Here is a 71,256-nt window from a genome sequence, read left to right as displayed (position 1 = left end):
ACCAAACGAGTAAGTTCTGTTCGGTACAGAAAGCCAGGACCTCCGACCCTGTACAGTCACGTACTCAGCCACGCGAGCGCGTGTGTGTTTGACTCAGGCTCCTGTGTGGTCCCATGCTCCTTATCGTGTAGCACACACGGGAGTTGACTTGTGCACAGCCGCACCCGCAAACACGCCCGTGTCTGTTTGTACAGTCACTGCACCCGGGCTTCAGAAGAAGGGGAACAGAAGTTAAACAAAAATATTCTACGTGGCCCAGCGGGTTGCTGAAGGGATGCTTGGCGATGAGAGCAGCGGGCCCCGTCTGCATCTGCCTTCCTCCATGAGCTGCAGCGGAGCAGCCGGGGTTCCCTCCTTGCGCTGGGATTAGCGCAGCGCACACATTGTCGTGTGTCTCGGCTGTCACTCTTAGCGTGGGCCTTGTCCCTCGCGATGTCCCTAAAAGCCCACCCACAGCCCATTGCCACTCCTGCCCCACTCAAAGGCAGCTATGGCCACGTCACGGGTGTCCCTGAACCACTTGCTGGGGCAGGACCCTCCGCCTGCCTCCCTCCTGCGGGGCTGGCTGCCCTGGCGCCTCGTCCTCCTGTTCTGCAAAAAGCCGAGTATCTGAGACTTCCCCAAAGACCCGACTCCCTCCTTGCCCCCGTTCCTGCACCTGCCCTTCGGTGCAGTGAGGACCAGAGACGGTCCAGTGCAGTGGCTGCCTCCTCCTGCCCTTCATCTGCTGTTGCTGCTGCTCAGCTCCTTCAGGGTGTTGCTCTGTTTCTGCTGTGCCTTTCTGCTACCACAGACATGGATTTTAGTCTCATCAGCCCTCTCCTCTAACCTTCTCCTCCCCAAGCGATCTGTCCAAACCGTGAGACTCCCAAAAACAAGCAGCTGCATCAGGAGAGCGTCGTGGCTGAGGGAGGGATGCACCGCTGGGCTCCAAGGCAGAAGGGCAGCACCCGGGAGGTGGGAGCTGGGACGGGCTGCACAGGAGGGATTGGGAACCGTTGCCCAGGACCTAGGTAGGGTGGTGGAAAGGGTGGGCAGGAACCTTCTGAAACTCAGCCAGAGGTGAGCTTTGCCTGGCAGGAACAGCCCCATTGGGTGACACGGGCTGGGGCTGACCGGCTGCAGAGCAGCTCTGTAAAATGTGGCCGGGGTCTCGGCAGCCAGGGAAGTGAACGGCTGCCGGCAGCGTGCCCTGGCAGCAAGGAGGGCCACCAGCACCCTGGGCTGCGTCCACAGGAGTGCTCCTACGTGGTGGTGCGTGGCGGGAGGGCAAGAGACAGCGGGTGTGTAAGGGAAGAGGTTTTGCCCATTTGGAGAGCGAAACGTTCCCAGAGAGGCTGTGCAGACTCTGTCCTTGAAGGTTTTCCAAGACCTGGCTGGGTCAAGCCCTGAGCAACCTGGTCTGACCCCAGAGCTGACCCTGCTGGGAGCAAGGGCTTCGACGAGAGACCCCGGAGGTCTCCTCCGACCTCACCCATTCTGACGTTCTCCTCTTATTCGCCAGCAATTAGTCCCAGAAGCCCTCTCCAGTGCTCTTGCAACCCAAGGCCCTAAGCTACCTCAGCCTAAACATTGAATAGCTCTTCCCTGCTCTGCTCATCTTCCGTAGGCCGTTTCCCTGGGCAGAAGAGACTGCAGGCACGTATGGGACCTGCACAAACTTCATCCGTCTCCACGTACTCTGTCTGACTGGTTCCCTGCTGCAGCATTTCTCCACGCCTGCGTGCAAGCACCTCAGAAAGTCCTGCTGAGGGTCACCACACTCCCCACTAGCAGAAAAGTGCAGTGGGTTCTTTGCACAGTGTCCAGATGTTTTTTAAAGGCAATTACAAGATAACAAAAGCCCACCTTCTACGAGCAGTCAGGCTGAAACTTCAGAGACTTTGTTTTAGAGCAACAGCCTCCATCTTCTGACATGGGGGGGAAAAAAAGGAAAGAAAGATCTGCGAGCTGAAGCACTTAGTCTAGATCCCAGGCAGAGGCTGGCAACTGGGATGTGTGTTGTCAGGGACTTTGGTCACATTTCTTTCAAGTACACAGGAATAAAATCACCATGTGTGTGTGTACTGCAACTGGGAATCCCAGAAACGAGTTCACACTTTGCTGTTGTGTAACGGCACCCAGCACGGCTCCATCAAGTCTCCAGGACTTACCATTCAGCTACTGCAGGACACCGAGCCGCCGCAGCATTTCGGGGAGCTTCCACTCGATGTTCTCCAGGTCGGATAATCCTCCGAGGCAGTGTCTCCCCATGAACACGTGAGGGACCTGGGCACAGAACACCACCACGGATTGATCAGTAGAGCTGGGCTGCCGAGGGGGAAGAGCGCGGAGAGGATTTGTCTGGGAAGCAGACTTCAGGGTGTGATGGCCCGGTGGCCACCACTACTATCAGTCACTTGGCACAGCACACTGACATTTCTGGCACAACCCCTTCTCCAAGTACCCTTGTTCTGGCCTTTTGTCCTCCCCCTGCTCCACAGCCCTGACCTTCTGCTACTCTCCTGCCTGTGCCGGTCCCTTCTTAGCACGTCCTGCCCTTTCTTTCACTTCCCCCGTTTGGCGTTGGCTGAATTCTTCTCTGCAACAGCAGGTTCAGACCCTGCAGAAGCTCAGCCAGTGTGGCCAGGAGAGAGAGTGCAGAGCCAGATTTCAAAAACGCAGGAAAAAATCCCCCCAGAAGACGAGGAGCAATTACTGCAGCCCAGCTGTGGGACTTCCTGAAGGCACGCGTGTGCACCTCCTGCAGAGGGAAGTGAAAATCACTGTCGGGCTGGGAAAAGCGCCCCGGCTAAAGCCAGGGAAGACAAAACGCAATGCCAGCACGGGCAGAAGTGAAATTGTTGGGGGGGCAACGGCTCGAGGGGCCAGGAGCAGAGACACGGGCAAAAGCAGCACAAAATGCTGAGGGTGAAGCGCAGAGCCGGCAGCTGGGACGGCCCCGTGCCCTGCTCCTGCGCAGCCACGGGCAGGTCGAGCTTTGGGAGGAGGGACCCCCCGTGACCCCCGCCGCCCTCCCTGGGCACCCGTGCGGGCGCACGGCGCTGCCCCGCGCTATCTCCCGTCGCTCGCGCGATGCGCTCCCCGCCCCGGGACCGGCCGGCGACGGCAGCCCGGGGCCACGCTGGCCCACCCACAGCCTTTCGGTTTATCCTCCGCCTTTCCCTGCCGCTCTTCCCCCGGGTCTGTTCACCTCAGCCGGCTCTGCTCCGGCCCCTCCCGGCCCCTTGTCGGCGACTGTCCCCTGAGCCGCCCCTGCTCCCTCCTCCCCCAGCCCCCCTCCCACCCGCACGCTCCCCTTTGCCCGCCCTGCAGCGGGGCGATGGCCGGGCTCGGTCCCCTCCCAGCCGCCTGCCCCGTGCCCCCCCGAGGGCGCAGAGCAGCCGTGCTCCGTGTCCGCGCCCGCAGGGCCCCGCCGCGGCGCGTCCCGGTGCCCCGGGGACCCGCTGCCAGCGCGGGCTGCGGCAGGGAGCCCGCCCGCACCGCGGTGCCTCGGGCGGGCGCGTCCCCGCGGAGGCGTGCGGGGGGAGCCAGCCCAGGCAAAGGCCGGGGCGTTCCCCCGGCTGGGTGGGCGAGGGGGGTCACGCAGCGCTGGTGGGAGCGGGCAAGGAGAGAGCCTGGAAGGGAGCGCGGGGGAGTTTGTTCTTCCTCCTGCGTGGCCAGCCTGGCGAGCAAAGCTTTTCGTTACGGCAAATCCCCCCCACAGCAGCAGCAGCCAAGACAAGCCTTCTTCTGCCACCCTCTCCTCGGCAGCACCCGTTTGTCCCCCCTAATGCCAGCCGTCCCGCTCCCCCGTCCCTCGACTGCTGGGAAATTACCTGCTGCTTTCAGTAACTGACTCTCCCCGACAGCCCTCACGCTGTTCTTCAGCCTGGAAGTGTGCTTCCACTTTCGGTGGCTTTTCTGGCTGCTGATCCTATCAATCCCCCTTCTGCTGGGAAATCAGTCTCTGCTTTCCTTAGATTGCTCCATTAACACAGCTGGCCATCCTCTCCCTCTCTCCCTTCTTCCCTCCCAAATTCCCCCGCTGCTGGGAACACACTTCTGCTTTTGGCATAGGTTGCAGTTCCCAGCACTGCTCAACTCTGCCGCTGTGATTCCGGGGATGCTCGGCTGTAGGGCTGCCAGGCGTCCTGGGGTCGCCAGGGACGGCCACCGGCACACGGCAGCGTGTCGCAGAGCTCAGAAACGGCACGGCGGGTAGGGACTAGGAGAGACATAACTGGATCAACAAGGCTTTCCCGAAAGGTCCAGTGCTACAGAGGGCTGGGGCTGAGGGAAGAAACATAGAAGGTATTTATTGGCAATCGGTGTGGAAAAAGGGTACCTGGGTGCTCTCGGAGCCCAAGGGCTGATCTTCAGGGTGCTTGGGTGTTGCGTGCTCTCCCCAGGAAGCTGAGCGAGGTGCCTCGCGTGGGCCTGTGTGACTTACGAGGAGCAGCCAGGCTGTTAATGGGATCATCCGGGTCAGGTTGGACGGGGCTCTGAACAACCTGACCTAGTTGAAGATGTCCCTGCTCATTGCAGGGGCTTGGACTAGCTGACCTTTAAAGGTCCCTTCCAACCCAAACTATTTGATGATTCCGTGATCACGGTGCCAGGCTGGGGCCAGGCGAGGCATCATGCAGGAGATGCAGATTAACGGTCCGACAGCCCCCAGGGAGCAAAGGCCTTAATGGTCTTGCCCGCATCCCCCGCACAAACCACCCACCACAACCGGGGGTGAGGCTGGGCTCCAGCACCTAGCTGGTGACCTGCTCCGTGATGGACCAGCAAAGGCTCAAGGCTGCCTCCCCTGCAGCCATGCAAGACCTCCCTCCTGGGCTGTCTGCCTTGGAGGGGTGGGTGAATCCAGACGTGCCCGTGTGCTGCTGCCCCGTTCCCAAACTCAGGATGGGGACAGGCAGTCAGGCAAGAAATAAGGTCCCCTCTGCCACCACTAAAAGGCTAAAATCGAGCAGGCAGGGTCAGACACAAGGCAGGAACTAGGCTTGACTGCGAGAGCAAAGGCGTTACAGGCGGTACGGGCAGAGGTAGTGCCAGCGCTTTGCCATCACCCCCGCGGGACAGACACAGGGACGCTCTCTCCTCGGGGCCAGCTGGCCATCCCGCTGTCCCGAAAGCAGAAGTCTGGATTGTCCCTGATCTGAGTCCAGCCACATGTCCGGACGCGCACCCGGCACAGGAACCCCCGAAGCCCCGGCAGAGGGGAGAGCGGGTCCTCAGTGTTTCCCTTCTGCTTCACTTCAGGGAAGCTGCTGGGCTTTGTATCACTAAGGTAGATCGGGGAGGGAAAAAAAGGCGCGTTCATTGCGCAGAGCTGTAACTAACAGTGAAGGACGAACTGCCTGCCCTGTGTGACAGCGCTCCTGAGGAAGTCACCTCCTGGAACTCGAGCACAGAATGCTGCTCCCTAAGACAGGTCTCATTATTTAATTAAGCTTCAAAAGGAAACGCTGCTAAGTTTTGTAAGCGTGGCATCTACTTTAGGGCCAGCTGCAAGGATGCAAATCAAAACGCTTCTTCCCTTGGAGTCAGAGGGGAAAGCAGGTGCCAAACCCAGACAAGCTCGCAGCTCCGTGTTCCTGCTCCCTGCAAATGCGTGCTGCCTCGGGCAGCGTCGTGGGAAGATCTATGACGGAGCCTCGGCTCACAGCGCTAGAAACACGAAGGTGCCCCTCTCCGCCAGCCCTTCTTCAGCCAGCGGAGTCACGAACCTGGCCAGCCTTAACGTCAGGCTTTTCCCGGGCTTCTGCATGTCACAGCAGCAAAGGGGTTTAGAGGAGGGGAAACACATCCCAGGAGGTGCCGCGGCTGCGCGGGGCTCTGCGCCCACCCGCTCCCCGCGACCGGGAGCCGGCTGCACGCCCCGGCACGGCAGCGCGGGTCCCTGCGGTGGCGGCAGCCTCAGGAGGAGCAGAGCGATGGAAACAAGGAGCATGTCTGAAAAGGGAAAGGGGTGCAGCATCTCCCCGTGATCCGGCACAGGAAGCATTGGGAACGAGAGCGCGCTTCAGCCTCTGCAACAGCTGGGACAAAGGATCAGCAAATTCCGAACTAAGAGCGCGAGAACTTACGGTTCTTTGCCCTGTTGTTTGCTGCAAGTAATCCTGGGCGTCCTCCAACCCAGTAATATCAAACACCTGCAGGCATCCCGGCACGAAGCTGTATCTCTTGAGCATCTCCACGGCGTTCCTGCAGTAAGGGCAGCCCCTCTTTACGAACAGGGTTACTTTGCCCTCCCTGATTTTGCTCTGCACAAACACATCAGCCATGCTGCATTGCAAGACGAGCAGGAACGCTGCCCTTCACCGGCGCGTTCACAGGCAGATGGGCCAGCAGCAGCCTCAGCCCGAGATATTTATGAGCTGCCCGGTGCCTTCCTCCCTGAAAACTCCTCCCCGCGACGGTGTAATCCTGTCCCCAGACCGTACGCTTTAAAGCAGCAGCACTCTTACTTCCCTTCTGTTCTCACAGAAAACCCACACTGCCGAACCAGGGAGCAGTACAAAAGCAGGAGGACACCGAGCTCTCGGCTGTTATCGCAGCGCAGCACCGCGGTACGAGGTTTGCAGGAGCTGCTCAGGAGCCGACGCGCTGGCTGAGGCTGAGCTCTGCTCTGGCCTCTCTCCCCTCTCGCAGGTTGGCTTGTGCCTGTCCTGCCCCTCACCTCACCTGCTGCAGGATGCTAAAACCGCCGTGGGGGGACAGTACCGGCACCAGGAAACCTGCAGGTGCATTCATTGACATCCATCCCTTCCCCACACAGGCTTCCCATCCCTGAAGTGAAAAAAAAAATACCGTTTTTGTGAACATATTCCTGCCTGCACACCTTCCATAAGGGGAGGGAGTCCCTGCCTACAGTTTCCAAAAGTGCCTAAACGGCTTGTCCGCCGTGCTTCAGTTCCCAGGGGTCTGTGTTTTACCCCAGACATGAACTAAGAGCCAAAAGTGTTCAAAGAACCAGCTCCAGAATTCAAAACAAGTCCAAAAATGTTACTTTAGCGGACCTATGCTGGAAATGTATTTAGGGAGCACATTAATGGCATCAACAGACGTACTCTATGACACAATTAGATAGTATTTTGTAAACTTGGTGGAGGGTAAAACCTTAAGACTGGAATCCTTCATAGATTTAAAGTGGTAGAAGATACAGTTGGGTGGCCAGTCCTGTAGGGCAAAACTGTGCCCAGACTTCGGACGTTGAGCTGTGGCAGTGACATTGCACCCGCAAGTGAGAAGCTCCGTGGGACCATGCCCTTCTCCAGTGTTGCAGCATCACTCCTCTGAGCAGAGCCCTTCTCATGCCATCCACTCACCAACATAAAGCTGCTTTATTACAGGGCTGGTAAATGACCATACGCAAAGTATCACACCATTGCTTGGGCAAACTCAGTCTAATATTTAGTTCAGCTTTTGTTAAACCACTCAGGCGCGATCCACTTTCTTTTGAACTAAGCCGGTTTATTGCCTGGGTGTCCCCAGCGTTTTCCACATGCTTAATTTATGCAGGATGACAGAGATCTCTGGACATCATCCAGCCCAAGCCCCTGCTTAGGGCAGGGTCACCTTCAGCCGGTTGATCAGATCCTTGTCCCATCAGGGCTCGAATATCTCTAAGGATGGAGCCTCCACAACCAAAACAAACAAAAAGTTTTCCTTATGTTTAGCTGGACCCTCCTGTGTTTCAGTTTGTGCCTCTTGCCTCTGGTCCTGGCACTGGACACCACTGGGAAGAGCCTGGTTCCATCACCTTAATTTCTCCATCAAGTATTTATGCACATGGGCGAGACCACCCTGAGCAACCTCTTCTCCAGGAGAAGCAGCCCCAGCTCTCTCAGCCTTCCCTCATATAACAGATGCTGCAATCCCCTTCATCATCTGCATGGCCCTTTGCTGCCCTCACTCCAGCATATCCACATCTCTCTCGTACTGGGGAGACCAGGACTGGTCTACACAGGTGAGAAATCCCCACAAGTATCTAGGTCCACTCGCCAAATATAAGCAACCCACTCGCTTTTTAGCTATTTAAAATAACAAGGCTTAATACAGAAGGAGAATAAAGCATTTCAACTTATTTTCATGAGTCTGGAAGGGGAACACCAGCACCAGGTCCCACGCTATCTTTTTTTCAGTTAATCAATGTTGCGTGTGACAGGCAAGTACAAGAGCTCTGCCCCTACCCCAAACAGGGCTTCCCAAATTCAGTTTTCTGCAGCATCAGCATTGTAGAAGGAAACTTGCTCCATTGTGCACAGAAAAATATGCATTTTGAGCTCAACCCACTCCTTTGCAGTCCACAGAAAGTAAAATGTAGGCAGCTGGGTTTAGGCAGCACCACCATGCCACAGCTGCTTGCCGGGCACCGGCCGGGTGCTTGCCACACCACAGAAAGTCCTGGCAGCGTAACTTCTCCTCACTTTCAACTTTCAGTATTACTTTTCATTCCCTCATTTACAGGAAAACAGAAGATTCCTGAGATCAAATGCTCTTCGCAGATTATTTTCTCTGCTAGCCAGTTTTAGCTGATGTGCATCAGCCTTCAGAATAAGTGTCGTCTGGTTTAAGTACGTGATTTCCATCTTGAAACTACAGCAAGGTTAAGCACTACTTAAGTGTGCCTTTGAAGTCTGCGTACGTCAAATTAACAGGTTTAAAAGGTGACAGGTTTTGGGAAAGCACAATGAGTGAAGTTAACTAAGTAATCCTATCTGCAGTGGTAAGAACCCTGAGGCAGTATTTCCTTCAGTTTGTCCAATTTTGGTTATGAACATTTCTCTTCCTGAAGAAGAAAAGTCAGCTTTTTATCACAAGAAAATAAGAATTGTAATCCAGCGGTGAAAAGTTAATTCTTCCTGGCATGTGGTGCCCGCATGCACTCAAAATGCAGGTTGTATTTCCAGATGACAGGCTGGCAGCTCGTGCTCTGTAGAGAGCCTTGTGAAGGCTTTACTCATAGCTGGTCATACAAGACCGGACAGTCATCATCAGGGTTAAAAAACACCCCTGAACAAATGGACTGCAGACCTCTCCCTGCTGTGATGACTACTGCGTAGCATCAGCTAGGGGCGGAGGTGGAGAAACATGACCGGGCTATTAGTCGACAAGGACAAGAGACGTGAAATGTCCAAGGGAGAGAGGTTTGGGATGCTGTTCACTGGATATTTACACTTAGAGCCTGCAGATGCAGCAGAGATCAGGGCGCAGGAGAGTTCTCCCTGCATGAGGTTGTGGATGTGATGATAAATGTGTGGTGGAAACCTGCGAGGGTGCACATTGCTGCATGCACCATGGGGTGGCTGGTACAGTAACTGAGAAAAAATTGTGGCTTTTGGTCTAAAAAGCTCCAGTCCATCCTGTGGGGATAAGCAATCCTCCTGAGCTTGCAGGGCTATTTGATTATTTAGTGACTGGTGTCCCGGAGCTACTTGTTCTGTGATAAGCATAGACATGATCTGATGTACGTCCCGGGTTTATAATCAACGGGGTTGTACAAGGCTCATCCCTCACCTCTCCAGTGATACCGCAATTCTACATTAGTTACTTTTTCTGCGTGTTATTGCCATGAAGGAACCAACCTTTCATGAAATCCTACCAGAGCTAGTGACATTACTTTTGAATACTCAGTGGGTACACTACACCTCTTGCAAAAATGGGAAGGTATACTTCCTTCAGGAGAAACCACTGCTGTGAGAATGGGTTAAAATGCATCATTTTAAGGGAGGAAAAAGGGAGGGAGAAGTGTCAAGCTAACTCTGTGCAAAAATGTGTGTAAAAACAGTAGTAGTATTTAGCATATATATTAGCTATACAAGCTTGAAAATTGTGCATAACATTATTGGCTTTCTTAGTGAAGAATCATCTCTGCAGCCAAAACACTGCCTGTAACACAATGATTAAGTACTCTCATAAAAGACAGAAGAATGCATATTTAAGAAATGAGACTGAATCTGCATCCCCCTGTCCTGGTAACAGTCATCTCTGCAGAATTGCTTCAAAAAGCATCCTGGGTGACCCCAACATCTCACTGAGTGAAACAGTAACTCTGCAAGATTTTTTCAAGTACTTTATTTTCAGTTACTGATTGCAGCTCTAGAAATGTCATCAAAACACTGATTTGATTTTTTTCCCTAAAAGGACAGTAAAGTCTCAATTCCTGTACTATTTTCCAGTTTTGAGGATTACATTTCAGGGAGGTTGTGGGTCAGTTGAAGTGCAGAGACTGGCAGTAGGAATGAACACAATTGCCAGAAACAGAGTGAAGTAGTTAAAGAATTAGCTTAATTGGTCAAAAAACCCCAACCAAAAACCCAGTGACAACTGAGGGAAAATGAGACAAGCTTCCAAGAGCACTGAAATGGGTGCAAAGCACCTCAAAATGGGTGCAAACCACCACATTAAAGACAGGGAGAAGTCTGGCAATTTACACTTCAGCGGGGGTCAGGGTTAGGTACCCGTGCCCTGCTGTAAGCAGCCCTGGCAGCAAGAGGCAGATGGTCTTTTAGAGTCCTCTTACCTGGGACTTTATAATACACACACTTTTAAACTGCTTTGGGGGTTGCACTGCCTTAAGCATCCCAGGCTGGCTAAAATCCCGAGAGCCAGGAATGTATGTACAAACTCAAATGACTTGGAAGAACAAACCCACAGACTTTGAACGTGAAAGAACTTTTCCTCCTGAATCAGGTAAGCCTTTTTATTAATCATTTATAAATGAAGTATGCACAAGTTTTCTGCAGATTTGGAACATCTGAATTGCATATTTGCATGCTAAATTTAGACATATGAAACTACCTCTGGAAACCTAATAGCTAAGTATTTCTAGCAGGTTGTGTAAAAACCTCCCCACACATCTGTGTGTACACACATGCTTAATCTTTAACTTCTTTTGATAACGGTTTCAATGAAATGGATGGTATTTTGGATCTTTTGAAGCCAAATGGGAGGGGTAGCAGCCAGGGTCTTACCCCATGCAGAGAAAACTGGACAGGGTGCTGGGCCATCTTGTCTGGACTGTGCTTTTGCCAAGAAAGGTTGGACCAGATGATCCTTGAAGTCCCTTCCAACCTGGTATTCTATGATTCTATGATTAAAAATAAACACAGGCTGTTAATGTAGGGAACATAAAAATGAGGTCCAGTAATCAGAATCTGAATTGTACACATTATTTTCCTTAATTAAGAAAAAAAAACGGAGATTTCTTGAAAACCAGTTGAGTAATTCAAGCGTGTATTTCAAACACATTCACACCATTGGTATGGTATGAAAGAACTTGAATCCTTCATATATGCTGACAAACCCCTTTCAAAACAACAGAAGAAAAGAGGTTTGAGGTGCAGGCTGACATGGAGCGATTCTGGTGCAGACGGGAGGTTATGGAGTGGTTTTGTTCGCTGCTGATGACCTGCAGTCTGCCCCGCTTTTGATGGGATGGTTCAATGGCAGGTTGCAAGATCCATGCGGTGTCTTGTGAATTTAGGTCCTGCAGTGCTGATCTGGTGTGTCTCCAGTCCAGATCTCAGGTCACTCCCGCAAATGGGCCCAAGTGGCTCCACCTTGCACTGCTGAGCAAAGCAAGGCCTTGAAAAATCTGAACTCAGAGTTTACCTTCCTAAGCCCTTTCTGCCTGATGGAAAGCACAGAATTGATAAATAAAGAATTGTTTTATTTTCTTCCCAGCAAAAGGAGACTCATAGTCCAGAGTGGGGCAAAAATGGTGGCGAAATACCCCAGACAAAATTTTTTTTTTAAATTCCACCAAACTCCTAAAATTCCAATGATACAGCCACAGGCACAGCTGAAATGAACACCTTGTCAAAAAAACAGTAATACTGCCACAGTTTTGCAATTCTTTCCCTTAATGTTGGCTTTGCACCATAGGGGAGAGAATGCTTGGGATGCCAGCTGAAAACAGGGCTCACGGGGCAGACAGGCTGAGTATCTGTAGGAATTATTTAAGCATGATGCACAGTGATCAGAACCGGTTTATAAGTTTAGGAGAAGATGCAATTCCTCTTGTCATGCTGAATCATTTCATTTTCAGAATAAAATCTTATGCTTCCCAGAATTTTGCGTGTGATGTGGCTTGTTGTGATGATTGGCAGTAGATGGCTATCAAGCACCTGAGAAATCCTGTCTAGTTAAGTCAAGCATTTACAAAGCCAGTCAGGGCCTGTGCCTTGCACCTTCCTTCTTCCCCCCCAGTTTCTTTAATTAGCAGTTGGCAGGAAAATTAACTATATCCCAGTGATATGCAGGAGTAAATAGTGTGGATCAATGAGAACATTCCTTTCAGCTGGGAATGCAGTATTGCTGCCAGTGTACACATGGACACCATGGACACAGCCGTGTTCTCAGGCTCTCTCTCTTCCTGTAATTACAATCAGACTTTTAAAACATTATTTTCCCAGAAATATAGTGTGACAACTGTCTGGACTTGGGAAATAACCAGTAAATTCTGTTTCTACCAGGATTAGGCAGGGCTTCTGCCACCCCCTCGTGTGGTCAGGGGTACTGTCAGGCCACTCTGGCAGGGGTGACCAAGGGAAAATCGTGTTGGGACCTTGGGGATGCTGTGGGCCTCTTACAGCATTCGTTAACCATCTTGCCTCTTGTGTCACTCTTTATATCTGTTCACAGTGAATATTAGCAGTTACCTGGTCAGGATGGCCGTTTTAACGCCTGTTGGTAGAGATGAACGTGGCTGTAGGGTGGTGCAAGCAATGGAGACTCAGATCCTGTGGGACAAGATTGCAGCAGAGGATGGGCGCCAGGAAACTATTGCCTGGATGGAAGCTGCTGTCCCTGGGAGCCTGTGGCTGCCTCTTCCCCGGGACAGTGTCCTGGTCAGGCACTTTGAGTCTCAGCAGCTTTTTGCATGAGGAAACGGCTCAGTCGGAATATTCCAGCTCCCTCTCCTGCCCCAGCTTCCACCAAAATCTCAAATCAAGAGCAAAGCGTGAACCCTTTGTTGTTTTTTTTTTTTAATATGTACCTATCTTGTTATCTTAGTTCTCTGTAACTGCTCTTCACACAATGAAAAAGGAGCTGCAGCAACCCTGACCTTGGTACCACAGCCCTCGTTCTCCACCTGTGCCCCCTGAACCCAGGACAAAACATCAGCCCCATCCCATACATCGCCCCACACATCACGGCATTGCCCCGCACATGGCTTTGCATCACTCCGTGCATTGCATCGCCCCATGCAGTGCATCGCCCTGCACATCACTCCACATCACCCCACTCATCGTGTTGCCCCGCACATCGCATCGCCCCGCACATCACATCTCATCGCGTCACATTGCCCTGCGCATCACATTGCTCTGCACATCACCTGCGCGTTGATTGATGCATCACCCATGCATCTCCCCGTGCATCGCCCCACGCTGCTGCCACAGGATGAATGGCTTCAGTGCCCAGTACCATATATGGTCCCCATTTTTGTATTTTAAAGGAACGATTCATCCGGGATGGGTGCAGGGGGCAAAGTCTGGTGTTTTCCAAAATACCCGTTGCTGGTGTTGGAGGCACGACCCAGCATCGACGCAGGACGTCGCTGCCAGAACCTGGGATTTGTCCCCATGCACAGAGTGGCTTTATGAGGGCATTTTTGTGTGTCCTGTGTCCTTCAATATGCAGAAAATGTGTTTGCTCATTTTTTTTAAATTAAGATTTTAGAGAAGAGGGATGGTGAAGCTACTGAGGTTGTTGGTGTTTTGTGGGAGGCCAGAGCAGCTTGGTCCAGACTGCAGGGAAGTGTTAGGGTAAAGAAGTCTGCTAAAAGCCAGGTGCAAAAACTGGAGTCTGTGTGGAGGCAGACTTGGGGGAAAAGAGGCTGGTTCATGGCAGCAGGCAGAGACAGGGGTTGAGGCTTACCCACGTCTTAGGGTTTGCGGTGAACTCACCTGGCCAAGCTGGCTGCAAGTTGGCCTTTTCCTAATCAATATGTCTGCAGCCATAATTCATTGTGTGTGGCCTTGAAAGGAACTTCCTCTCTGTATGGTTCTTTCCTAAAGAACAAATGAAAAAAAAATTCCTTGGAAGCTCCTTTCTGCTTTAGTTTTCCCTGTCTGGCACACCTTGAGTCAGGTGATTTCATGGGATGACCTGCACAGGTTTCACACAGGCACAGGACACACCACCTGAAAAATAGGGTTTTCTTGGCTGGTCATTGCAGACGCCACACGAGCAAAATCTCGTTTGTTGGAGGACATCATTTACGCTCTGGCACTGTTTTGGACACTTTTTTATTGACATTGAGGTAACTTAAAACATTTCATTTCTTCTCTGGGTCTCCTGCAGGATATGTCAAATAAGAAGCAGGAGTTGAAGGACTAGGTGAAGACAAACAAGACTGAAAAAGCAAAAAGTGCACAAGCTCAACCTGTTCTTGTTCTCCCGTGCGGCAGCTATTAAGTGCTGAGTAACATAGCCGGTATGTGAGGCAAAAGATGTAGTGGCTTTGTCCTGTCTCTTTGAAGAATTGCTGTCGGAAGGAATTCAACAAACCCTGGTACAGGGTGGCTAAAACTTTGATTTGTCTTTTTAAAGAAATACAGTCTTTCTAGTAATAATGGTATACGTATTCACTAATATATATTAGTGAATCTGTCAGTTATGATCATGAAATGCTGGGGCATTGGTCTTATTTAGGTGTTACATTTATGTAGATTTATTTTATAGCACTTGCAGCGGTTTGGTTACTTCTGTCTTAGAAAACCCCAAACTGAGATGCAGCAAGGTTAAGCGAATTGACTACAGATGACACAGGAGATCCAGAGGCTCAACCCTCTCAGCACTGCATTAACATCAGATCTCAAGCCTTGCTTATTCTGAACTTAAACCTTTGCCTTTTTTTTGTGCAGACGAGTTTCAAAGTTTGTGGTGAAGCCTGCTCCATGTTTGTTCAACAGAATAAACAACCCTCATGTTTTTTTTCCATATGTAAAAAAAAAACAGCCCAAGTTTCTTGTTCATGTTTGCTTATTGGGCAAACGCCAGTGTACTTGTTTGGCTGAAGGCGGTAGCCCAAACTCATCTTTTGTGTCCCTACATGGATTTCGGTGCAGGGGCACTGGGAATCATTTTGGTCAGGCATCTCCCCCTTGGCCTTTGGTTAGTGATTTCCCATCCTCTTGTCTCGTGGAGTAGATTTCCTGTTATGTTTCTCTCAGTATAATAATGTTCCCTGGGTGATGGAGTATTTGTTTAATTGAGTAATATTGCAGCTGAGGGGTGCTTGGAGTCATTTATCGCGCTGGACTGCTGGAGGGCTGGAATTCAGTATATTTCCTCTTGGTTTTGTAATTCTATAGAAATGTCAAAGCAATTTCCTAGGGACAATGCTGCTGCTCAGCAGTGTGTTGGGAGTGTGTGATCTACAGTGTGATGTTAGTGCAAGGAACTCCAGCATCGTCTCAAACGCATCCTGCTCCCCGAGCTCCCTCCCGGGTGTCTTTGCCCCAGTACACAGTGGATGTGCAATCCTCCAAAACACCTGCAGAGGGTTGCAGTGCCTACAAAGAAGAAGCTGCATCCGCCTGAGGTCAAACCTCAGAAATGTTCTCTGCTGAGGTCAGACATGACTCTGCTTTTTGACGTTTATGCAGAACGGAGGCTCTTGGTGAGGGTTTGCTCTTTGCTTTCAGGCACAATAATCCTTCGGAGAGCTGAGACACAGGGTGTCCTCGGAGGCTATTGTAAAATGACAAAGCATCGTCAAAAGGGAAGAAGAAGACGTGCTGTATCTGTAGAGAGAGATGATGTTCACACTGAGGATTTCTTTCAGCTTTTTTTTAGTGTTGTAATTTTTTTTTTGTATTACAGAGATTTTAGTGTTACAGAGAAAATGACTTATTTTTAAGTATTTCTGAATGAAAGGGAAGTTCTGCCTTACGGGGGTGATAAGCATTTTGTATGTACAGAAATCAGAAGCAATTCAGATTGTGCTGTTGCTTAAAGGCTGAAATTGCTGTAGAGAGAGATGCTGTGTCACTCAGCATCACAGTGATAAACGTCTTTAACGTGGAGATAATTAGGGAATACAATCAGTGGCTGAGCCTACCTTTCACTTTTAGCTGCAATCAGCAGGAAAAATATGTTTGGCATAAAGATTGGAGGGGTTTCATCACATTCCTGTTTACTCCTCTATCATGACCTGTCTCCACGATCTGTCACGATAGAGGATACCCCTCCAGCAGCTCACGCAGAGGACATCAGTCTCACCCCAACTTTGTTTTAACAGCAGATGTTTATGTAAATAGTCACTGAGAGCTAGGAGTCAAACTTGATCTGTAATTATCCTCGAACAACAGGGTACCCGCCGCTGCACAAGAGACACCGTACGCAACAACCCGGCGGTTAATTACCAATGGGCTTTCCAAACCTCCGGGCTCTCTCCCGGGAAGTTTCCCAGCTTTCAGGTGTCTCGGGGCTGGGCACTGCTGGTGATTGCCACAGCTTGTGCTGACATTTACTTCCCCGCTTCCCGCTGGGATTCCTCAAATGTGCAGAAACGAAGCTGCAGCACGGGAGGCAGTAAAGCGACTTCGGTCATTTCAGATTTCCTTTTGGCTGGGAAGCTGAGCCACTGCTCCTGCGGAGCTGCGACGCAGACATCCCGCCGGCATCCTTGCTTTTCCCACTCCTCTGCAATTCCCCATCGCACTGCCACATGCGATCTGCCAGACACAGGCTTGGCGCAGTGGCAGCGGGATGGCATCGCTGCCCGGAGCCTTCGGTGCTGGCAGCCACGCGGTGAGCATTGGTGCCTCCGGCTGCGGCACGAGCAGTGACTCAGCCAGCAACACTGTTCCCTCTGAGCCACTCGCCAAGCTGTGATTTCCTTCTGGGGTATTAGGAAGCTGGAAAAACGAGGCATAGCTCAGAGATCCTGCTTTGCTCTTTGTGGGAGGTAAAAGCTGTATATTCCAGTCTTGGTTTATTTCCCATTTTCAGAATAAAACTTTGCCTAAAATTGCCATCAAAATTCTGCAGGAATCTTTAAAGTTACTTTTCCTGCAAATTTATACTCTGCTGTGGCAGGGGGGTTGGAACTAGATGGTCTTTAACATCCCTTACAACCCAAACCATTCTATGATTCTATGCTACATACACCCAATAAAAATAGGATTTCTGCTGGATACCCAAGATGGGGACTGAGGTGTGAGGCAGGCAGAAGCTGAGGGATGTGTGCTACTTATTTTGTAACCTTATATTGGAGTGAAGGTGGAGAAGACCAAACTGCAGCATTAATTTAAGGTACAGTATGGTAGGTGGCGCAGAAAGAAGAACCTCTGAAGTTCTGCTCTTACACTACATTACGCTGTGGCTCTGTCGAGGTTTGTACCCTGGGTGCCCTGGGAGGAGATGTACTCTTCATCAAAGTTTGCTTCCTATTTCAAGCCAAGCCAGGTTGCTGAGAAACCAAATTTTTTGTTTTTAATGGCGCTGTGGTTCTGTGAGTCTCGTTATCTGCAAAGGAACAAGACACAGCTCTTGCCCTGAGAGTATGCAGCATTCTTGGCTCGTTTGATACATTTTCTCAAGCAGCGAGCAAACTGTAAGTATACAAGGAGGAAAATACTAGGGCGAGGGTGGTTGTGTGAATCCTGTTATCGCTGTGTCATTCGAGCCGAAGCACTCCCTGTGAGGCTGGCGTGTGATGCTGCAGCGATCTGAAGTGTTCATGTTACCCACGGCAGAGCTGTCTGACGTGTCTGTGCATAAACAGGAAGAGTTTTTGTGATCAGAAGAACCAAGCGCAACTAATAAATTAGGTGATTCAACTCTTCCCTTTTGTCCGTGGCAGAGCTGCATCACATTGTGAAGTGCCATAGGTCACGACGCAGCGCAGACAGGGCAAGGTGTGCAAGTGTTTCGCAGTGTGAGCTTTGTGTTTAGGAACTGTTGACAAGAATAAACCATTTTTAATAATCGTGGAAAAGCACCCTTGCCAAATGGCCCAGGAACGGTCCTTTTGCTGCCCAATCCTCTCCAGCCACCTCCACATGGTGGGTTGGTCTGTTTCCATGTTCTGCACCATGATTTGTGTCTCATTTGGAATTTTTTCTCCCAAGATTTTCTAAGGCCCAAGATTTGCATGCAAGAAAGTTGCGCTTGCTGTTCCTGAGGAGACAGCAATTTAATTCTCTGTACACCCTATTGCACTGCCTGTTCCAGCACTTCCTTGCAGCGGGACCTTCGATGTGAAGTGCTTTTATGTAGCCTAGCCACCGTTAGGCTGGATGTCAATGGGCAACAGGACACCTGTGTGTTATGGGTGCAAGCAGCCATTCAGCTTTGAAACCTGAGCACAGAGAGTTCGGGGAGATACAGTGAGATGCAGCTTGACCTCTACTCAATGAACCATGATGTCCTTCTCTGGGAGAGTCTGATCTATTTTCTTTTTATTGCATTATGCCTTTTTGAAAGACTCTGGCAATCCTTTTTTTGCGAGCGCTGGGTCACTGACTCACAACATTGTCGGTCTTAGAGGAAGCTTTCCACGGATAAGATGTTAGACAGCTCTCAGGGAAATCTGAGATCCCAGCGCTCTGGATGCAAGGCCCTGTTTTGAACTGGAGAAGTTTTACCCTACCTGTGGGAAAAAGGCAGACCCAGCCTCACCAAATAGCTGTAGACTCCATCTTTCTCTGCCCAAAGCAATCTGAGCCAGTGGAAAAGTACTTGCTCCCTCAGGAGGAACAGAGTATTGACCCGAAAAAAGGGGTAGGCTGCCGAGCATGACTCCCAGCACACGTGCATGCTATTACTCTACCAGACACAGCAGGAGGAAGGGTGTGGGCACAGACTTGGCTATCCAGCATGGTGAGCTGGTTTTCAAGGCTTGGAAAACATGGCAAATTTTGGGTTGCTGATGTTCTCGCACACCTTGGTGCTTTAGGGATGAGACGGAGATCAAAGCTGGTTTTGTAACACTCCTGGCTCAGGCTGAACGTCCTGCAAGGTCTTTCCACAAGGCTGATCTTGCCAGCAGGTCTTTGGGTAGGAACAGGCTGAACTTTGGGATACCTGTGGAGAGTTGAACCTTTTGATAGTCAGTGCCCAACTCATTCCTGATGAGGAATGATGATAAATACTGTTACTGCTCTGCCACCCTATCCTGGAAAAACATGCAAGACTGCACATGGCTGCCCTGACAAACACACACAAAGGCTGGATTCTAGCAGGGAGCATGCCAATTCTTGGCAGCATGGTTCAGGAAGGCAAGCTAGCCTAGTGCCACTTGTGGGAGCGGAGGGATTATGGCTTTGCATCTTTCTTGAACTCTTCTTGTGGCTATCTTGATTTCATTGCTCTTATTTCCTTTTTCCTCTGGTATTTTTGTCTCTTGCTATGTACTTCTCAAAGTGCTTCATCCAGCACGGAGATGATTTGGACATCTGGTTGAATGCTTCATGTTACTACCATGAGCCGGGGCAGGGGGAGTCGTGTCACAGGAGAGAAGGGACCCTTGCACTAGCACAACGCCTTAATAGGCGTTGTCTCCTCTGCACCCTTCTGCATGCTATACATGAATGCCTGGATACTCACTGGTGTGCCATCAGAAGGACCTCCTCATAACGTTTTTTGTTATTGTTATTATTTGTCTTCCACAGATGAGGCAAGAGGGGAAGGAAGGAAAAGTGTTATTAGCCTCTTCTGACATACAAGGTAATCCAAGCTGAAAAAAGTCAGGTTTGTGGGTGCTAGAATTCATGAAATCTGACTTCCTACACATCTGTCTCTTGTGGCTGGTTGTCACCAGAGCATCTAAGGAGGATGAAAGCTCTGATTAAGATTTTCCCTGTGGCTAAAGGAATTTATATAGGTTTTTCCCTCCAGGTTTTCCCTTTGAAAGGTAGTGGGGCATGAATGTGTCCTGCTGAAGTCAGCACACAGATGACTGTGGTTCTGTGAATGTCCCTGGTGATCTGTAGGAAGAAAATAATTTCTGAAATAGTTGCCTTCAACAGCAGAGGTTTTCCCCATATAATCAATTGCTCTTGTAGAGAAAACAACAGCTTGAAAACAAGCAGAAGAGATCTGGAAGAGGCATCATGCACAAAAGTGCCTGGAGTGTCTGTGGATTACGGCCCCTTCTCCCTCCCTCAAAAAATTGCAGAACAAAGGGAAGATACCACTATAAATGTTGTTAAAATATGTTAAAATTTTAAGAAAATTGTCCTCATTTAGCCTGCACTCCGGGCTAAACAATAAACAGTTTTTCTATCACCCAATGTCCCTTCCCCAAACGAGGAAGGGAATTGGGAAGAAGAGGGAGACCTGAAGGTTGAAGTTAAACAGATATCATGAAATAAAGAAATCAATATAAATGACAATACAAAAGAGACAAAACTATACTTATCTACAGAGCACTGGCAAGTTGCTCCAAGAATCACAGTCACTGGAAATGAGGACAAGGGAGGAGAGTCAAAAAGAGCAGGAAAAGCCCCACCTCTTCCCAGCAAGACCTCTCATTTATAGTGAGCTTGATGTCAACGATATAGAATACACCTGTGGGCCAGCCTGGGTCAGGTGCCCCAGATTTAACTGCTAAGGGCCTTGATCACCATGGCTGGCCACAAACTGAAACAACATCCCAATGAAACCAGGTCAAAAATAAAGGCGTTAAAAACACTCAAGTGCTTCAAAAGGCACAGTTACAGTTATGGTGAAGGAGCAGTCTGTGGGAGGGGAGGCTGCAAGCATGTGTTCAGGGAGGTGGACACCAATTTGTTTGAAAGAGGTGCCCTTTGGGTACAGGTGTAGAGGAGTCAGGTGGAGCCATTCCAGGACAGGGTGCAGGGACGGCAAGGCTGGCTTTTGGAAAGGGGTTTTGCTGCACGTCAGCTCGCACGTCACTGTGTGTGGCAGTAACGACAGCACACGATCCAATGTGAATCAAGCATAAGCCATTTATTACAAAAAAAGGCCCCTTTTTATAACATATTTGCTTCCATACGTGCAGCCAGGCACTGTCCATGCAAAACCCGACTGGTCACCCCACTTCTGCCACACGCTGTCCACGCGCCCCTCTGCAACCTCCCGTTGGTCAGTCCTTTCACCATCCCCCTGTGCTGTAACATGGTCCTGCAGGTGCCAAGTCCAGCACTGTTCACAGTGATGTTTACTGTCAAGTATGCAGAGGCTCTGTGGGAAGCACACAGGAGATAGGCCTGTGGCCTTGCTTGGAGAGCTTGTTGACTTCAGCTCTTGATTCTTTCCGTTAACTGCAAAAATATCCCCCAACAACTGGGCAGGGGCAAAGATGCCAGGGAGAGGTGAGATTATTACGCTGCCTCACAGAATCACAGAATCAACCAGGTTGGAAGAGACCTCTAGGATCATCGAGTCCAACCGTTGAAATGCCTCCAGTCGAGGCACTGGCTGCTGCTGTGCTTGGAGTTTGCTTTGCACCAATTGACCTCCATGGTGGTCAATATTTGCTCATCAAAGGCTTCCACTTTCTGTCCTTTCAGGGCGATCCCTTCCTTCCCTTGGTTACGCACTCACACAAGATCCCTGCTCTAATACCGCTAAAAGTTAGTTGTTAACTCTGCTCTTAGCACTATGGTGGGGATTGACTGAATGGATCAAGAAGTCCCGTAAGAAAAAATCCCTGAAAGAGATGGAGAGGTTCTTTTTAGGAAGAAAATCCACTTCTTTTTTGCTGAAATGCTAATGAAGGAAAAACAATTTCAGATTTTCCATAATTAGTTGGGGCTGGAGGGGAATTAAATTTAAATAAAATTACTTGCATACTCAAGTCTGACACTTACAGCACATGTTATCCCATTTGCTTTCCATGGTATATATACACCTGTGACTCTTGCAGTTCACGCTTGTTCATGAGGTTATTTCTCACTGCAGTGCCCTGTACAAGGCTTGGGGGGGGAATCACAGGGACAGCCGCTACTGGAAATTGTGTGAACATGGCCTGCTCAGGTCCTTTCCTGAACTGCCAAGTTCATGAGGAGGACAGAAACAACTTAGGGCTCCATTTGCTTAGAAAAACATCCTTATCACTGTATAGGGTTTGTGTGGCAAGGTTTTGTTAGCAGAGGGGCTACAGGGGTGGCATCTGTGGGAAGCTGCTAGAAGCTCCCCCATGTCCGACAGAGCCAATGCCAGCCGGCTCCAAGACGGACCCGCTGCTGGCCAAGGCCAAGCCTATCAGCCACGGTGGTAGCGCCTCTGGGATAACACCGTTAAGAAATGGTAAAAAAACTGTGCAATGGCAGCTGAGAGAAACAGAAGTGAGAATGTGTGAGAGCAACAGCCCTGCAGACACCCAGGCTGATGAATGAGGGGCAGGAGGTGCTCCAGGCGCCAGAGCAGAGATTCCCCTGCAGCCCATGGGGAAGACCATGGTGAAGCAGGCTGTGCCCCTGCAGCTTATGGAGGCCCACGATGGAGCAGATATCCACCTCCAGACCGTGGAGGACCCCATGCTGGAGCAGGGGGATGCCCAAAGGAGGCTGTGACCCTGTGGGAAGCCCCCACTGGAGCAGGCTCCTGGCAGGACCTGTGGCCCTGTGGAGAGAGGAGCCCATGCTGCAGCAGGTTTGCTGGCAGGACTTGTGGCCCCATGGGGGACCCACGCTGGAGCAGTCTGTCCCTGAAGGGCTGCACCCCATGGAAGGGACCCACGCTGGAGCAGTTGGTGAAGAACTGCAGCCTGTGGGAAGGACTCACGTTGGAGAAGTTTGTGGAGGACTGTGTCCCATGGGAGGGGCCCCAGGCTGGAGCAGGGGACGAGTGTGAGGAGTCCTCCTCCTGAGGAGGAAGGAGCGGCAGAGACAATGTGTGATGAACTGACTGCAACCCCCATTCCCTGTCCCCCTGCACCGCTGGAGGGGAGGAGGTGGAGAATTTGGGAGTGAAGTTGAGCCTGGAAAGAAGGGAGGGGTGGGGGGAAGGTGTTTTAAGATTTGGGTTTTATTTCTCATTATCCTGCTCTGATTTGATTGGTCATAAATTAAACTGATTTCCCCAAGTCGAGTCTGTTTTGCCCATGACAGTAATTGGTGAATGATCTCCCTGTCCTTATCTCAACTCATGAGCCTTTTGTTATGTTTTTTCTCCCCTGTCCAGCTGAGGAGGGGAGTGAGAGAGCAGCTAGGTGGGCACCTGGTATCCAGCCAGGGTCAACCCACCACAATCACCAAGAAAGATGCTGGGTGTCAGGTGCAACCTGAAGCCCCTCCGAGTTTATAGTAGTAGTAATAATAATTATAATAATAACAACAACAACTTTAGCCTAAAAGCACAAAGATCAGTGTCTGGAGAACAGGACCACCACGGTGCAAAGTCACCACTTCTAGCTGGTATTTGCAGCAGAGCCAAGTGGGGTCAGCTCTCAGCATCCTCCGCAACAGGCTTTTTAGCTTTTATTGGCTAATTTAGTTAACATGCATTTTTATGTCAAGACATCATTGTTCTGTCTGTACCTTAATTCTAACCATATGCATTTCCACAGGGGAAAGAGCCTTGAGAAGTTTCAGAGCTCTGACCAAAAAGGGCTGGAAGTTTCGGTCTGTTTTTCCTTCTTGAGTGCTTTATCTCAAAATGCCATAATAGCAGAAATACTCAGAAATCGAGGTGTGTTGTCTTGTCAGTCAAAGAAAACACACCAGGTAAGAACATGGCTCCATGCGCTTCATCATAAGAGTAGCTTTTAACTCAAGCCCTCAGCTAATTCTCTTAATTAGTATGGTCACAAAGAGATCAACGAGCAGGCACAATTCTAGCCAGCAGCAGCAAAGGATGATCCACATAAACCCTTTTTGATTCATATAAAACTTTAGTATTGGTTATGGGAATCATTGTCCTCCTATTTAGTGTTTCTCTTAGCAACACCTGGAATAAAATACTTGCAAAAGGCAAGGACGTGATGGTTCCTTTTTTCTTTTAATGTTACTAGCATAATTTGTTGATTTACAGTGGGAGTAGGATGCAAGGAAAAAGGAGGGAGACATACCCCTAACCAGCAAAAAAATCCCAAACCAAAAATACCTACCTTGAGTGTGCTTTTGGTGAGAGGTCGCTGATGTAAGGAGTGGTGGAGCAGAGCATCAGGAGAACAGAAGTGCAGTGCAGATTACGTTATTCATAGGAAAAGTTGATTATTTAAAATGTGAACTGATACAGTGAGCAGTGAGTGAAAACACCTTTTTATGAGCAGTGATTTGCAGAAACTGAAGATAAAATGCCGTATCTCTGGAAGGCACGTCTGATATCCTGCTCGTAGGTAACTGTAGTGCATGGAAGGATTATGCATCTTTTCTGATAACCAGTCTGAAACACCTGTTTGTGCAAGATGCTGACTGATAGTCTTTGAAGATAGAAATCTGTTTAGTAACCAGTGCCTCCCCACAGTGCTTACCAACAGAACACCTGCTGTTTTGGGAAGACAAAAGATGAAAAGTCATCTGTTCTCCATGTGTGTTTGGTCTCTGGCCCCTTCACCGATATCTGCTGTGTGAAGAGCTTGGCTGAGGCAGCGCTGGGTCCCTCTGAGCCATCTCCTTCCCTGCTGACATCCCAGCTGCCTAATGCACAGGTAGCTGCTCCGCTTTGCCTTTGCACGAGTATTTTTCACCCTTGTGCCCTGTCATGGTCAGTGTGTTGGATGCCCTGTGTACAATTTACAAGAAAGGGAGGATGAGATGATTTCATTCTCCTTGCCCTGGAGGGCAGGTGTTTTAGGAGGACAGGCAGTGCCCAAGAGATGGCAATATCAGTGCCATCCCGTAACCGCCTTCGCAGACGTCCAAGCCCGAGTGTCTCTTTTTTGTGCTTGCTTCTACGCATGATGATTTTGGCTGGAGCCACCACATGGTCTGTCCTGTGGACAACTTCCTGGTGCAATGAGATAGTGATGCTTCTGAAATGCTTTGTGGAGTGTTGCCTTACACAAGAACCTCAGTGCTTTGGAGATCAACTTCTACAATTTGCTGATTCTCTATCAACAGCTGATGTGTTTCCCTTATTTTTATACTATTAAGATTCTGTGGTCCTCAGCTCTGGTCTCTGGTATGGATGCTGGAAGTCCTGTTGGGTGACCTGTGACAGCATGGGACTTGGTCTCATCCTTCTGTTTTTGCAAACTTTAAAGAATTTCATAACTCCAACAGGAGCGTGGCTATGGCCACAGCCAAGTTACTGATACAAGCAAGTGAACAGGTCGTGTATAAAGAGAGCAGGTGCCTGCAGTAACCTGCTCCTTAGCTGGATGCAGTGACGTGGCATTTTCAAGTGTGAGACGTGAGCAGCGGGCCTCCCTGGCCATACCACGATGCTGATCTGGGATGCCAGCAAAACTTCTGACTCAGGAAAGACACTTCCAGATGCAGAGGTGGTCCTTTTCTGCCAGATAGCTAGGAAGACGCTTTCACTGGAAAAGCACACAGTAAGTGCACTCTGAAGCACGACCATTGTTCCCAAACGACACCATTGTTTTGGCTGTCAATGCGCCTTGAAAGGCCCTAGAAAGGACAACTTTGTGTGTATTGCTGCACAATTGTCTGCATTATCCGCATTTGCTACTACAGCACTGCAAGACATCCTAGGGGCCACCTTCCTCTTGCTTCTCTTGAAGCACTTGCTTTGCCCTTTCTCTCCTGATCTCCAAAATCGTCACTGGTTTCCCATTCCCTCTTCTGCCCTTCTCATCCTGTGCTGGTTCTCCTAGCACTGCCCTGAGCCGGGGGGGAGGTTTATGAACGTTATCCTCTCTACATTTTTCATCGTCTGTTGGGCTTTGTCTGCAGTTTCAGACGCAAGAGGCATTTCAGCCAAGGATATTGCTGTGACTGTTTTATCTTCACTGCTACTACTGTAAATCTGTGAGAACTTGCTTCTCTTCTTTTTCCTAAAAGCTTGCCTAGTGAAATTTTGATGACGCTGTGACAAAAATGTGCAACTACAAGTGATTTACTATGGGAAGAGATGACTGGCTGGCTGGTTAGAAATCGTGTAGTGGAATGGCATTAAGTTTGTTGCAGATCACAGTGATAGCAGCTGGTATCCTGTTTCTGGGGTTGTGACATGGTATTCAGCCATCAAGGGTTACCTGGGGATGGTTTGTGCCCATTTCGCAGCAGTGGTAGCAGGGGAACCTTTGCTAGTGGAGAGCAACACAGTAGTTACTGTCCTTGACAGTCTCACATAGGAGAAGACCAGAGTCTTTCTTAGAAAATGCTGCAGAAAGTGTTGTCAGTGTGATGGCAGGCGTATCAGCCAGTCCTGGTCTACCACAGAGGCCTCGGATTGCAAGACAGAGATGACAAAGCCCTAAGGCAGTGACACCACCCAAGTACAGCAGGAAGACTGAGTTCTGCTCAAAGCTTTATTTTTACTGGCTTGCAGTTGTTTTTCCTCCCCATGTCAGTATTTTTGGCTTTCCAGTGAAGAGGTGTCATCACAGAGGATTTACTTTGTGTGGGTTTAGCGTTCAATTTTAAAAGTGTATATTGCATTAAGTCTTGAAGACATTCTTAGCCTCTGCACGTGGCTGTCATATTCAGAGAAAAAGGAAAAGGTTCAGGCTTAGCGATGGGGGAAAACAAATAACCCTCCAGTGCTGAGACCCTTCCCTTTTCCCAGTTCTGCTCAGCTCGCAGCTGCTCGTTGAAGCCCAGCTGCCCAAGGAGAGCAGGGAGGGTCAGTTTGTCTTGTCCCATCCCCACTGAGCATCTGGAAGGCTGCCTGAGCAGAGTGCACCCAGTGCATCAGCAAGGGCTTGGACCGAGCATGGCGTGTGGCTTTCTACGGAGGGGAATCTGAGGAGGCTCCGCTTCATACGAGCAGCGTGCCAGACAGCTTGCAGGGTTGCACATCTCCATCTCTGCACAGGCTGAGGAAGCGTGTAACGTGTAAGTGAGCTTTGATCCTTTTCTTCTCCACACAAAGTCAGAGCTCTGCTCTCACAAGGATGCTCTGAGAGGGACAGAGCCTTCAACAGGGAGGAGGAGTGTCCATCTTCATCTTGCGCAGGCTGCTGGTCGAGTCCTTTCTGGGTCAGGGGGGTAGAGTCGGCTGGAGGAAAGGCAGCCCTGATTCTGACTTCTGTGGCTGGCGGGGAGAAGGCTGGGTGTTTCCTTAACCTAGAAGATCTGGAAATTTACCTATGGGTTTCAAGGTGAAGATGAATTCATGAAGTGCACACTGTTCTTTGCTCAGGATAAAGACTCGGGGGCTGGCTATGAGCAGTAAGGGCACACTCAACAACTACATTAGTTCTTTTAAAGCCCAGCCATACTCTGCTAACATGAAAAAATAGCTGGATGAGCCTGGACCACAACAACCCATCATCCTCTGCGAAGGGTAGAGAACCTCAGGTTCATACATGAGAATTTCTAAAGACTGTGGTGTCTTTTTATTTATGTACATGCCATCATCTGCTTTTTCCTATACCGAAAGTCTTATCGGTGTCTTACCCTCCCTTTCTGTGACGCGGTAATCATTTTTCGAGCGGTGAGCTGAGGCAGCTGGAGCAGAACCAGAGCTGGCAGAGGCTGCGCTTACCAACCTGCCAGAAAATCCACTGCTTTACTGCCGGCTGTGTGTGCTACACACATGACCTGACAGCTCTCCCAGGGTAAAGCCCGGGAGGGTCCTGCAACCTGCCTGTGGCTCCAAAACCAGCTTGGAAAGTGTGTTATTTGAGGAAGAAACTCCAGAGCACTTCTCCTGCTGGCCTTTTGCAACAGCCGTAAGCAGCCCCACCTCTCTGGCAAGGCAAACTGACTTACTAAAGAGTCGGTCGGCTGCTAGAGAGGGGGGGCTGCCAACCCCCATCACCTCCTTTTCCCCAGGGACACTGCCCCAGTCCCAAGGGTCTCGAACAGTCTCCTGGCCTTCAGGGACGTTCCTGCTTTGTTCCTCAGCTACTACCACGCATCAGCAGAGTTTAAAAGTTTGAAAAGTTCAATCATTAAAACAACTGCTAAGCTCTTGATCACAGTCGTGTCTTGCAGTGTGATTCCCAGAGAATAATTTCACATTTTCTTAATGTTGCATTTTCAACCAGGCTTTAGAGGAAGCTCCAAGGAGACGCCTTTGGCACCTTAGGAGAAGGTGCAAGCCCACCCATACATCTCAGCAGAGCTGCCCAGCCTGCCATCACGTCAGTGAGAACCAGGGGCCAGGACCGGAGCTCCAGGCTGTGTGACCAGCGCTGAGCCGGACAGCCGGGCACGGCCGAGTTACAACCTCGTGCTGCTCCCAGCCCTCCGCTTTCTGCTGCGCCGCCAACCCTTCTGCATCAGGCTTTGTCTAAATGAAAAATGCGGCTATTCCTATACCTCTTCAATGTCAAACTTTAAGCTTTTGCATACAGCTCTCAGGAAGATGTAAACTTGCTTCAGGACTAGCGCTGAAATAGAAAACTGTAGAAATAAACATGCTGGAGGAGCACTGGTTGTTCAGGAGCTAGAAGAGTTAGATCCAAGCTGTGCAGAGCCTGCTGATGGCTAGGCTACAGCTCTCATAGCACTGACCTGTTGTGCAAATGCAGGCTAACCCTCATGCGCAGAATGTATTTTGTAACAAAAGCCAAGAGCTTAGTACTTCAAAACGGATTTTTAACAGGGATGTACAGCAGTTTCCACCTTTAAGGCACCTATAACTTACTGGATTGGTAACTTTTTAGGGTTTTACAAAGAGTGGTGGGGTTTTTCTCTGTTTGGGGAGGTGGTGTTTTGGTTTTGGTTTGGTGTTTAGGGATCTGGATTGAAATGACAGCCAGAAATGCAGGGGCCCGTCAAGCACGTGGAAATCACACATCCTGAAACAGTTTATGGGCACAGTGACATGTGAACCAGAATAAGGTTATCTCCTTGTAAAACCTTTATCCATCCATCAGTTTCATGTTTATAACCAACAACTAACTGTTGAGAGTGATGCAACCGTCTTGTACCAACAACTGGTGAGCGACAGACACACAATTTCTGCTGAAGGGAAAGCCCTGGCCATTCAGCCAGCAGCCAGACCCAAGACAGTGCTGCCACTTCCCTCCCTGTGTGGTGGTGTGTGTATCAGCAGGGGAAGACCTCGGGGCCTGTGAGGGCTTGCCAGACGCTTAAATTTGCTGGATATCCAAGTGTTTTGCCAGGACTATGCCCTGTGCTTTGTAATTAAGAAGCAGAGACAGGAGTCCAAAACTTGGAAGAGAAAAACAAGAAATGCAATTTAGTGTGTGAACATTTTGCTCTTTTAGGTTAGAAATTGGCCCCAGCAGCAGATGACAAGGAACACACGTCACCTGCCAGCAGGGGAAAGGGAAGTGAAAGAGGCAGGATATTAAACTTGAGGTAAAAAGAGGGAGAGTAGTTTGAAAGAGAGGACAACCTGCAGGGAAAACACCGCCCCACGTTTGCTTTCAGCTCCAACTGAAGCAGCGCGCTCGCTCAAACAGGCCGGAACAAATCGCCTCCTGTTCGCTGGCAATCCTTTAACGCGCATCTGTCTCATTTCTCTATCCACACCTGACAGCAGCACTCTTGCACGCTCCGTGAATTAGCAGCAGGACGTTACGGAGAGGTGCTGTACCACTGCTGTGTCCCGCACTCCCGCAGTGAAGCGGCAGCCGTCCCCACGGCAGCGGTCGTTGCACCGCTTCATTGCATAGATGTAGGAAGACCCCCGTGCCCCCAGACAAGGAAAGACCAAAGCCTCAGGATTGCAAAGTTAACATTTTGTGGAACTTAAATTGAGGTAGAACAGAGAGACAACAATGGCTCAAGTATTCATTAACGAAACGCCCCAGGATGTTTCACGTACAGGGTCTTAATACAGTTTGTATGGAAACAATTGAGAAAGTTGTAAAATACTCTCAAAGTCAGAAAGGGGGATTCACAGCCCTGTTCACAGCCTCCATGTTCCCAAAAATTGTTCTCCCTTGATCAATTTCATATCCTTCCCTAGAAGAAGGTTATGGAATTGCTGGCCACATCCCTCCTCCATCAAGTACAGAAACAAGTGATGATAAACTGACAAAAAGAACTGTACTCCGAAGTAGCCATAGGTCTCTTTGCATGAATCAACACTAACGTACCTAGAAAGATGGGCTGTAACATTACTCTATTAAAAAGGCTTACAAAGGAGCAGTTACAATATCACCACTTTAACCCAATTTCTGTTTACAACCTGTTGAAGTAACGTGCCTCCAACGCTTGTCTATGTGTTGCACAAAACACTTCCAAGAGATTTGAATATTACTTTTTTTTTTTTTGAAAACTGACAAGGTGAACTGAAGACTTAAAAGCAGTCAAGTGAGCTACTTCAAGCGACAGTTTAGAGCATATTGACAAGTTAAAAATAAATTACTTTGGGCACAGTTTTTCTCTCTCAAAGCCCAGCAAGACTGGAAACCAATTCTCCTAACGCATGTTTTTTTCAGCCAACTGGAAAGGGCTATTGCCTCCCTTCCGACCACGTCTTATTTATACCCTGCAGTGAGATTCAGTTTCCATGAAGGAGACGTGCACAGTTGTCCCTTCTCTACATCAGTCACTTGCTTCAGATTTGCAGTGGTGTAACCCCAGCCAAGATGCCACCATGGGCAATGTTTGTTTCTCTGAGTGAGCAGGCCAGTTCTACAAGAATGGCAATAATACAGTCAGAGGCTCGACTTCAACATTTGCTGAACAGAAATGTCAGCTCCAGGGAAACAACAGAGCTGCAGATTTACAGCACTGTTGGCTGTCGTGTATACTCGCAAGGCTTCAGAAATGCTCAATGAAAATGGGCAAAACCTTCAATTAAGGCCTGTACAGTCATTTGTCAGGTCTGATGAGGATAGGCAGTGCTGGACCTCGGAAGTAGCACTAACCTCCAGCTGCAACACATACACAGCCTGTAAACCAGAAGATGCAGGTGAATACAGGTCAATGGTAAAAGGTGGGGGGAAAACAAGAAAGAAAAAAGAATCAATGAACTGCCCTGGGTCTCAGTTATACAGTGATAGCACTACGAATGATCGCAACACACCGAGACAGTCGTAGCAGAATTGTGTCCCCCGTAACGGCAGTTACCGTCAGATCCAGGCACGCAGTTTAGATAAAGAGCACGGGACTGCCGAAATGGGTCTCAAGATCAGCACCTTCACATTATTTTAATCTGAACAGTCACTTTGTTTCTAGGTTGAAAGCTAACCACCCAGTGCAGCACCGCAGTGAATTTAACAGCCCCTGCATTTACACCTGGGCATTACCACGTGCGTACACTCAGTACCGCTTCAGCCGTTAAACCCAGATGAATGCAGCTCTTCATGGGAAGCAAGAAGTCTGCTCTTCACTTTTCCATTTGGCATCTGGAGTTGAAAACAACTGTACAGATCCAAGGGGCCCAGAGTCAACTTGGTCTCAAGTCCGTGACACAAATATTGCTGTCAGGCAGCAGAAAGGGGTGCAGCTTGCTTGCTATGCCACCTTCAGGAATGTAACATCTTTAAAGTCACAAATTTAAGGCAAAAACTCAGTTGCTCCCATTTACCAGAACGCATGTTTTCTGTCAGTCAGACATTTTCTGGTTTACAGTGATACACAACAGCTTTTTTGATGCTGGAGATACAGTCTATTAGTGATACTACCAAAATTTTGGCAAAAACTCCAAAACCAGACTTGTAAACATAATGCTTCCCTTTTCAATTGGCAGCATTTTGAAAAGACAAACACAGTAAGACACACAAAGATTTTGCTCATTTCTGACGAAACAACCTGTGTTTTCACATGATAAAGTAAGCAATGGTTCACATCAAAATCAACCAAAAAAGTGCATGAAGTGAAAGCTTGTGCTCTTTGGCGATCACAGTATTTTATAGTTAAATACATCTGTTGTTATATTCCTGGCATCCAGGAAAAAAATCTTTAAATATATATTTCCTGTAGGCAATAGCTTCTTTGCATCTCTCTCTTCAAAAACTACTTTGTAGCAGTATATAAATAGGTAACCTACATGTTTAATTGTATAATCTTGGCCCAAAACTATACATGTTTCATTTTTGTGAAGTATCAGTATCTCCCCAATATTATTAAAGCTGACAAGCTATTGAAAGGAAAATGCTCTCATCTTCCACAATAGAAGCAGCAATTTTATAGGAAAAACCTACAGCAACACTCATCAGTTCTCTTAACCTGAGCGTTTGGCCTACGTAGAGCAGCAGCTTTTATTTTTTCCCCATCACGCATGCTCGCACCCACACATTTTTGCACACACACATTACAAGTACACACTTCCAGACACTAGTAGGCCACGTAGTGCTTCCCAGGTGCTTCAGCAAAGTGGGAAGCAGCGTAGCGAATAATTTAACTACACTAAATGTACACAAGCAAACACCTTAAGGCAACCACTGCAATGGGAGGTTTAAGTTGCAGGGGTAAGTTTCTCTTGAAACAAAACGGGCTGTATACAGCACATATACACGCCTCTTTAACCCTACAAAACAATGTGATTTTTTTTTTTAATTTTGTGCAAATTTCTAAACCTTCCACCGTTTAAGGCAAAGAGTTTGAATTAAAAAGAAAGGTCAGAAAACAACCTTACCTTTATCCAAACGTATTTCAATTTGCTACAATATTTTCTTAAAATGCGCACAGCTTCATAGTAGGGGCACTGGGTCCCCAGCATCTACTGATAAAATTATTTCCATGGACAAACAAGTCTTGAAGAAAGGAAGGGACCAGAAAAAGCAGCTTCAAATATGCATACAGCAACATCAACAACAACATAAGTAGTTAACTTAAGTCTGCCAATACTGAAACTTTAATGCAAAAGTTTGATACTAATTTCTAGAATCTTAGAGCAACTAAAAAAACTAAAGTTTTAAATAAATAAGCTTCAGTTCATTCACTGGTGCTTGGTAAAGCACCGCCATATCTCTGCTTGCTTTTCGTCAAATTCTGCTATTAGTCTCTTAATATGAGACAGCTTGTGGTGGAGATACTCGCAGCGGTGCTTTTCTTCATAGTAGCTAGGGATAGACTGTGGAGATAAAGTAAAAAGAAAATTAGAGCATAAAAACATTTCTGCAGAGTTTAATATTTCACATCCTTTGCTTAAAAATAGCCTTGAGCCAGTCTCAGTGATTACTACCTCCCACAAATCTGGTGTTACACGTACCTCTTTTATCTTCCGATATTCTTCTAAGATCTCCTCCTGAAGGATCTTCAAGAAAACAAACATGAAGACAATATGAAGAACATTTCACCACTACCAAAAAATGCAAATACATGTGAAAGACTAAAAATACACTCAGTTTTACTCAATATATTTTCTTATCCATGAGCCACCGTTCTCCTGCATTGCAAAAATAACCCCCCAACCCTCCATAACACCCAAGATCTGCAATTAAACCTGTAAATAGGCAACAAAAGGAGCATGCGTTTGAAGATACCCTTTGAGAAGTTGCTCGCGCTGCTGTGCGTTCACAGACAGCTCAAACAGGTGGAGTCTGAGGGCTGAACAACTTTTTGCAGTGTTTTGTTAAGCTTCAAAAGTCAGGAGCTAGCTCACGCAGGGTCTGAGCACATCTGCAAATTCTGCAAGGTTCCCCTTTGTCTGACTGAGCACTACCAAGATTTTAAAATATTCCTTCTGCTCACAAATCCGTTTGCAATCTGGCCAAAAATTAACTAAAAGCCAACCAAAAATCCTCAGTGTGCACACAGAATTAAAGAATTCTGATATTGAGCATGTGGAATTTGTATGTCTGAATCAGAGAAGTCCAGGCTGGAAAGCCAGAACATCCCATTTTTACCACCCTTCTCTGCTAAAATCGTAGCTAGGATCAGCCACCTGGAAGATGAGTAAGTTGTGGCTGGAGCTTTAGTTAAGTGTATAAAATCATGGGAAACAGAGGGTCACGAAAGCCTTGGGATTACGGCCACTGGTTTCCACGCGCTTCTCATCTTCTCCCCAGCCTGTGTAAGAGCACTCCCTCACCCTGCCAGGATGCTGAGGCGGTCAGCAAAGCCTGAGCCAGTCTGGTAATTGCAGCCATGCGACCGCTTACTCAGTCTCAGACACTGAACCTTGCAAGTCTTTTAAAACCACATCAATATAATTTAGTAGGTAAATATACACTGAAGATTCTGCCTGTGCTGAGAATGTGGACTTTTGGGAGGGATAAGAGGGAGATGAAGCACAACCTTCACAGTTCTGTCCTTCTTTACCTGATATTCTTTGGACTCTGGAGAAACAAGCTTCCATTGTTCCTTAAACTTCATGAATTTCCTGATGGTACTCTCTATCCTGGCATGCAAGTTCCTGTATTCACCATACTCCGCGTTGAAGTCATGCTCGTAACTCCGGCGCTGGTCGTATGAGACTATAGCTGTGTATTTGCTAATGGAAAAACAAGCACACATGCAATTTTACACCAAGGCCATTTCATAGTGAACATCAGGCACAGACACCCAAGATTTAAGTCAGTTAACTATGTGACTGATTTTGCTTCTCCATGTAAGCACACCTGCTCCAAGAGAATGTATGTATGTAATTATAGAAGTCTACCATATTTTTGTGACAGTTATTTGCTAATATTCTACTTTTTAGAGCTTTTCTTCAGAAGCTGCGCCAAAAAAAAAAATGTAGCATACTTAGAAAACATTAGCAGTCATTCAAATATAGAAGGACCAATAAATGCATCAACAGAGAAACTACTAATCTCTTTCTATGACTGGACAGGTTAATTAAGTCATATTTACTTTTGAAAATTCATTTTCCTTACATTTTTGGAAGGGACTGCATTTATGGAGTTGGATGCAGTTAGGCTTTTGGCTACATTGGTGCCTATCTAGCAGCAAAGCATAGTTAATGATAATTTGATTATTTTAGTGCACACTAAGGCAGTTGCAATACGGCAACAAAAACAAATTGCAGAGAAGTCTGAAACTGAAAAAAGTCCATCACATCACCTCCTAAGGAGGGCAAAATCCATAAATCCTCAAAGCCACTGATGTGCTTGAAACTTCCTTCATTCCCCTCTCCCTCAAATCGACATGAGCGGATCTAACAAGCTCATTATACAAATCCGAGCTGAAGTGGCAATGCAAGTAATAGAGACCATTTCCCACCGCTGTCACACCAACACTCCTGGTCCTCCTGGTTCTCTTTGGGTGACACAGGCACCTCCACATGGGGACAAATCCTTAAACGACCCACAGATGAATCTGAATGAGCGGTAAAAATTTAACTCATTGGAAGTCTGGACCAACACAGACGACAACTTTTGTCAGTGCTGTATCCCAGGCCAGATGCACCTGATTAGAGCACTGGACAGTTTTTAAAAGAAAACTAAAGATGCCCTTCAACACTTTGGGAGGTACCTGTGAAGCTGCTTTGGGAGTACTGGCTTATGCACAGTTACATCCCACAGCAAGAGTCCTAGCACAGGACAAGAGCCCAGCAGAGCACTTGCAATGTAAGTGTGCAGAGAGCGAAGAAACAAGAGCAGAAGCAGGGGAAATGTGAATCTGTCTTGTTTTTCCAGCGTTTGCTGCAACTTTGCTTAAAAAGATGGAGTTCCTTTACTCTCATAATCTTAATATAAAGCTGGAACATATCTTTGTGCTAAAGCTGTGATTATACTAATGAATAATGTAGCACTTAGAAAGAGGAAGAGAAGCTGGAATAAACTAACAAAGTCCTTTAAACTGCATCAAATTGCAGGTGCTCTCAGCTTTCGATCGTTCAGTAATGACCAGGCAGATGTCTGAGACAGCGCGACCTCATTTTTTTCAAGGACCCCATGGCCAGAAGATTCTCTGTGAGATTGTGCCAGAGGTTGCTCCTTTCACAGAGAATTCTTCATTCAAGTTTTTACTCCCAATCAGAACTAAACCAACTTTATGAAAACTTGCGTGAAGGCTTTTTTTTTTTTTGGTTTGATTTTTTTAACTTTTAGCAATGGCTTCTCCCTCCCCTTCTGCGCTGCAAACACATCGAGGGAGCTCAGCTGCACAATCGCATTGCTAAGGAGCGTCAGGCTTGTCCTGGCTTTACCTATCGTGGTGTTCATTTCAGCTCTGAGCATTGAAGGGCCACCAAAACCTTCTCAAATTCATCCTTCCAACTGAGCAAAAAGCTTTAGATTGTTCCCCACTGTGCCCACCGCCCCCTGCCACCCCCCCCCAACAAAATCATTTTATTAGAAATTCAGGTTGCACTGACCAAGTGCAGGCAAATTTTAACTTTTGGGAATGTTCATGTGACAACTTGTTAAGGAGCTAAAATTCAACTTACTGAGAAGTCCTTCTGTAATTTTATAGACTGCAATGTGCCAGTCATCGTAGATACGTAACGTTTCACATACAAGTTTAATGCACTTTAATCATGCTTTGTAGCCAAAATTAAGCAGCTAAAATTTAAAATCTGGATTGAGGTTTTTCTATTTTCTCTAGCTCTTTGGTCTGCAGTTCTATGGTGAAATTGGATATTTTGCTGCAGCTCCTAGTCAGTCAGTGGCCATTTTACATCAAAGCTCTAGAAATAACTTTGATGGTTAACTCCTGTTGCTCATATATAGGCTTTGTAATGTTGGACTGTAAAGTCTGCTATCTTCCTCCCCACCTTTCCAGCTTAGATGCACTAAGCAGTGAAAACACAGGGAAGGTGTTCAAATTTACATATTCAGTATTTTAGCATTCAGCTTTCCTCCTGGATTGCCTCACCTCTAAAAAGAAAACAGTGCACTTCCATATTCCTTTTTTCTTGTGCTCTTGAAGAAGAATAAAATTAAATGTTTGAAGTCTTCTTCTAAAGTATATTAAAAATTCTTTTTAACACGTCTTTTCCCCTGCAACTTTTAAGGGACAACCTCAGAGATTAAAACTTGCAAGTACTCGAATAAGGCAGCTGGGTGACTTAAAGGAACTTGCCATAATTCTAAAATTATGTTTTGCTAAATTTTCAGTTTTGTAGCTAAATGAGAGTTTTATAGGTGACTTTTCAACTGCGTCGATGAGTAGCAAGAGACTTAATTGTTACTTTACTCACATGAAGTAGTCTGGTTGTTCACTTGATGAAGGAGGAGCTGTGGAGGCAGTGCAAGTTTCATTAACTCCTACAGAAAAGCACAATTTTGACACTTGAGATAAACAGATTTTTTAATATAGCCAAACAATACCAACCTGATGGGCTTGAAAAAAATCCTATGGAATTTTATTCCCACCGTAGATTATTTCTTATAGAGCTTATTCTAAGTTAATAATAGGGCTCACCCCACCTTCTCCACAGGAGGCAGCACCAGGGTTTAGAAAGAGGGCACAGCTACTTTATTCTACAGGTTCTGCGCTACTGCAGTATTAACCTGAGGTCAGCTTTTCTTATTCGAAGACGTGATGGGGCATCTGCAGAGCAATTCAAGTTACGCAGCAACAGATGCAGCTGCACAAAAGACAGCTTGATACACATAGACATGTATCAGTATCCGGGTTCCAGTGAGAAACAGAGTAGAAAGCTGAAGCTCTTTTCATGCCATGTTTTTATCCCTCCTTCCCTGCCAATTATGGAGATCCAAAGTTAGATTTAATTTCAGCACTCCTCTAAGCAGGAGAGTCTATAGCGTTGTCCATGGGTTACTGGCATTCAGGCTTCAATAACCTGCAACAAAGACTTGCTTCTCATTAACATGGTAATACTGGGTTTGAAAGTTATTTGCACTTGTGAATTGCTCTTTTGCTCTTTTAAACGGCACTATGAGAGCACAGTACACTTCTTCTCTAATCCCTGTTTTTAACGGAATATTTCAAGAGCCCCCTATCTTTTTGATAAATAAGAAAAATAGACACCATAAAGAAAAGTTAGCTGGAACAGGAAGGAACACTCAGTATCTTGGTAACGTCTGCTTTTCATTTGGGGTTTTGTAACTAGCTTAAAAAACACACAATCCTTCCTATTCGTGATTAGCTTACATTGTCACTGTTTAAACACAGTATTTCTGCTAAAGCTCAGCCATTCTTGCTAGTCTCTAAGATATCTGAGCTTTAAGTCATGGGGAGAGAAAAGAGCTATCATGTGATGTCCTACTCAGTTCTTTTGCTTTTAATATTCAAATTGTTCCATGGTATAGCAGTAGTATAAAAAGAAGTGTAAAAGGGGGAACAAAATTTGAGAGAAATGCAGTCATAGTCACAGTATGTACAATACAACTTATGCGAACAGTTTTGCTGTGAGCATTTCATTTCCAAAAAATGACGTGCATTTCTTAGCATGGCTCAGTCCTTCTGAGAGCTTCGGTGTAAGCACCAGCTTGAAATGTAGTACAGATTTTTCCTTCCTTAGCTGTTCAGGATTTTGGTACTGGCTCCTGGAGAAAGATGCTCCCATGTTTGTTAATTCAAGCATGAATATTTTCAAAGCAATCCCAAGCCATGTGGGCACTGTGTAGTGTGTCCAGGGTAAGTGTGAAAAGACCATCTCAAAGCAGCCTTATCTACAAGCACACCACCACTTCAAAGAGGCACCCTGCACACTCTAAAATTGTCTCCAGGCTGTGATAGGAAAGGGCTAAACGTGACTTCTAATTTGCGTCTCGAACCTCTGAAATTAGACAACACACATATTTAACACAGGAACTGAACTCTGCCCTATTTTGTGTGTGTGTGTGCGAATAAATAATGTATTCTGCATGTATTTCCGTTTAGCTTTTCAATGCCATTTTAAGTGTATACCATTTCTACACCTTTTGAAGCCATAAGTTTTGCATGTAAGATGGAGAGGAGCTTACAGCACAGCTGAAACCAGAATTCCAGTACACCACACGCCAGTTTATGTAGGTTTTAAATGTTCTATGAAAAGTCAGAGTTCGATGAACCTTGCGGTGTGATACAAGATGAAATCATAGAATCACAGAATGGTTTGGGTTGGAAGGGACCTTAAAGATCATCTAGTTCCAACCCCCCTGCCACAGGCAGGGACACCTTCCACCACACCAGGTTGCTCAAAGCCCCATCCAACCTGGCCTTGAACACTGCCAGGGAGGGGGCAGCCACAGCTGCTCTGGGCAACCTGTGCCAGTGTCTCACCACCCTCACAGTGGTGAATAAATACATTTATGTATTATTATTCATATTTATGGTGAATTACATTTATGTATTATGTGGTAAATAAATACATTTATGTCTGATCTATGTGTTTCAGTAAACTAGTATGCAGTAAATAGGCACGACAGGTTTTTATTTTCAGCGTGCAGACTTTAAAATTTGCTGATGGAAGAAGTGGAGTGAGTTTCAGGAAATGGTCAGTTTACTGGAAATCAAGCAAAAAAAGAAATCCATTCCTTGTGTTTTTCTAGTACCTAGCTCTTCCTTGTTACCAGTTTCTGCCCAACAGCAATCCATTTCACATTTCTTTGTGCTAATGATTTTTGCACTACAGAGTGAGAATTCTTAAAAAATGAGCCTAATTTTAGCTAAGGTTCCAGGAGAACTAGTCCAGCTTCTGTTTTATGTTGCTTTTTTTAAAAAAAACTAACGGTTACAATGTAATGCAATGGGCAGAAAAAAACCCTGATGCTTCAGGACCATGAAGTAGGGATAGTGGCAAGGCACTTAATACATAGCAAGTGAAAAAACAGACCGTTTGTGTTTCCGGTCCCTGGGTTTACTGGTCCCTTTTCACTAGGTTTACCCATACAACAGTCAGGAAGAGCAGTGTACTAAAACTTTCACCTGAATCTGAAGGGGAGGACCTTTCCAGCTTGTCAGTTTCTTCCTTTGTAAGGTCTTTCTCCTCCTTGCTGGCACTTGTAGTGTCCTGTGCGTTGCTTTCGTCCTTCTCCTTATGCAGAGAGGCGGCAGTGGCTTTCTCACTGATGCTAAGGAAGCAGCCTCTGAACGATGGCTCGGTTCGACTGCTCAGATGACCGATCCTCCGCTTTTTGTTCATCACAGGATCAATAAAATTGGATGTCACAGGCCGTTTCTGTAATAATAATAAAAAAAATGAAAATCAGCAGAATTAAAGTTTGCTCCCATTCTGAAAAAGGAGCTTTTCTGAACAGGCAATTGTTGAAAACACATCTGTCTTATCAAAAAATAGCTGCCAAACAAGAAAGTACTGCAGCTAATACATAGCTTGTTCCATTCTTAGTTTCTAATCGTATGATTTAGCAAGTTGTTCTTCACGTCTACAGCTAAAAGGCCTTGGAGAAAGACGCTGTCTTCAGCAGCTCTATCAAAGGCTTCACCAAAACGAGGTCAGGTCGCTGTTGTTTAGGTACCGATTTCTGTTTGGGTGTACCCGGTTAAGAGTCAGCTTTTGCTGCCGCACAGCCACGCAATTTACCAAAGCAGCCCCGAGAAGCACGCAGCAGTGTGCTTATCAGAGTGCACGAAGTGCAAAGCTCATAAGAATAGGTAAAACCCCCAGCTTCGGTTCAGTTGTCGTTCCAGCTGTTCTCCAGCTGAAATGCTGGTTCACACCCTCTTCTTCAGCATACGCTGCTCACGTTGATGTGCAAGCGGCAGCTTGGACCAGGAGTGCCAGGCATGGCGCTGTGCCACTCCGTTGAAATAAATCCAGATTCTGTCTGTATGGAGGCAGGTGTAAAGAGGTCCCTGGGACCTGCACCATTTCCTGCTCTGACTGGGAGACAGGGAAAAACAGGATCTCCCTCCTCTATTTAAACGTAAATCCCTCAGTGGTGAAAGACTTTCTGTACTTCCCATTTTATTGCTGTACGCTGTGTGCACTGAAGTGCAGTTCTAGTCACAGAAATTATCAAACTTTTCCATAAAGTAATGCCTTTTATGCAGCGCTTTCCAACCTTCCTCTAAAAGAGCTTGCATCGTCCTCTTGTATTGATAGGAAAACAGGACATATGCATTTTAAGTCTGAAAAGTCTGGGGGAAGGCAGACATACTGCCTGCTGATTCACATCTGCCCTTTCCCACCTGGGCTACCCTCAATCAAAACGGGTGCTTACATGATGCCTACAGGGAAAACCAAAATATTCCTCCAAGTGGATCACTGTTGTGATTTGCCCTTACTCTGAACTTCCCTAAGCTTCATATTTCAATAGCAGCACGTGGATGTTTGTGCGTATTTTATGTATTATAACTCCCATATCACAAAGAACCTTGAACACGTGCAATCATGGAACAAAAATACACACGTATCTTGCCTTTAGAAGACCTTCCTATGCACCAAAATAAACAAGTTGTGCGGCAATACAAACAGTTTCAAGTATTTAACCAGAAGGTACAGGGTTGTGTAGGAATAATGGGTAACCAAGAAGTTCAGTAGGCCAGTTTAAAGTTACAGTTACGATTTAGGCCAACGTCTTGGCTGTTCCAACACGACAGGGGTGGTCTCTGTCAGAGATCCAGCCATATTTACAAAACACTGTGTAGACAGGAACTGTTTATTTTTCCAAATATTTTAATAAACATTCGGAAATACAGAACACTAAATGCAGCAGCCCTTAAGCTACATGACCATAAGATTTTTGCAGTCTCACAGTGCAACCATTTTTTAAAAAAATATAATAATCCAGTGAGAAATAAATGCTTCAGTTTTTCATGTGTTAAAGACGACATTAGAGCTTCACGTCACAGCTTTTACACCAACATAAAGTGTGATAAATCTTAATACACTGTAAGTCATGTCAAAAAAAAATAAAATACCTGAGAAGAAGTCGATGGAGCACCTTTATCAGAAAGTGCAGGAGATGCCAAATGGCTGGTACTGGTGGCATTCTGAGATGAATTTAATTTTCTGTAAGGATGACACAACATTTCAGGTTACAAGGCCAAAATGTCTATGTCATAGTAGGGAAGACAGACATTCATTTCCCAGAAAAGGCTTTTGAAATGGCTATTTTCCTTCCCCTAGAGACTGAACTTACCTAGAAAGTATTAACTCCAATGACTGTTTATCTAGTTCGTTGTATCCAGGCCAATCTTTTTGAATGTCTTTAAACAGATAATCCTTCAGAGAGTAAGAATTATCCTTTGGATTCAGGATGGCTACCTACAGGCAGACATTTAAGAAAATAAGTGTTCATTATACCTAAAGGCAAACTACAGAAAAAAGGTCTGTACTGCAAAGCTAAATCAAAGCTGAAAACGAAATCATGCACCAGTTTTCCACTTTCTTTAGACGTGAAGATCAAAGCAGCTCTCACGTAATGAACACCAATTTTAAAAAATGTGGTCAATTTGGGATGTATAAATTTGCATGTAAGAAAATCCCAAACTGCTGCAAGCATGTATGAAACATACTCTATGAAAATCTCTCTCTGCACCATGTATCTTTTTGTCTTTAATACAGCATTGAGAATCAAGGCAGACCACCCCAAAACTTTAAATCTTCACTGCCTGAAATACGTTGAGAGGCCTACTTTTTATTTTTATTTATTTTCCTTTTTTAGGAACCGAAGAACACCATCTCCACACACAAATTCAGAGTTGTTGAACTTCAGGAGGACACTGGCTGTTCTTTCGTTTTACACAGCTACACTGTGATGGCAGAGAACAGACCACGCCCGGAACCGTGCATGTTTTCCATCATCGCATTAACAACTGCAGTATGTCATCATTTGTCTTAATAAACAGAGTTGCTTTTCTTTCTCAAGTGCCTGAGCCACAAGAAACTGTACCTTTCTACTGAACAATCGTAGGTGATAACCTACCCGGGACTAAACTTGTAGTACAAAGACAAATTATTCATCTGTCCCATTAGTTTTAAGCCATATCAAAGTTTTATCAGTTGGGATAAAAGTAACTGTACTCATAACTAACTAGTTGTATTTTGAAAAAAGATCTAGTGCTAAAACGGTTAAGGAGAGGTGTATAGGCCCAGATGCAGCCTTCATTTTGCACACACAGGGTTCATTAGAGCAAACCACTGTCATGAGAATGTTGTGTGCGTACCTTGCTGTATCTTTGAAAATATAATGGGTTTATATCTTCTTTAAGAAAAATACAAAGTATACTCAAAAAGTCAAAATGAGCTAGTAAGAGACCACTGCCACCTAAAGTGCTACTTTAGACTTTATCACCTGACATCTGTCCAGAGTTTCAGAGGAAACCTCAAAAAAAACCCCAATCTCCATCAGTTTGCCTGATATAAAATGCTGAGTAACTCATCAACACACCACCACCACTTTTTTGCAGCTTTGCCTAGTTGTTCCTCCAAAACATGATAGATAATTACTGCTAATTAGGTAAATGCTGCTAATTCACAGAATCAATCAGGTAATTCATGTCTGTGTGCATGTCCGTCTGTCCCCAGCTTCCAAAAAATTAAAAGTAACAAATATACTGGAGACATTATAGTGGGTGTCTGCTACAGGCCACCGGACCAGGAAGACCGAGCACATGAAGCCCTCTACAGACAGATAGGTGTAGCCTTACGTTCACAGGCCCTGGTCCTCATGGGGGACTTCAACCACCCTGATATCTGTTGGAAGGACAACACAGCTGAGCACAAGCGATCCAGGAGGTTCCTGGAATGCGTGGATGACAACTTCCTTCTCCAAGTGATAGAGAAGCCGACGAGGAGAGGTGCCATGCTGGACCTTGTTCTCACCCACAAGGAGGGGCTGGTGGGGGATGTGAAGCTCAAGGGCAGCCTGGGCTGCAGTGACCATGAAACGGTGGAGTTCAAGATCTGCAGGGCAGCAAGGAGGGTGCGCAGCCAGCTCACCACCCTGGCTTTCAGGAGACCAGACTTTGGCCTCTTCAGGGACCTGCTTGGGAAAGTCCCTTAGGATAAAGCCCTGGAGGGAAGAGGGGCCCAAGAAAGCTGGTTAGTATTCAAGGACCACCTCCTCCAGGCTCAGGAGCAATGCATCCCGACAAAGAGGAAGGCAGGCAAAAACGCCAAGAGGCCTGCATGGATGAACAAGGAGCTCCTGGATAAACTCAGGCACAAGAAGAAGCCTACAGAGGGTGGATGCAAGGGCAGGTAGTCTGGGAGGAATACAAGGAAATTGTCCGAGCAGCCAGGGAGCATGTTTAGAAAGGTAAAGCCCTGACAGAATTAAATCTGGCCAGGGATGTCAAGGGCAACAGGAAAAGCTTCTGTAGGTAGATCGGTGATAAACAGAAGACTACGGAAAATGTGGTCCCTCTCCAGAAGGAAATGGGAGACCTGGTTACACAGGATATGGAGAAGGCTGAGGTCCTCAACAACTTTTTTGCCTCCGTGAAAAAAAACCTCATTATGAAGATAAGACAGACCTGTCCAAGGCTTTTGAGGGTGATGCTGCTAACGTGACCATTTCTGAGCGCGAACCAGTACCTTGAGGTAGTTCACACCACATACAGGAAACAGACTCCAAGAAAGTCTCTTTAAATACTGTCAAGCATATTGGGACAGCAAAAAATTGTTGCACCTTTTATCCTCTAGGGATCTGAGCTTTTGGAATTTTATAATCAGCTTAAAGTATAAATTGACAGCTCCAATCCATGCGTAAGAACATGGCTTTCATTCAATTGCGTATGCCTTCAGGGTGACAAAAACTACCATTGCACTGGGCAAACAAAGCAACAGTATCTAACATATTGAAGCAACAAGTTTTTAAAACCAAAGCTGTACAAATGTTAAATTTTTCTCACTTTAATAGCTTCCAAACCATTTTTTTCCGAGATAAATAGAAAATATTCCTACTTTACATATCAGTATGTGCATAATTCAGTCACAGCCAGTGGATACAGGGAGTATTTAAAAAGTAAGGGAGGAGCCACTGCATCTTACAGTACTGTAAGAAGCCTCTTCTGAACTGTTTTAGTAGAAAATTAAGGTGACCTTCTTGAACACAGAGCTTAAAAGTTTTGCTTCTAACATTACAGGCTTACCAATAATTTTGATGGATATGATAAAGAAATGCAAGTGGAGCTTAACTCAAAGGAGCACTGGAAAAGCTAGTGAATAAAGAAGTGTTTCAAGTAAGATAAAGACACAATCCACATGACAGCAAAGAAACACTATGCTCAAAATCGGAGCACCACCTTTTTCATTTACGATTTAGCTGGAACACCCTTCCCTGGACTGCAATTCTAACAGGTCCCAAGAGAAGCAAAGTACCATTTACAGGCCACCAACTATGTTCAAATGAAATACTAACCTACGTGATTACCAAACTTGTCTCCTCATAAACTCATCACAAGAAATACTACGTACTATGAGAAACTATTTTGCACAATCCAGAGAACGCAGGGTCAGTTTCTCTCAATTAAGCAGTGAAGCAGTCCAAGTAAAAGAGAGAGGAAAAAATAAGACATTAGGAGCAACAAAGCTAGAAATAGTTAATTATTGCCTGCCATTCTAACAAAACAAAAACACTCCCCTGAAATTTTTTTAATCCTTCTCTTCCTCAGGTTGACTTGCAGTCTGGGCCATCTGTATAAAGTTGATGGAAAAATGTAAACAAGGAGCATTACCTAAATTGTTTATTATTTTCTAATTTAAATACAGGAGTAACACACCTCAAAATTACGATGAAAGAACAGCAGAAGGGAAAAAATGCTTGCACAAACCCCACGATCTCACCTGACGAAGGATAGTTCCAAGGCAATTCCTGTCCTTTTTGTTGACACCATCTCTTTGCAAGCGAAAAAGTAACTCCAGTTTCTTGTAATTCCTCAGCGCCAGTAAGTGAATCACCCTGTCCCTGTACGGTCGCTGAGAAACAGCCTTGTGTGTGCTAGTCCTCCGTACTAAGTTTGCTGGGTTTATGGGTGTCGATCTCTTCCTCTCTGGCGCAACATCTGGATTGCTTTGTGGTGCGCTTCTGACCTGTCCTCTTTTTTCTAAAGTAAGGGTAAAAGAAAAAAAAGAGTAACATGGGAGGTTAGGAAAAGACAAGAAAGTTGATTTACAAAAATTTACTAAGCCACTAAACTCTAAAAACTGTAATTAGTTAGAATTTCAAGATCTCTAGGGATATACAGGTAGTAAAGATGCATCGAGCTAGGCATTAACAAAGCAATATTCAATATTTTAAAAAAGCTGGTAAAGGAGCAATACCAGTAGGAAGACTTTATTGATTATTTACATAAATGGTGCTTTTATTATTTTTCTAGTTTATAAGCTCAAGCACTGAATACCCATAATCAGGCATTTTTTTAAGAAGAGTACTCCGAAGTGTGAGGCAGAGGCCTTCCACATAATTAAAAGATTCCCCATTAACGCCTAGGGAGACCAAGCCTACACAATTAATTGCATCACTGCTCCAAGCAACTATGACCACTTGGTGTTAATCACTTGAGTTACCGTAAGTTACACCACACTTTAAACTAAAATGTTCCTCTCTTATTAAATAAGCCCAAGTTTGTCAGAAACAATACAACAAAATTTTAACAGTTCTTGGGACCAAGGCCAGAGAAGTTTTAAAACACAGCCTGCACAGTATTTTGGACCAAACTCTATAAAAAGACGCGTTTCTCAACTGGAGGAAAAACGCAAGCGTTTGCAAAGGATGCATCCATAATTTAAAAACAACACTACCCAACCTGAATCTCAGCTTTCCAGAAAAAGACCAAAACTTCCCTACTCTGTGTTTTTAAAATGCATTTGCTATCAGACAGAAAAAAAAAAAGATTTATCAGAATATTACAGAAAATCATTGTAGTAAATACGGTTTGCAATCCAACAGAGAATGTTACAGAAACCAGGCATTTTTCTGAAACCAACAGCTCACATTTGGTAGATGAGGGAGACTTAATGAGTATTGGTGAGAAAATGTGCCGTTTGCTCTCTTCTGTCAGACACACACGGACTGAGCTGTGCTTATGTGCTGCTTGCCCTCAGGAATAGCAACAATTTGTTTCCGTTTTGCAGTGAGGGCAAACCTTTACAGCCTTTCTAGCCTGCGTGTTCCCTGGACTTTGCCCTTTTGGTTTTCAACAACAAACCTCATCACGCAAACACACACAGTTACATTTTTAGAACAGTATGAACTTGCCAGTTGTTTATTGAACGCATTACAAACGTTATTCCAAGTTAAATGCAACGTAGATACACAAACCTCCGGCACAGCGGATAGTGTGAGCCGCATTCAAACAAAACACCTCCTAAAGTCACATCTCTGAATAACTTAAAAAAAAAACTGAAAACAAAACCAAGCATTAACACAATTAACAACCCCAGTTCCTAATTTGTACTGCGTGAAGCATGTTGCAAAGTCACCCCCGTGCCCTACCAGCAGCTAGACCTGTCCCACCTGAGCTTCGTCAATGCCAGTCTAAAACACAAGTATCCCCAAACACCGTGACTGTCCTACTGCCAGTCTTCAGACCTCATTTATTTAGTGTTAAATATTCACTTCAGTTCTATTTAAACAACCAACAAGAATCACGCAGATCGTTCACATGTAAAACAGAACTTCCCCAACAAGAAGCTTTGAAATAGATGAAAGCAGCTCCTCTCACGCTGCCATTAAAGAGCAGTTTAGACAATACGGGGGAAGCAGTTCCAACTCCATCTCCTGCTATTAACCCGTGCCCAGCTCCCTCAGTGTCAAGGCCACGCACACTATCTCCAAAAAGCCACGATGATGCCAGCTTAAAATACTCTGCAGTGCGTTGAGGCAGAGCAAGTGTTGCACCACCACTGTCAGGGACGTCCATGCTGGCAGAGGACTGCAGCCAAAGCCCAGTGAGAACCTGTTTGACTTAATGAAGATGCATGTACCTGGTTCAGCTCGCTGCTGCGGGCAGGACCACTGCTGCCTGTACCACTGAGCGCCTATGAGGTGGATGCTCACCTTGTGTCTATCTGCAGCCAGCTCCAGGCTCCTTGGGGAAATGGTACTCAGAACAGTTTAATAATGAATGATACCACCTAAACGCTTTTTCTTTTGTGGAAAACGTTGGCATCTTCCCATGGATTTCATCATTACCTTACTTTAACTTTTTTTCTTAAAAAAAACCAATGGTCTTGTGGTAACAGTTGCTTATTAATGATCAAGATGATAGAAAATAAATGAAGTTTATTCAGCACTAGTAAGCGTGAAAAGCAACGTTTTTCACATTAAGCTTATGAATTTGTATATGAGACCTCCTCAATGTTAATTTTTAAGATTACAAATTAAGGTTAATGGTTTAGCCCAGTTTTTAGGTACTCAAAAGTTTTGTTACAAAACCAAAACATTAGCTACTAGACCAGAGAATTTAAGTGCATGGGGTGGTAAAACCCCTCACCTCAATGGTGAAAATTTCAACCAGTCAAGCAATATGGGAACAAGGAAGGACTGGCAGGCTTTCTGGGCTAAAAAAAAGGCTAATGTCTGAATGCAGCAACAGGAGACTGCAAATCTGTAAGTTCAGGGCAAGCTACCTGCACCTGAGACCTCTGAACAGACCACCTTTCCCAAAAATACTCTGAAAAGATGAACTACTGAATTTGAAAACTAGTAGAAAATTAAATACAACCGTACCTAATAATGGTCCATCAGGTTTTACAACCTTTGCACCTTGATTGCGCGACTCCTCTTCTGCCTGGGTCATGCGCTTTCTGCTTGTCTGATAGGAATCACTTGCTGCACATACTGTAATTTTATTCTCTATTACTCCCAGGCAAATGAGCTGTGAGACTCCAGAACTACGAAAACATTGAAAAAGGTTGAGCCCAAGCACTAGTTTAGGTTTAGAAGTATGGTTGTATCTTTACAGGAACTTTACAGGAACTTTAAAACCTGTCTTAACAGGTGGAAAGAAAACGTTTTCCAGTTCTGACAGCTGAGGCGTAAATATATTTCAAATTGTCTCTACACATCCAAATTGTATCAGTTTTACCTGTCGGTGTAACTACAATTTCCTCACATAACTGTGTTTTGAGAGGCAGCCTCAGGGCAGCGGTGGCGGCTGTGGTGGCAAGTGCTGCAGTGGCAGCCACAGGGACAACGCGGCAGGCGCACCGGCACCCTCATGGCGGGCAGCTCCTGCCCCGCAGGTTTCCCGCTGGCCGCCCGCTCTCCGCTCAGCGCACATCTCCTCTCCTCTGCCCGCGGCGGCCCTGCGAGGCCCACGGAGGGCAGGCCGGCCTCCCTGCCAGGCCCGCGCCCTGCTCCGCCCTTGTCTTGCTGTCAGAGATGTCCGCCCTCCTCGTCGCTCGCTCTGTGCCTCTGCCAGTGACGAGAAGTGCTTGCACTGCACCCGACCGCTTCTCCGAGGATTCGCGTTCAAGAAGAGGTGCTTTGAGCAAACCCCGCGTGAGAATGACGGGGTCTCCTCAGTAGTGTACCTCGGCCAACTAATAGTGGCTGCGTTTAAACCAGCTTAACTATCACCGCTCTTAACCAGGATGCTGTGTGGCACCCCCCATTGCAATAGCTCTGACCAGAGACAGGGCCCTGGCCTTAGCTCACCCGAAACACTTTCACCAGTGTGAAACTCCCCACCACAGCTCCAAGAAGAAGGGTCAAGAATCTCGTATCTCATCTTACTATGTCCTTTCTGAAAGTCCCAAAGCTGGACCAAGCCATGGGCCAATATTTCAAGATGATAAAGCTACAGTTTTGTCCATAGCCTAGGGCTATGTATTGATTCCTTGCTCCAAGATCAGCACACTTACAACAGAAGAAAAAGGTCCTTCTTGCCATCTAAAAGCATAGCTTTTACCCCATGCCCATTTCCATGAACATCGCTGCCTTTGTGCAGTTTTTCACCACAGGAGCAGACGAGCACTGACCGAGACGCTGTGTAATCCCCCTACTCAGGCCAGGCATTTTCAAACTCCGAGCCAGTGCTGAAGCTAGACCTGTCTTGAGCACAAAATTACACTAGATACCCTGCAGAAGTCCTTTCTAGTTTTATTTTTTTTTGACAACTCTGCATGTAACACTACACAAGTTTGGCATTAACTTTGCGGGCACTTTGCACAAACCAAGGGCTGGCGACAAAGGACCTCGTGAAAGCTAGTGTGAATTGGATTTTGAAGTAGATTAGTAAAACCACATTAAAACTACCTAGACATGTTATTCAGAATTATTCAGAGCTAAAGCAGCTTAAATGTAATCTTACTCAGAAAAGGAATCCAGTTTAATTTAACTGAAGGTGCTCCTCCTCCCCAGAGAAGAAAGTGCCCCTCAGAGATGCTCAGAAGAGACGAGCCAGGAGCAGACGCAGGACATTGCAACCCCTGCATGCATTCCTGCTGCTTGCTTTGTGCCAGTCTCGGCAGCTGTCTGGCCTCCTTCAGATAGTTTAATCAAAAAAAAACCAAACCCAAAACCCACACCGCCCCAGGCTCCCCCAGGTCTGCCACTAAACCATTCAGCCTTTTGCCAATGCCATCCGTTAAGTGAGTTCACTGAAAGGCTGTATCGTAGCAGAAGAGAGAGGGGAGAAAGAGGAGGATGAGGATGCTGAGAGATCTCCTGTTAGGCAGAAAGCTATTAAATCAGATCATTTTCTTATTGCTCCCAAAACCCGCGATCTAGACAAATCTCAGTTTTGAAATTGAGGGCAGAAGCTCTCCTGTGACCGAGAACCTGAGCAGCACCTTTTGGAGACATGCTGGTATGCCTCTTTGCTATCAGCTTCCCAGATCAATACACAAACTGCCTGCGATGTCCTAGTTAATCAAATGGGACAGACAGTTGTTCAACACCACTGGACTACATCGGTACTATGCTGAACGTAATATTCTAGGAGCTGAAGCAAACTTAATGCAAAAGCACGGTATTTTCTTGCCTTTTCGGTAGACGTTAACACAGTTCACTTTGAAAAGAACCAGCACAAGGCACTGCTGTATTACGTTTGGGTTCTGAAACCCCATGGTCATGCAATTACGGGTTAGGTCACTGATTTATGTGGTTCATAAAATAAGACTACTATCCATCATGGCCAGCACGCTAGCATGCTGCCAGCCACAATCATATTTACATATGGTTGTAGAACGGATCTGGACTAGCTCGGACGATGCTGAACTCCCAAATGCTTTCAAAAATAGCACTAAGAGGTGAGAAAGTACTCAAAAGGTTACTTTTTTAAAGAGTAAACCCAAAAAGAATTCTATGTAAAAGCAAGAACTTATAATTAGCAAGAAATCATGGTATTGCTAGGAATTAATTTTCTACTGCAGCTCATCACTAGGAGCATGCTTCTGTTACAGGTTTTTGCTATATGCTCAAAGACACAGAATCTACTTAAATTTGCCATGAAAGAAAACGTCAGGCAAAACTTACCTCGATTTTCTTTGCCGGACACAGTCAACACTTCCCTGAGGATTATCTTTGCCAACATCTGACAAGCGGAAGTCAAATGTATGCACTTCATTTGGCTGATCAACTTTGGGAATTTTAATAAGCTAAAAGGAAAAAAAAGTTTATGTAAAAACTTCAATCTACACTCCTCTGCTTGCAATTAACTAGTAAAAACGTCAATCTACACTCCCTTGCTTGCGATTAAATAGGACCATAATTTTAAGTGAGAAACTGTGTTTCAAAAGTTCTGATGTGATTTCAGTCACGTCACTGAAAAGGCTGCTTTGGGACAGTTCTCCCTCTGAAAGCAGCGCTAGCTACGTGTCTGTTGCAGTGGTAACTGCACTGGAAAAGCTACAGTCGCTCAGCCTCCAATGCAGCAAAGCATTCGAGTAGCAAGTCATCCTTTCCCGTTTAGCGGAATTCATATGCACGTGCTTTACTTCAAATGCACAATCAAATGGACCGAAGCTCAGCTAACAAAACGGACGACAGCAATTCGCACAGACCGCATCGGATGCTGCCACGACTTTGTGATTTATTTGGTCCTAATGAAGCACATGCAGGAGTCAGCTCCAAGGAGGAAAGAAACCAGCAACACCCAAATTACAGGCGTAAAACTTCCTAAACTATAAAAGATCAATTTCAACTCCAACAGGCGCTAAAAGCCCTTTTCTTTTACTCAGCTGTAGATGCCATTATTTGCATAAATGTGAAACGTAAATAGTTTTTTGTAAGTTCACTCAGATGTAACAAAACTTGATTTCCTTGGGTGAACTAATCTTTTAGTACAGAATGTGCTGCATTCTGCTGGAGCTCAAAAATGTAAATATGCAAAATCATTAAAATGTTTATTGGCATAAGCACGTTTTTCCATGTGCTGCTATACAAAATACTGAAGCACAAAAAGCTACTGCCATCCAACTCGTTTATTCTGAAAGCAAAATTAGCTTGCAGTAAATCTAAAAAGCTATTCTTCTGAAAGTTGCTTGATATTTTAACGGAATATTAAATACAACTGACAAAGATAGATACTTTAAAGCAATATCAACAGTCTCTCAGAAATCTTTCTCTCAGTATTTTGCTTGTGAGATTGCCCAGTCTTCATCAAGGTCAATGTCATTTGCACAAAGTACTACTACAAAACAACTCTATTACCATTTACATTTTAATTATCAGTACCAGCAGAGCTTACCAACAGCTTGGGACAGCGACGGGACATGAAGGAGAAAGACAAGTCACCTGAACGCCGTATTCTTTTACTTAAGCTTAAACCAGTAGCATGCTTAAAAGAGCAATCTGTGCATTTTATAGAAGAATGAAAATAAATTGTGTAAGTTACCAAACGCATCATCTTGAATTATATATGCAGCTTTACCTTTTAATGATTCTGAAGGTTACTACAGAGTAACCATCGACCTAAGAAGACCACAGGGGCCTAAATGACACTAAAATTCATCTACATTCCATAAAATTAACTGCCACTGATTAAATGTTTGAGCATGCTGGTTTTACTGTAAATACAGCAGGTGTGTATGTATGAATCTGACAACTTGAATTCAACCCAATGTAGAAGAGGTAATGTTTTTTAGGCTCATACACTTTTTGGAAAGCCAGCAAATACCGACTATGATCAATCCAAGGCTGGCCCTCAAGAAATAGAGCCAATTAGAGGGCAGCAAGTAACTTGGACTTCATTATCAGAGCTTATTTTGAGCAAATCTTTGTTCTCCGTTGATCAGCCAGAAGAATGTATATGCGTGCAATCACCTTAAACAGTAGGAATGTCTGTACCCTAATATTTAAAATTCTGGGAGAATTGCCATGAGTATCAAACCATAGAGTGGCTCAATGTGTTTTGATTCAATAAAGTGAAGACAGAAGCTGACCTTAGAGTACATTTAAAAGCATGTTTGTTGCTGTTCCACTCTCTTCAGTGGGGTCTTATTTCTCCCAAATATTGAAAGAGGCATTGATAAAGTAAGGAGAAAAACGGCAGATGCCTACGAAGCTTATCACCAACAACGATTTCCCAGGAGCAAACTCAAATGGAAACACGTTTCAAAGCTTCCCCCCCCTCATACATAAACTCTGTAAGAAAGACACTGAAGGTGATGAGGGAACCAGCTACTGAAACCATCGTGACAGGTTTCTCTTAATAAGTAATTAAAAGGTCTAGAAATTTAATTTCATTCTCAAAGTTTTAGGATATATTTTTCACAAACTTCACAAGAACTAGATGACCACTCCTCAGGTATTCACTACATTGGATGAAAAGGACAAGAACTGTGGGGGACTATTTCTCTGGTACAAGATTTCAGAAGTGGCAGTGCAACTAACTTGAGAACAAAAATTTAACTCTTTCATCCTCGGTCCCAAAGTTTTATTATTTAATCTATAATGCAGCAGACATAAGCCTTTCATTTTTGTGAACTTTCTTTTGGACCCATTCAGAATATCCACACTGTAAAAAGCTTTGTCCCTCAAACAAGAAAATTTATTGAAGCTTGTCATAATTCAGATAACCCAGTTTAATAAACTTGGGACAAGCTCTGAGGGAAAAAATGCATTTTAAGTTATATTAACTGCAATTAAATGAGATAAGCTTGTTTCCCATATTATGGATCAAAAGTGAAAGCCCAAACATTTATGAAATGGAATGAAGAATATGAAGTGCATCTGCAGGTCATACAACGCTAGAAGGGACAAAAAGCATGAGGATGGAGTTAAAATTCACAGAAGTCTTCAAAAAATTAAATGCAGGTCTGAAAATAGGTGCACAATACCCTTCAGAAGAGGCTGTGCAAGGTACCTCATTCTGAAGTAAAAACCCAACACGGGGAAGCAGCTGTACAGAAAATGATCTGCAGGTTACAGTCGAACATCCAGCCAACACAAGCCCACAGTATCACACTTTTGCCATACTGGGGTGCACCAACGTGACTTCAGCAACAAGAAACAGCAGGTTGAACTGCAGGATGATGACATGAGAATGGGACACGGGAGCTGCTGCTCTTGATCCACTTTCCAGCTCTCCAGGGGTTTCCACCACATTTGCCCCCTGCCACCACCACATAGCACACCACCGCTCCAGAGAAGCACGATGCTTCAGAAGATGTCAGAAGCCACTGCAGAACAGTTATTTTCCAGTTCTGGAAATTGAATAATTGCTTGTTTAGCCTACAGAATTTGCTTTATTTTAACAGAAGCATGCAGGAAGTCTTACCATTAACATCCAATGCATCTCTCTAGACTAATGGAGATGCAGAAAGCCTATTTCCTAGATCCACGCTGAAAAGACAGGAGTGGTTGAACAGATCATTCTTAATTGATGGCAGTAGCAGGAAATTTGCTCTTTCTGCCTCTGCTCTAAGCTTACATAAAGAAAAGAGTTTCATCTACGTTTGCATACAATTCAGAGACAAATTTAATCAACCCCCAGAATCTTCCCTCACTGGCAGATTTTTCACATGAGTGATGTAGCGGATGACGGGATAAGGGACCTCCTGCTTTCAAGTGCCTTAATCTCCATCACTGATGCGACCTTTTAGGACACAACTATTACGAGAGACTCTAACAACACTAGAGTCAGTTGAATATTATGAGGTGTGCTCTTAAAACACAGTGAAGCCAACCTAACGGGCAGCTGCCAGCAAAAAGCATGGCTCCACAAGCATGTTCCAGCTGCTTCTCTCAGGCCAGCCAGGACATTTGACTGTGTCAGTCCCACATGGATGCAGAGAGCTAGCCTTGTGGAAAACTACAGAAGAAATCTGAAAAAGAAAAAGAAAAAGAAAAAGAAAAAGAAAAAGAAAAAGAAAAAGAAAAAGAAAAAGAAAAAGAAAAAGAAAAAGAAAAAGAAAAAGAAAAAGAAAAAGAAAAAGAAAAAGAAAAAGAAAAAGAAAAAGAAAAAGAAAAAGAAAAAGAAAAGAGAAGAAAAAAGAGAAGAGAAGAAAAAAGAGAAGAGAAGAAAAAAGAAGAAAAAAGAGAAGAGAAGAAAAAAGAGAAGAGAAGAGAAGAGAAGAAATCAGAGAAGAGAAGAGAAGAGAAGAGAAGAGAAGAGAAGAGAAGAGAAGAGAAGAGAAGAGAAGAGAAGAGAAGAGAAGAGAAGAGAAGAGAAGAGAAGGAAAGAAGAGGAAAAGAAAAAAGAGAAGGGAAGGGAGGGGAAGGGAAGGGAAGACAAAAGACAAAAGACAAAAGACAAAAGACAAAAGACAAAAGACAAAAGACAAAAGACAAAAGACAAAAGTTGTCTTTTAGGCCATCTGCATGAACAAAATCACTGCAGCAAACGCACAGCAATGGCACTGGCAGAAGGGCCCTACCTTCCTAGAGCATGACTAGCTAAAACACAAACCAACAACTGCTTTGTTGCAGCTAGATTTAGCTCCCGAGGCCAGACAGAAGTGCCAGCAAGTACTGCAGCACACAGGACAGTAAGGACAAACCTATTTATCTGTACACACCAAAACTTAGGAAGATGTTAGCTTGGATATGCTAAAGGAAATCCCAGGAAGGAAGGACTGAATTGGTACAGGGTCCTCTTGAATTTAAAAAAAAAAAAGTCTTAGCACAGAATACAGAAAACAAAAGTGGAAAAACAGACATTCTGTAGAGGTTAAGTCTTAAAATTTTTATGCTTTTGAAATTTGAGACTTTAGGATAAAATGGTAACAAAAGGATGCAGAGAGAACTTCTAAGTCTTGTCAAATGAAAATAAGCTTTCACCTTTAAGTGACAAAAAAAAAGTCAAAACTTAAAACAAATTTGAACTCTGGCAAGCTTGGATCAAGCAGCTGTGCAGCCTGGGGGAAGCCAGGCAGATGAGGGTATCAACACATGCATGCTTTGTGGCACGGAGGGGCAAAACCCAGGGCCGCAGACTCTTAGGCGTGTACCAGCACACTGGCCTGACGGGCACGCGGAGCAGTGTGCTGTGCTTTGACCTGGCCCCAGTGTCACCACCAGCCAGGCTGGAGCACTTCAGGATGTGTGCTGAGTGCTCTTGACCCTCTGCAGCCTGCTTCAGAATGTCATTTTAAATTCTACGTCCTCAGCTGGCTTGCAATCTCTCACCATCTAATGGATTTAGTAATAGAGAGTATCCAGTAGAACAACTCAGACCCTTGACTTTAATCCCTTCCTCTTGGTAACTGATTTCCAGATCTGTCATTACCCTCTCTCGCTCCATTTTCTGAGCTGAAGTTTACTCACAATTTCTTTAGAGCAACGCTTCATTTGCCAAGAGGCAAACCCCTGCTACTGGGGAAGGGCACTGCTCTGCTCAGCAGGGACATTCTGCTGTGTTTCACGTAACTTCCACTTTTACAAATCCCAAGAGGGACAATTTTTGCCATAGCATCATTTGGCTCTTTGCTGCAGTGGCTTCTGCCCAGGTAAGCTTGCTCCTAAACTTAAAATTTGCTCCTTTGTCTGCATGAATGCAAAAGTCCAGCCTGCACATTCAAGGAGGCAAAAGTGCTCCAGAAAATTACTGGACCCATTTGAAAATTCAAAAAGCCGCTATTAAACATGAGAAAAATCTCAGCACTGATTTCTTTCGTTTCATTTCAATATTAGCAGTCTTTTTGCAAAATGCTGTTCCCATCAAGTACTAAACCACCTCCTCCTTCATTATAGCTACACTACAGAACAGAAGTGGCCAATGTCCCTTTCAAAAAGGAAGTCAAGATGCCTTTCTCCAGAAATAATGTGATTACACATGGCTGCCTTGCAAAAAAGTTTCAATATTTTACTACACAAAAACCATTTAATGCTGGTATTTTATCCTCAGCTGGGAGTTAGATAGTTATCTGAATGCAGAGGAAGTACTCTCCAGAGACAAATACAATCCTATTTGTTTTCAGCAGCTTTTAAGGAAACGTCTCGCTGCCGTAGGTAACCTGCAACACCTCGGCACTGACAAATACATCCCGAGCGCTCTTCACTCCAGAGACCTCCAACTGGAAGCCAGACCAGAAGAAGAAGGAAGGCCTTTCAAAGGGCCAGGTCAGTCCTCTGCCGTGAAATTTGCGTACTCTGGAAACACGCAGACCATGGCCGAGCAATATATAGAAATAACGAGCTAATAATTTCCTTCCTGCTCTATGTACAGTAGTAAATGTCCTGCTTTAACTTACCATCTGCCTTAACAACCTTAGATTTCTCTCCCTGTTGCAGAGACTTAGGATCTAGGAATCTCCTGCAATGAATTCCGTAGTTCGTATTTCCTTCATTATGGACAGATTTGAAAAGTACCACAAGAGATTATTGCTTCTGCAGCAACCAGCAAAGTGCCTGCAGATGTTTCCATCTCACAGATCATGGGAGCAGACCTTACTGTTGAATTTCATAACGAAAAAGCACATCCCTCGATTAACTTTTTAATAGAAACAAGGGTGACAACAAGGTAAGTTAACATTTGGCTCTTCAGCAGTCTTGGGCCCCCCAGATTTTGACCGTTTTTGCCAAAGCTCCCAGATTTTTTACAGCTGAGAAATAAAATCTCCCCCAGCCAAGTAACTTCTCAAACCTCACACACTACTGCTTTAAAGCTGCTACCAGAGAACATAGGAGAAAGCAGCACATGAACTTCTGCAGAGGATGAGAGGGTGCAGGGTAGATAAAGCGTGCTGGTAATTTTTCTTCCACAGCATACTACTTGCAGAACTTCACGCCAACAGCTTGGTCAATTATTTATACTCTGAGAACTTATATTGAACTAAGCTCCTGCTCCATCCCTTGCAGCACTCGCACACCCGCTGCCGTGGTCCGTGGGTCAGGAAGCCAATCGGCAGGGCCGGCCGGTCCCTTTTTCTGGATTACATCCCAGACAAATTAGCAAGTACGACTTCCCTTTTGATGGCAGCACTAATTCAAATTGATCTGTGCTCCCAGCCACTCTCTCCTGGTACAGCTATTTTGGCTGACCTTCTTAACCAAGATGGTTATTCATTCTAGTAAGGAAATTCTTTTGCCACTATAGTTTAAATATATGCCAGTATAGTTTAAATTGCAAATAAGCTACAAGAAGAAAGGATTTTCTTAGAAGTGCAGTGTTAAGAGACTTTTGTCTGCACAAATAGCTTTGTTATAGATATGATTCTCCCAGCATGTGAGTACCCTTCAGCCAAACTGATGCTGGACCAGGACTGCAGCCTCACACCTGTGGGCAGGAGTACCTCCTCACACCAGCATGAAGACCTTACCAATCCTTCTCTCATCCCTTCCCGGCTATCTCTACACAAGCACCACACAGCTACACGGAAAACTGGAACTGATTTAAGGCTAACAGCATAAAAGGCACAATTCATACTTCCATCTCTAACCATGAGTCTTTAGCCATCCCTTGAAGTTTAAATGTTAAACCCAAAATCTTAAATTGTTCTACTTCAGAGATCATAGCCTGTATTTAATTTTATCTTCAGCTTTAATTCTCCAGTTTGCACTAGTGACTGATTGTTTAACAGGACCTGGGGCCATTAGGAGGCCACATTTCCTCATGTTTTCCTTCAACTCTTCCTTAACAGACTTGAAATGCTCTGTAGAGTTTCAGAAAGGGTTCAAGAACCACCAGTAGCCTGTGGTATACAAAACCCCACTCCTCAAAACTGCAGGTCTGCTTCACACCTTGAAACCAACCACTTAAAGTGTTTTAAAACATTCCATTTGCACTGCTCAGTTGATGCCTTACAAGTTTTTCCTGTTGCTTTCAAATTTAGGCTAGAAGGTGACAAAGGCAAGACAAAAAAGCATACCTACAGCATGATTTTCTTCCACTTTCTGCTACAACTCTTCAATAAATATACAACGAAACATTATCTGGCATGAAGCAGATCTTAAGAATGTCTGTAGGATTTTTTTTTAATAAGTGAAAGTGGTTAACCTACACTGCATTTATTTTCCAATATAACAAGAGTACAAAATACCCATTGGGATCCTTGAAACTGAATTGAATGTTGAGAAGAAACATCATCCCACAAGAGAAAGAAAATAAGCAGAACATAAGCTAAACGACAAATGTCTGCGCTCCAGCAGAAGTTATTTCGCTGCAGAAAGAGAAGGTGGACGCGCCCACAGCAAACCAGAGAGCTCCTCGGGCCCGTACCATGATGCAGACCGCACCAGGCAGCAGTGGCCAGGGCTCCAGCAGCGGGTCCGGGCTCCTCGCAGCACCCAGGGTTTCCTCTGCTCAGCGCTGAGGAGCCTGAGAGCTGCTGCTTTATCGTGCTCAGCAAGGACACCGGGGCAGCATGGGGAGTCTGAGAAAATGCTGAAAATCGTACAAGGGTAGCTGCTGGCACTGAACGGAAAAACAACCCCTCCTCTGCTCGAAGTACCACCAAAATGTGGGAGTCCAAAATAGCCTTCCCCCTCCCAAACCCTGCCCTCTTGCCCAGTTGCTTATGCACTGGGACTGGCTTCATTTCTGAAGAGACTATTCAATAACGCTATTTTCACATCTACTTGAGTTCCAGGTATCAGCTTGAATTACGTGATTAACACAGGCAACCTGCCTGCTCCAAAGGTCGATAATGATGGCTTTCCTCGTTCGGACAATGCTCAGGCCTCTGTCACTCCCCACTGTCACGGACGACCTGCTCTTTGCCCATACCCCCATGCACGCACCAGCACTGACAGGAGCACTTGCAATGCTGCAGACCACAGCTCCGACCACAGCACCTTTCGTGCTGCTCCCAGCAGCGCGGACAGCCTGGGCAAGGCAGGGAATGGCACTCCTCTTCTGCTCTTACACTCTTAACCTAATTGCCTCAGCTCGCACGTGTCTTAAGACGAAAAGAGCGTCAGTACAATCAAACTGGCTTCAAAAAACTTCAGAGCCCCCCAAATAATCCTCGCTTCTTCAGCTAGGTATCTGCCAAGGGAAATACACAATATGGCCAAAAATACAAAAGCCACCTGCGCCCTGTCTCTATAATTTCACAGCACCAAGAGCAGCCTGTTCCTGACCGGTGAGGATGGAAGTGTCCCGCACTGCTTCTGTGCTGACACTGCAGTCCATGAAGACTTGCAAATGTTAAGGAAAAAAAAAAAAATTAAAAAATGAAGGAGCTTGCTAATTGGAAACTTCTCTGACACAAGCTGGCTTCTGGTCAGATCTGCTCCTCGACACAGCCCAAACAGCAACACCAGCAGTGCCAGCAGGAGCCCACTGATAAGAATATCCCGTTTTAGCAGCAATGCTGACTTTGCTCAGCTTTACTGAATCCTGAAATGATGCTGCTGGACACAAAAACAGAGGGCAGCCATGCTGACTAGCTCAGTTTGCTAGGCTTTGTCCACAGGGTGTTACAGGGAGTTTGCCAACCCACTGCAAACACTTACACTAAACAAGTTGCACCAAAGGATGGGATCCTAATGAATACAGACTTTATTCCAACAAAAGCAACTGCTTATGGACTTAAAATTTAGGTGCCGTTCAGGAGCATTCAGGACTTGGCATCACTGGGAAGGTGAGCTAGATCCAGCCCCTGTCCTCTCCTCCCTCCAGCCACAGGTTCTTCCTCCTTCACTTGCACTTGTCTTGCCTTTTTGCAATAAAATCCATCTCACTCATCCAGCAGAAAATTCCCCTCACTGAGCTTGGCGATGAGCTGAACCTGCTCACACGGGTGCCAGCGAGTGCTGGAGCCGGTGGAAGGCAGGCAGCAGGAGTGGGAGACTAAGCTGAGCCTCACTGGTGAGCATCACCCGATGAACATCACCGGTGAACGCCACCTGTGAGCATCACCCGATGCCACGAAAGCCCGGAGACGGGCTCAGGCAAAAATAATACCACTGGAGAACTAACGTTCCCATACAAAATGTCAGTGGGGTCTTTAAAAATGACTATGCTCGTTTTTCCACAATTGGAGGCTTATACTCTATCTCAAGTTACGCAGCAGCCAACAACATGTACAACCTTAAGCCCTGAAATGGCTTGCTGCAGATTCGTCTGCTCCGCAAACCTTCCGACCTAAAGCCAGAAGGTTTTAGAAGGGAGCAGAGATTGAGATTAGTAATGTACCTATCTGCTTAACCAGCACATGCAAGTAAACTCATCTAAAAAATGCTATGGGTTACACATGCAAAGTTGGGTGCACAGTTATGAATCCTAACCTTTGTCCGAGGTTTTCCACAATGGCGTTTAATGCTCCACAGAAATTAATGTACGAAGGCAACTCACAAAACACCAAGCCAGTCAGGCAATGCCACGATTGTGTAGAACCACGCAGCAGCCATCACCTTCTTACAGCAGCTCACGGAATTTGACACGAGCTGCTTTTTGAGCCGGAGAGACCATGCTGGTGTCACCAGCCACCTTCCCTGCTTCAGTGCGAGGAAATGCTATTTAAAAAATACAAATTGAGCAGGGCATCAAGCAGAAAGGTCTCACCTACCCGCTGGCAGGTGGTCTGGAGTGGCAGGCTGCTGCAGTGGGGACCAGGGCAGGGGACCTTGGCCCTCCAGCAAAACCTTCTGTCCCTGCCATGTCCAACAAGCCGACTGCTTTGAACAGCCACCACACGGACTTCAGGCACAGACAGGAGAACTGCTTCTCCAAACCCCCCTTCCCTCTGCTCCCCCAGGATCTCCCAGTTTTCCTGTGTTTCTTTTCTCTCAGTAAAGAGCGTGAAGTTCTGGAGAAGTGGCTCTCTGCGGGAGTCCCACCTCTTTTCCATGCCCCTTCCCCTCGTACTTCCCCATCACCCACCCTCGTTAGGAGTGTTACAGGGTGCATCCCTCGTTAGCCCTGTTCTGCATCCATTCACACACTTGCTGTCCATCAATTAGTCTAGTCTCTGTCCAAACTCCCTGACACTGCCTGTCCCCCAGCCTCCTATGACAGCAAGGTCCCAAGTCCACTGTCCCAACAGGTGAACAGACCCACCTGCTTTACTTTTACCTGCTGGTTCCATCAGCTGCCCTCTCGCTCCAGCACTGCAAGATACAGCCAGCTCCACTGCCACGTCACCTACGATTCCCTGAGCCGCAGCCCTGTATCCTTCACTCCCCCGGTGAAGAGCCCGGCCTCCACAGCCTTCCCTTGCAAGGCAGCTGCGACAGCTGGAGAGAGCAAGCAGAGGACAGCTCTCCTCCCTTGCATCCCTCACAATCCAGGACTGCACGGGGGACTTGACATGTGAGTGCCCAAGAGCTTTACACAGTACCAAAGGGATCCTCTCCATCACCCTGAATGCCCTCCCACATGGTGCCCATCTCCCTGCTACATTTTCTGGCTGTTGATGCAAACTGAACAAACGCTTTCTAAGAACTGGAAACAGCAACTCCAAGATCTCTCATCTGCAGTTGCAACTGCCCGTTCCAAGTTTCATGTCATACAGAGCTTATTTTTCCCCTACACGTTATTTTATCTGTGGTGAAAACCAGTGTCACCTTTTTTGCCACCCATATGGATTGGCAATGTCTTTCTGGAGCTCCTCAGCATCACTTTCTGATCACCTCAAAAATCCGAGTATCACTTCCAACCTTTGACATCTCAGTACCTTCTCCAAGACGCTGCTGAACATGTTAAGTGAAATGGGCTCCAGGACTGACACCTGAGAAGTCAGAAGTGGACTCGCTTCTACCCTGAAGAGCCACCACTAAGCCAGACCCATTTCTGCACATCGCCTCCAGTGACTATCTGACTGGCATCACCTCTCACCGAACATGTGAGCTGACCCCTCTTCCCAATCCACTCTCACCAGTTTGGCCAGTTCAGCCCAAAACTTTTGGAAGAGTGCAAACTTGAAAACCCTAAGATCCCGCGCCTGAGGCATAAGATCTGAAGTTCCACCCAGTTAATCCAAGGAAACAATCCTGGAAAAACTGTTAGTGCACGGAACAGCTGGAGCAGCGTGTGCATCGCCTCGCTAAGGAGTAGGAATAATCAGGCGGCAACTCAGCTGAAAACCAAGCTACAAACAGCTCCAGACACACCTCACTTAAGTAATTGCTCTTTATTTGCATCTGAAGATTTTATTTAAGAAAAGGAAGAAGTTCTTCTACACAGGACTGGTCAAAAACAACCTTAGAGGAGCTGTGACAGCCAGGTCTTAAGTCTCAAATTTGGGGGGCAAAAACTCAAGAGCTAGCCAGCTTTCTCCTCCAGGTCCACTATTTTGCTTAATGGCCTTTGGGCAGGGACTGCGTCTGCTCGCAAGACTCGAGATCTGCACGCACACGGTACGCTGTAAGTAAGTCAGATATTTATAAGGCACCACCCTTGTATGTGAAGCTAATTATCTACTGTTTTTAAAGCACGTTGACTACGAGTGAGCAGAAGATGCCTTCATACCAGCACACTGGAGATTGTGACGTATAATAAAATTTTTCACATGCTTCAATAATTTTTAAAGAGCTATATATTATGTAGGAGGAGGCTAGAACAAGATACCGGTGCTCTCTGGCAATGCCATCCTAGGCATTTCCCCCCTGCCCTCCTCCTCCTTTCTGCAGTTTCTCTTCCCTGCCTCGGGGCTTACAGCCACCCACTGAGCCCAAAGAAGTTGTCAATTCAGAGCAGCAGCGTCTAACAGCACAGCTTACGCTGAGGAATTACAGAGCTCTCCTCGCAAGGAGGAGAAAAAGCATTTGGAAGGACAGACTGCCTGCACCGATAAAGTCCATTAAATCACTACAGACAGCGTACCGGTGCCACAGGGGATCCCTCCTTACGTAGGCGTTCCAGCGAGCGCCTCAGTCCCATCGTGCTGCCCAAGGGCTGCAAGGACCAAGGAACCCAAGCAGCCAGCCAGGCTGCACTTAGCGAAGTTCGGGTGGCCAACTCCAACCTCCAAACGTGTCACGTAGTGAAACCACCACGTTGCCAGGCGGCAGAGCCATTGTGACAGGTGGATACGGAGATACTACAGGAATTTAGCCCCCTTCGGTGTATCCATTCTGATTAGTTTTGGAGTCACATTGTTTTGGTGGTGGATTTTTTTGTATATACTATGTCTTCACACCATCTGGGCAGTACCTAGTAAGCAGGAAAACCCTAAATGTTGAAAACACCTCAATGCACAGCTCCATGACTTTGCTAATATACAAACCCTAGAGACACAGCGCTCATCGTCACACCAAGTGCACGTCACAAATACCGGTGCACTAATCCTCCTAGTCACCATAAGCAGGCATTACTACCATTTACGAGCAGTAACAGAAAGAGACAAATACGATCTCTGTTACCTGGTAGTTTTGGGTGTCAGATGTGGAAAATCCAAGTTCTAATTTTCACTGAGACTCATCAGCACTTGATCTTCTCACCTATAGCTCCTGGTTCCCTTCACTGTACCCACAAGCAGAACACAGCAGCGGCAGCCTACACGAGGGATGCTGCCAAAAGGAGCACCTGACCATCCTGTGCCAAAACCAGATTGCCAGCACCGGCACCGGGACAAGGTAAGCAGAAGCAGCGTGCAGATGCAGAGGGGAATGGGCCTCCCTGGTACATCTCATCAGCTCGCCCCAGCTCCTGGAGTCACGGCACAGATGCTGCAGCCCTGGGGCCAGACAGGAGCAGCCTTGGGAGAAGGAAAGCAGTGGAGGTGCTGGCTCTGAAGGTGGGAGTCCCCTTGCTAGGGAAGCTGACAAACAGATCTACTTAGCTGTATTGGAAAACAAAGTTGTATCCTTGCTGCATGGCCCTCAACTGCTCAACAGCCCACAGTGTCTGAAAGACAAAGGTCCAGCTCCTTTCTCTACCCATTCCCTCCAGCACTTGTGGGTCTCTTCCACAACCTCGTTCAACTCACTAACCTAGAAGAAGACATTCCCGAAAAAAGTGAAATGGGTAGTTTTCTCCAATGGAAAGAAGTGGAATAGGACTTTCCCCTTTCAGAAGTCATGAAACCTCAAACCAGTTCAAGCCACCTCAAAATTTTACTCCAGACATTCAGCTCAGTTGTGTCTCTGGTGATCACCTGTGCAGGGTACAGGCAAGGCACTACAGTCAAGCCATCACATTTGCTAGGACAGTGTTTAACTGCCCTAAGTTTTTCCTGCAGTCCCGTGTCTCATCAGCCACAACCTTCTGACATCTGAAACAGAATACACACCTTAGTCACTTCATACCAGACCTCTGACTTATCCAGGGCAGCCCTGTGTGCTAGACAAGGCAGGAGTTCTGTGGGAAGGTAATGCATCAATACCACTGGAAGAACTACAGCTACCACCCAGCTACCCAAAGAAACTGTCGGGATTAAGAATTTTTTCCCCACTAACAGATTTGCTTGAAATCAGACTCAGAAGTTACTGACAACACAAAAACACGCACAGTGACATCACCCAGGCCTTGCTGCCCCAAGAAAACAGGTTCAAAAGAGCTTGCAATCAACCAATCTTTGATGAAAATGCATTTACAATTAATACCTGTATTGCTCGAATCGATTCACTCTGCATTATCAGTTAAATCAGACATTAAGATACATGCCATCTTAGATTTCAAGAAATAAAACGAAAATAGACACACAACTTATCATCAACTCTCCATCAGTATATTTACACTGGCAACTTGGAGGCAAAAACACCAGAGGTGTCACGCTGGGACACTACTCAATGCCCTATTCTCTGACCAGCTTCAGAGCAGTCAGCAGATTAGGTCAGGCCACCACCTGCAGGAGGGAAGTTACATGCTGTAGCTAAGCCAGATGAGAGGCTCCATGTGCACCAAGGTAAAAAGATAAGGTAAAATGACTCCATTTCTCTCTAACCTCTTCTCTTTGTCGTGTTTCTGAGGATCATATAGTAAGTCAACTTTACAGCTAAGCCAGCAAAAAGTGATTTTTGTTTTTTTTGCTAAACTCACTTTCTGCACAGAGGGTTGCATGCTATAACTTGAGCTAAACTAATCAGCTGCCACTGAAAAAGGGAGGTTCTGCTCCCACTGCTTATCCTGGCCATGTGCGCCCTGCATCCTCCCACCACATTAGCTCTCACGCTTCTCCATCCAGCACTAAACCACTGTGGAAAAAGAAACAAGGAACCCCACAGATAAATAAATTGGTTCAAAAAAGTTGCAGAAAGCAATACAAGGGATGGAGGGAGGTCATGTACCAGGGCCAGCAAAGCCACGTCCAGCAGTGAGATGTCAGAGCAGCTGAGCCCCGAAGCGCGGTCCCACCCGCAGGTATGGCTCTGCTCGAGGTAGACAGGGACCGCTCAGCCTTGCTTTTAGAGCAGGACCCCGGACATCCTGCCTGCCTACAGGACCAGGCAAGTCATCCCGCACTTCTCACCGCTCTCTCCTGCGGAGCAGCTGCAACTCTGGCCTCTGAGAGCATCACACGGCACTTAACTGAGCTAAAGCCAAAGTATTACTCCCTGCTAAGTAGAATTTGATTTAAAAAAATTAGCCATGCTTTAAATTAATTCTGCCACAGAAGATGCTTGAGGATCTTAAAGCACACTGCTCAATACTGTCAAAGGATATCTAGGCAAGAAGAATGTCCTCCACCATCTGAACCCAGTCAACCCCAGGCCATGATGATGGAGCACATAAAGGGAGTGGGGAATCAGGATTTGTCCTCACCTATACCAAGCGGCAGAGATGAGGCCTGCTGAAGAAAAACAATCTCTGCTCTGTATTTCTGAAAGTGGAGTTGAGGTTAGATGTTTTTAATTTAAGATTACAAGAGTCTTTCAAGTTTGCTTCAACTGTCACGCCAGCTAAGAAAATCCTTAGCAGAGCTAACAACAAAGAGCGAGTGCTTCATTCTTTATGCAGACTGCTTAAATTTGAATGTTAAGCAATTAAGTATACAGAGCCTGATTACACGCTGCCTAGATTCTACAGGTGACGGGAGAAGTAGGTCATCGGAGGGGTATCCTGATTTCTCACCTCTACACGCTTTCTGCGATATTACTTGTGTTACACAGATAAGATTACCAGCACCGAACAGAGGTAGCAGCAGAGCTGCAGGTGACCTTCCTTGCGTTCCCTTTCCTGCCTTCCCCAGTTCTCGGCAATGCTGATTTTACGCCTTCAGTGCAAATTTTTCAGTTGCACAGTCAGAACTGAAATGGGTCAGCAAAGCAGCTGAGCATTAAGCTAGGGAGAAAGGAAGGGATCACCAGCTACAGACCATCAATCCTGACCTCCTCCGGCACCAGGCAGACGTGTGAGCTAGCAGGCAGGTTGCAATCAGACCTATTTAAAATCAGAGACCACAGAAAAGGATAGTTCCTTCTCCCTCCCTCATTCCTCCTCCTGATGCTGATATTCTTGTCAAACATTAATGAAACAAACCAAAAAGCATCTGCAATAAGAGAACTCTGAGCATCATCCTGAATAGTGCCACAGGAGGTTTTTCTGCCAGTGCAGAAGTGTGTGATTTGGTTGGATAGTTTAACAGATGACCCTTTTTCAACCCAGAAATGAGGAGAAGAAACACGCCTCCACACAATCCAATGTGAATCAAAGCGAAGACGCTTTATTAAGCGTAAGCTGTCCCTTTTCACAGAATCACAGAATCACAGAATGTTAGGGATTGGAAGGGACCTCGAAAGATCATCTAGTCCAATCCCCCTGCCGGAGCAGGATTGCCTAGATTTTGTACTTTCCCTGGCTGTAAGCATCTGCATTGCTACTGGTTAATATTACTAAACATACTCTTCTTTGATGTGTTGATTGGTCACTGCTCTGCCACTGGTCCTTTCTTAATTGGCTCCATCAGTTCTTGTTTCTTCTCCTCTGTGTTCGGCTCCCACTGGCTACTCCCTCAATTCTTGTTTGCTCAGCTGCTGTTTTTCCTCATCTTTTCTCCCCAAGGTCGGCTTGTTGACACTAACTGCATGACTCTTGTCACGCAGCTAGGCCCTCACTCCATGCTCTCATACTTCTGGCTCATTATATGACCATTCTCCTCCAAAAACCCCTCTACACAGAAATTCCAGAGGCTACAATAACTGAGCATTAAGTTTTTATGTTCCATTATTCTTCCACTTGCCGCTGCTCAAATGGGGATCTCCGCTCCCAGCTACAGTCTGCCCCACCCAAGGTGAGGAGTTAAGCTCCTTGACGCTCGGCTCCCATCACACGGGAAGCGGGAAGCGTTCCGCTCCGAGAAGCGTGTCCCACCTGCATCCTACCAGCATCCCACCAGCACACCGCTGGCTGCGGGAAGGAATCCTTTCTCCAGAGCACAGAACTTGTTCGTCCTGAATGAATGACTTTAAATTAGCCCTAAGGATCCTGGCACCACGAAACGCGGCTGCAACTGCAAATATCAAATACCTGAGTCACTTTGAAACACGGCACGGACGCACGCTGGCGTCAAGCCTTTCGCAGCCCCGCAGGTAGCCCTGCCGTTGCCCACTCACGGGGCTGCTTCCCCCACCGTGACAGCACAGCCGCGCTTGGCAAACGCTTGTACAAATAACGTATAACGATAAATTCATTCACTTGAGCCACAAGGCGTGCCGAAGCGCTGCTGGAAGTTTACCGACTGTCACAGCGCGGAGAACACGCAACAACCTCCAACTGCCACCGCACGCTTGGGACCCCTGCGCCGTGGGCCGCCTTGCAGCGGGACGGCTGCGTCCCGGGGGTCCCACCGAGCACGAGTGGGGACCCGGCTCTGCCCGGCCGGTCCCCGGGGTGCCCGCCGCACCTGCACCCCGCGGACACTGCGGGAGGGACCCCACGGGAACGGGGGGGCGAGGGGCGGCCGGTGCGGACCCCACGCGGCGATGCACGCACGGAAAACACGGCAACCCCCCCCGCTGTAACCCTGCCGAGCCCGGCGGCCGCCCGCCCCTCACCTTGCAGCCCTGGTGGCTCGCCAGCGCCTGCAGCACCGCCTCGGGCAGCTTAACGCGCATCACCGTGACGCTGGGCTTCTCTCTGCCGCCGGACACGCTGTACCGCTCCCCTTCCCGCAGCTTCGCCATCTCACGCGACCCCTCAGCCGCGGCCGCGGACAACCGGCCAACCGACCAACCGACCAACCGACAAACCGACCAACCGCCGCCCGCTCCGCTCCGCGCCCGCCCGGCGGCACAGCGGGACGGGACCTGCGGCCAGGGGCGGGGCCAAGCGCGACGTCACGGGGAGGGGGCGGGGCGAGCGGGCGGTGATTGGCAGCGGGGGATGCCGGCGTTCCCGAGGGCGCCGCTCCGCCGAAGGGGGCCCTGGGGGCTTCCGTGGGCACCGTGAGCAGTTCTGGGCCCCTCCCTGCAGGAAAGGTGCTGCAGCGAGTCCAGAGAAGGGCAGCGAGCTGGTGAAGGGTCTGGAGCACCAGTGTGATGAGGAGCGGCTGAGGGACCTGGGGTGTTTATCTGGAGAAAAGGAGGCTGAGGGGAGGCCTGATCGCTGTCTGCAGGTACCTGACAGGAGGTTAAAGCGAGGTGGGTGTTGGTCTCTTCTCCCAAGGAACAAGCAATAGGATGAGAGGAAACAGCCTCAGGTTGCACCGGGGGAGGTTTAGATTGGATATCAGGAAAAATTTCTTCACCAAAAGGGTTATCGAGCACTGGAACAGGCTGCCCGGGGAAGTGGTGGAGTCACCGCCCCTGGAGGTGTTGAAAAGCCGTGGAAATGGGGTGCTGAGGGACACGGTTCAGTGGTGGGCTTGGCAGTGCTGGGTTAACGGTTGGACTCGATGATCTTACAGGTCCTTTCCAGCCAAAACAATTCTGTGATTCCATGGTTCCAGGGCCCGGCTGGCTGCCCCCCACCAAGGCCTGCAGGCCGCCCGCGGGGCGGGAGGTGGAGGGCAGGGAGCTGAGGGACAGGCAGCGCCTGCCATGTGCCGTGCTGTGCCGCGTGGTGTGGCGTGCTGTGCCATGCCGTGCACTGCCGTGCCGTGCTGGGCTGGCCTGCGCCAGCAGCAGGAAAACAAGGCAGCAAACGTGGGGACACACACTGCCCTGTGCGTTTCGAACACATCGCCTTTTGAGGAGGGGTGTCAGGGTGAGGAGGGGTGTCGGGGCCTCAGGGTCGCTTTGCCAGCTACACCTGCTGCCCCGCTATCACTGTTCACTGCTTTTTTATCAATAAAAAGGAGTGCAGTGGCCATTCCAAGGGTTCAAGCAGCGTTCTGGTGTGAATCGAGGGTAGCGGAGAGCTTTTGTAGAAAACGGCTCTGCTTTATCGTCTCGTACCACTAACCAGAACAGTGACGTGTAGCCTTTCTAGCACAGCCCAGTCCTAACTTAGGTAAGCCGGTCTGCAAAGGTTAGTGCAGGTGAACGACCGTTCAGATTTTCTCTATTTGACAAAATCCTCCTGGGTCTTCTGTCTCAATTTCCTAAGAAGAGGCGAGCCCACAGCATCCAAAGGCTCCCATGTGCTCTGCCGGAGGAGCTGACAGGAAAGAGCGATCAGTTTAGCACTGACCAAATTTACAGGCTGATAGTTCCGCTGGCTGCAGGTTGCCGTTTAAGTTACTTACATCCATGGAAAATATTTTATAGGCAGCTTAAAATAGGTTTACTTTCATTTTCCCCATACCCAATCTCACCCCTGCGCTACGATTCATCTCAGTCAGCTGACATGAAAAAAAACCCCACTTTTTCAGTCTTTACAAGGTTATAGTTTAAAAGCATGCTATTTAAAATGTGTTGACTATAATCTTCCAAAGCACATTTTTCATGTCACAAATTAAAATCTTGTCTTTACCTTCAAGACCGTGTCCTGGTCTGGTCTCCTGGCTGCCATGGTCGCATTATAATTCACTGTTTCGGCTTTCATCTCCACCAGTTTTGTTCTTTTCCTCCACTAGTAGTTGCTCCTTCTTCTGTACTGCCCTAGACCAAAATATCTTCCTGGTACATATATACACACTCATATATATATACGTGTATGTATACGCACCCTCATATATGCATACCTATATATGTGTGTATATACACACGCTCATACAAACCCCTTTCTTCAAGTCATTTCGCAATATATACCTGTTCAGCTTCACTTTTTTGTGATGATTATTTCCTGGCCAAACTAAGCAAATAAAATACATCATAAGAAGAAAGCTAATGGTAACAATCTCTTGACCATATAATGCATAGTTCTACCCCTCCTGTCTAATTTCTTATTTAGGGAAGGCTCAGGTAAGTCCTATAAATGTTATACCTATAGGTGTGCCTAGGCC

At 46.5% G+C, this 71,256-nt stretch overlaps 2 protein-coding genes across 2 annotated transcripts in view; both read right to left on the bottom strand.

Moving 5' to 3' along the window:
* Positions 1 to 6,275, bottom strand: part of GLRX (glutaredoxin) — a 6,692-nt gene extending 417 nt beyond the window's left edge. The window contains exons 1-2 of the mRNA XM_068423909.1: positions 6,078 to 6,275; positions 2,154 to 2,268 (exon numbers count right to left, since the gene is read on the bottom strand). Of these exons, the coding sequence (XP_068280010.1) occupies positions 2,161 to 2,268; positions 6,078 to 6,275 (306 nt within the window). The 3' untranslated portion in view covers positions 2,154 to 2,160. The remainder of the gene's footprint in view (positions 1 to 2,153; positions 2,269 to 6,077) is intronic.
* Positions 6,276 to 32,853: 26,578 nt separating this feature from the next.
* Positions 32,854 to 69,055, bottom strand: LOC137676260 (RNA polymerase II elongation factor ELL2-like). The gene is made up of 12 exons (XM_068422959.1): positions 68,928 to 69,055; positions 59,089 to 59,137; positions 51,143 to 51,264; positions 48,392 to 48,555; positions 45,505 to 45,764; positions 41,855 to 41,979; positions 41,634 to 41,724; positions 39,678 to 39,930; positions 37,003 to 37,093; positions 34,179 to 34,350; positions 33,127 to 33,171; positions 32,854 to 32,988 (listed from the first exon to the last, which is right to left on the bottom strand). Exons 1-12 carry the CDS (start codon positions 69,053 to 69,055, stop codon positions 32,854 to 32,856), a joined length of 1,635 nt encoding a protein of 544 aa, XP_068279060.1.
* Between the last annotated feature and the right edge of the window lie 2,201 nt (positions 69,056 to 71,256).

This window comes from Nyctibius grandis, chromosome Z (assembly GCF_013368605.1).
Source record: "Nyctibius grandis isolate bNycGra1 chromosome Z, bNycGra1.pri, whole genome shotgun sequence".
NCBI classification, from domain to species: Eukaryota; Metazoa; Chordata; class Aves; order Nyctibiiformes; family Nyctibiidae; genus Nyctibius; species Nyctibius grandis.
This window is presented reverse-complemented; position numbering and strand designations above follow the sequence as displayed.

What these genes read in the sequence shown, in the direction of transcription:
- LOC137676260 (XM_068422959.1), bottom strand. Translation starts at nt 69,055, where the DNA reads ATGGCGAAGCTGCGGGAAGGGGAGCGGTACAGCGTGTCCGGCGGCAGA. An exon ending in CTCCATCGACTTCTTCTCAG is followed by an intron (nt 39,931 to 41,633) that starts GTATTTTATTTT and finishes TTATTATTACAG; the next exon opens with AAACGGCCTGTGACATCCAA. An exon ending in GTCCTCCCCTTCAGATTCAG is followed by an intron (nt 37,094 to 39,677) that starts GTGAAAGTTTTA and finishes GTTTATCTCAAG; the next exon opens with TGTCAAAATTGTGCTTTTCT.